The following is a 61505-nucleotide window of genomic DNA, read 5'->3' as shown; positions in this document are numbered from 1 at the left end:
AGAAAGGTAGGAGACCAGACAGTGATGTCTCAGGAAAGAGAAGCCAGTGTTTCATGGATGGAATAGTGGTTTAAGATGGTGGATTAACTAAACACATTTATCTTTTACTTCTTGAAGCCCACTAAAATGACAATAAACGAATTTTAAGAAATACATAAGCCCTCAAGATGGGTGAGTGGATAATAATGACGATATTTTGGAAGCAGGAAAGCACTTTGAAGAATGGTAATGGAAGTAGCAGACAAAGAAAACCTAAGCTGCACAGCTGGGTGCAGTGAGAGTGCAACCTCACCCCAGTTCTAGTGGATGAAAATAAGTTTACACTCTGGAGAGAATGAACTAAAGGGACTCTGGATTTCAGAACACCAGGCAAGCTGTGAAACAAATGATGAGACCTCCAGTCTCCTCTCACCCAGTCTCCTAAATACTGACAGAGGAGCCAAGGATGGCCAGCAGCCAGCCCCAGAATGCCACAGTCTTCAGGGAGAAAGCATCATCTTGATGATACCTTGATGTGGACTTTCTTTTAGCTTAAAAACCATAAACTAACAACTTCCCATTGTTTAAGCCAACTCATTTCATGGTATTTGCTTGAGCTGCCTAGAAAAACACAAAGCAACATTAACTTCTGGGGCAAACTAGAAGTTGTTAAAAAAGAAAATGGAAATGTAATCAGAATACACTACATGGGGCACTATGGTAAATTATACATTCATAATGGAAATACTGTATATTGATTTTACCAAAAATTATGATTCAACTGTATTGAGAGGGTGAAGAGAGACAGAAAGAGAGGGGTGTGTATGAGTGCTCATGTATGCCCTTATCTTCCATTGTAAGAAGTCAGTGGGTAATTTTTAAAACTGTATAATGAAGCAGGAGTAGTATAAGCTCATTATTGAGAATTATGGCAGTAAACAACAAATCAAACACCTAAAGAATAGAAAATCATTCCTTTTAGAGAGCAGGAATGGTGGGCTGGGGTCTGCTGATGTTGATGTTACAAGTCAAAGATTATGTACAACTGAAAAGAAAAAGAATTAAAGACAGAGTGTGTGATAAAAATTCGGGTCATTCACACTAAAATGGAGATAGAAAGGAACAGGAGTTGAAAAAGATTCCATTTCTATAGAAACAGCATGAAATAACTTCTTCAATCATATTTACTGACTCTCCCATTTGTGGAGCTGATGTATACTTAAACTCTTCCCATGGTCTCTTGAATTGCTGATTAGCAATGGGAGAGTTTTGCTGCCTTCTTCTTTTTTAGGTTTTAGATGCTGTATTTAACAATCAAAAATGTTACACAATAAATAGTATATACTTCTTCACAGAAGATATCTATTAAAAGTTTCTTGGGGTACCCTTTAAGAATATTCTATGCATGTGTGAGAATACATATATTTTAAAAGAATTTTTAAATCTTTAGAGAATGAATAAATAAGCAACAGAATACTGTATTGAGAGAGCAAGAGGCTTCAAGACAACTACATTCCCACTCCCAACCACTGTGTTTGTGTTAATTTCACAATTAAGTACACTACACATTTGAAAATCTCTCTCCATGCTCTGTATTTTATACATTTTTACATGCTCTAGTAACTACTTCCTTCCAATGAAGGTGGGTAGATCATACCTCTTTTACAAACATACTAGGCATTTAATGCATTTGTTGACAAAATAGATAAATAAAAGTTGGTGGATAACATGTCAATTGTTTTACAGAGTTAAGATTTTTAAAGAATTGGTACTTGATAAGGTAGTGAAAAATTGTTTTTGTTATATTTAGAATGTGGTTTGCATGCATTTTAATTTTTCTTGAATTGGTTCTCATGCAGAAAAGTCTTGAGTACTGAGGCTCTATTTATTGTGATTCAGCTAAGCAGGCCAGTAAGGGGATTTTTTTTTTTTTTTTTTTTTTCTCCCTTCAATAGACTCTCCTCTGGGAATAAGTTATGTCCCTTGAGGCAAAGTATTTCACAATTAAGTATGCTACACATTTGAAAAATCTATTACAAGGCCTAAGTTTAGTTTCATATAATCTTTAGTTTGCTGAGTTAAGTGATGGCAGGAAGATGGGGGTAGAAAAAAGCAAATGAAGGCTAGGAAGAGCCAGAAATAAAAGAGGCTTGAAAGAAAAGAGATGGATAATGGGAGAGGGCCCTGTTTTAGTCCTGGAAACTGAGGTGAGCATTCTCTTCCACAGCCCACTACTGGTGTATCCATAAAAGATTCTGCTTGCATTTATTTAGACAGGCTTTCTAAAAGGCTGAGTAGCCTGAGACTCTAAGACTGGGATTGAATACAGGGGAAGAGTACCAGAGCAGAAACCTGAAAGTGCAATTTACTAGTCTGTGTTGGTGCCTGGTGCCTGTCTGTGCTCTAGAATTACCTGTTTGGTGGGGCAGGGGTTGGGAGGAGAGTAAAGGCTCCATCAGTCACTGAACTCTGTGGTGCTCATAGCTAAGGAAAATGAAGCACTTTATTTAAGCAGACCTATCACGCAACCAGGGTATGGATGAGCCAAGCTTCAAAATCACAGCTAAATCCAGTGAGTTTTCCAGATTATAAACAATTAATGCCCTCTCCTCCATAAAGGTGAGGTTTTTTAATTTCACAGATGGGGTTCTCTTTGTCTTCTGAACTCAGAGCAATATTATATTGCTCTTTTCCCCAGAAAATCTCTCTTCATGCTCTGTATTTTACACATTTTTACATGCTCCAGTAACTCTTTCCTTCCGATGAAGGTGGTAGATCATACCTCTTTTTACACATACTAGGCATTTAATGTGTTTGTTGACAAAATAGATACCTTCAACAAAACGATTTCCATAGATTAATTTAGGACTACTGCCTTAATTTCATAGGCTGGAAGAACTTCATCTTAGATATACTGGATTCAAACCTCATCATTTAAAATCAGGGAATAAGTGACTGCTGATCCTTAGATGCCAGCTATGGTAGAGAGCTGATTCCTAGGCCAGTCATTATCCATCACACCATATCAATTTGCAACCTTTCATATTACTCATTGTTAACCTGCTCCTACAGAAAATCGAGGCTACCAAGTATGGGAAACTCTTCCTGAAGTAAGGTATTTGTAAAGTATATGAGTGTTACATGCTGCTGCTTACAGAGCCAATTAACCCCCATATGATTACTTAAGAAGTCTATGGTTAACTTGGAACCATCGGTTAAAGAGAGCCAGAGTAACAGAAACATTTAGCCTGATATTCAAACACCTCCATGCCCCGGTACTAACTTCCGTTTTTAGCTACAGGCTTACAAATCCCATTTCTGAAAGCCACGTTTATGCAAAAGTGAACTACTTATGGGTTTACTCAGCACAGTCCATATAGAATTAATCTTCTTGCCTTCATACTTCCACATCCCACCAGTCTCTGAGGTCTATCAAATGCTATCTCCTTTGTAAAGCCTCCTCATTGTCTCCAGCTACAAGTATCCTCTCCATATTCTGAATTTTGTCACACTCTTTCATACCAGATCTCTTTAAATCTTGAATTCTAGTTATTTACATGTGTTATCTTCCCTAGTGTGTAAACATACTGAAGTCAGGGTATGTATCTGATTCATCTTTTTATCTTCAACAGTAAACTTAAAAATATAAAGCAATTAACATGCTATTTAGTCCAAGCCATCATCCTTCCTCACTTGGGCTTGAGCAAAAGTCTTCTGTCCCCTAGCTTTCACTCTAGCTTTCCTATCCTGATCTTTTTGAAACACATCACTCATGTCAATCTCTTACTCAAAGCCCTCCACTGGCTTTCCTAGTCCTCACCATGCCATCTACCTAATTTTGCTATCATATAGGCTTTCTTGCTATATATATATATTTTTAATTTTAGCTTTTTATTTTGAAATACTTTTAAACTTACAGAGCAGTAACAAAAGCAATAGAAACCCAATACCTTGCTGTTCTTTTATCATGCTTAATAAAAGTTACTGCTTTTCTTCATAGCACTTATCACTACCTGACATTTTATCATATACTAGTCTGTCTTCTACACTAGAAAGTACCCTCTATTAGGGGAGGACTTTGATTCTACCCCAGTTCCTTAGAACAATGCCTGTGGTATAAAGGAGCTCACTAAAGTATCTGTTGGCTATGAATGAACTATTGAATTGCATTATTTTCTTAAAACGGTTTTCCATAAACTGTGTGAATATTAATGCTGAGCTATATACTGTACTTTGTTGTAGGGGGGAATCTCTTTTCCCTTTAAATTCAAATGGAAAATTGCTATAAAGTGGGACTATATCTGGAAAATCTAGAATAAGCTGCATTATTGAACAAGATCAATAAAACAAACGTGAGAACATCAGAGTACTAGAAGAAAAAATATAAAAAATATGAGATGATCATTCTAAGTGCTTAATACAGTGCCTAGTGCATAGTAGCTTCTAAATAAATCACTAATTACATAATGTGATAACATAGACTTTAAATTAAAATTAAAATTTAAAATATTTTGACCACTGTATACACTATGTAACCTCTACCTTGATGAAGATACAGAGCTTCCCCCCATCCCTTTCCAATAAAATCCCCTATCCCCTAAAGCAACCATGTGGAAGGCAGAAAAACAGTCCCCCAAAGATGTCCACATCCTATCCCTAGAAACTGCGAATACCCTCACATGGTAAAAGGGACTTTGAAGACCTTGTGATGGGGAGATTATCTTGGATTATCTGGTTGGGCCCAATGTAACCACAAGTCCTTAAAAAGTGGAAGGGGAAGACAGAAGAGTAGGCCAAGGAGAAATGCAGTTAACAGAAGAAAAGGCAGGAGAGATTCAGAGCAGAAAAGGGACATGATTTGAAGGTGGAAGAAAGGGGCCACAAGTCAAAAGAATGCAGGTGGCCTCTGTAAACTGAGAACATCAGTAAAGAAACAGGGACCTCAGTCCTACAACTACAAGGAAATAAATTCAACCAACAACCTGAATGAGCAAAGAACAAGAATCTCCTCTAGAGCTTCTTTGAAAGGAACACAGCCCTGCTGACAACTTGGTTTTAGACTAGCAAGACTCATACCAGGCTTCTGACCTACAGAACCATAAGATGGTAAATTTGTATTGTTTGAGCTACTAAATTTGTGGTAATTTGTTACAACAGCAATAGAAGACTAATACAAATCACTTTCTGTGTTCCAACACTATAGTTTTATTTGTTCTTGGCCTTCATATAAATTAAATTGAGTTTAAACTTTATGTGTTGGGCATCTTTCCCTTAATGTTTTTGAGGTTCCTATGCATTGTATCAGTAATTTTCTTTTATTACTGAGTAGTATTTCTTTATGAATATACTATAATTATCCAATCTTTTGTTGATGGATATCTGGGCCATTTCTAGTTTGTGGTTATTATCAATATGTACATTCTTTTACACGTCTCTTTGTGGTAATGTTTCCATTTCTCTAGGGTAAATACCTAGGAGTGAAATTCCTAGATCAGAGTGGATGTATGTTTAATTTGAAAGAAACTGCCAAACAGTTCTCCAAAGGCTGCATCATTTCACTCTTATCAGCAGTGGGTGAGTTCCAGTTGCTTCATATCCTTGCCACCTCACTTAAACACTTAAGATCTTTGTATTTTATTGTATGTTAAGTATATCTTGGTAAAAATATCAGAAGAGAAAAAAATGTAACATAACCTGTATGCTTGTATATGAGCAGAATATAAAAACCATCTTTAAGCATCTTGTTGGAAACTGTGCTATGGATACAAGGAACGAGACACAGCAAAAAGTGTGATAAAAAAGTAAATCCAAAATTGACCATTTTCATTGAGTACACATTATTTTAAAAAAACTTTTCCCTCTGAAAAATCATTTTAAAAGCCAAATGAACATTAGTGGGTTTTATAACAACTCAGTTCAGCATCTATATGTTATCCACCTGCATATTTAACTTGAATACTAATTAAGGCCATAAGAAATGTTTGACTATTTCCATTTTGAGACATCTAATGTTGCTGATGGGAAGTGTGCCAGTTTGAACGTATTTTGTCTCCCCAAACACCATTATCTTTGATGTAATCTTGTGTGGGCAGACCTATCAGTGTTAATTAGATTGTAATTCTTTGAGTTTCCATGGAGATGCGCCCCACCCAACTGTCCGCCGTTGACTCTGTTGGATAATTTCCATGGAGACGTTGGCCCGCCCATTCAGGGTGGGTCTGAATTAAATTACTGGAGCACTATATAAGATCAGACAGAAGGAGCAAGTTTGCTACAACCAAGAGGGACACTTTGAAGAAAGCACAGGAGCTGCAGATGAGAGACAGTTTTGAAGATGGCCACTGAAAGCAGACTCTTGCTCTGGAGAAGCTGAGAGGACAAACACCCCAAGTGCAACTAAGAGTGACAGTTTTGAGGAACTGCAGCCTAGAGAGGGATGCCCTGGGAGAAAACCATTTTGAAACCAGAACTTTGGAGCAGATGCCAGCCACATGCCTTCCCAGCTAACAGAGGTTTTCTGGACACCATTGGCCATCCTCCAGTGAAGGTACCCAATTGCTGATGTGTTACCTTGGACACTTTATGGCCTTAAGACTGTAAATGTGTAACCAAATAAACCTCCTTTTATAAAAGCCAATCCATCTCTGGTATTTTGCATTCCGGCAGCATTAGCAAACTAGGACAGAGGGTAAAGTGTTACAATCTCTATGGAGCTCAACTCAGCAATATTTTCCAAAATTATAAACGCCAAACTCTTTTACTCTGAAATCCTGTTTGTGGGAATTTATCCTACATATTTATTTGCACATATGCAAAACATTTGTACAAAGTTTGTCTATAATAGCAAAAGATTGGAACCAACCTTAAAAAAAAAAATCCAACAGTAGGGTTACTGGTGGCTTGAAATAATGTAGTAATTCTTCACTGTAATGGTTATTTCGTGTGCCAATTTGGCTAGGTTATGGTGTCCAGTTGTTTGGTTTGGTTGTTACTGTGAGGGTATTTTGTCGATTTAAATCATTAGTCTGTTGATTCCAACAATGGCTGATTACATCTACAATAAAAAAAACTGCCCTTATGGGATGCAGACTTGTTAACTCCCATGGTCACGTGAGCCAATTCCTATAATAAATCTCTTAATATTTACATATATAAAAATAGTGTCAGTTCTGTTTCTCTGGAGGACTCTGACCAATATACTAACCTCTGTATTGACCTTTTAAACTTTGAATTTATTTTCACAAACGTTATTCCTTTGTTCCTCATAACCCTGAGGAGATTTGAGCACATTTTATCTTGATTTTATGTATGAGGAGAAAAAAGATACCTAAACAGGCTGATTTGCCTGAATTCACATGATTTGTAAGAGCTGGTACCAATTTGCTGGTCCTTTCAATAATGCAATTTCTCTGCTTTTCACCTATAACCCTTTAACCTCCAAACCTCTGCCTTCTTCTCTCAACCTGATCAATTGCATTAATTTGATTTTCTTTTTGTTTATATGCCTTCTAAGGGAAACAATTCTAATAATGTTGTACTATTTATTGCTCATCACTACTTCAAAAAATGTGTTTAAAAACTGTATTAAAACATCAATATGCAATTATTTTCCCACTACTCAAAATTTTTAATATGTATTGAAGATTCTAGACCAAATACTATGCAAAGAAGAAAAATATCAAAATAATTTATAAATTTCTAAAACCCTTCACATATTAAAATTGGTAAAATAAAAATATTATTTACAGTATATGCTTGCCATTATGTTATAGATAAGAAAATAGTCCCCACACTAAAATTAATTCATCCTACTTCTCAACATTTCTAGTATAAGAATGAAAATATTCAGATGCTTTTAAACAGAAAGATAGCTATACAAAAGTTTCTTTTTGATAACATTCTTTGGTGTTCATAAAACTGCATATATTATCAAATTTATTTATTGTCCAGCCTTTTCAGACTACACTTTCAGTTTAAACTGAAAGTGAAAAATATAAATTAGCACAGAAAGTAGTTATAGGGTAAATATTTTGATTTCATGATACCCAAATATTTATGGACAAGTTTTACTTATTAAACCTTAAAACAACCACCTATTCTTTGCTATTTCTTATATATCCATCTATTCCAGAAAATTTTAAAGTTATATCCATAGGCACAGAATTCAACTATGAGGTAACAATTATTTATGATTCTCTCAATTGGCTGTTCCAAAATACATGGAACTAAATGAAGAAAACATAAAAGCCTAACATTGCTTGGATACCAACTTGATAAGCAGCTTGGAATACCAGAGAAATGGAATATTCTACTTTGGAGGAAGAAGACAAGTGAATGAATAATATGGACACAACTTAGTATAAGCTTTTTACCCTAATAAATTAATTATTCATTGGCAAATATTACCAAAAGTAAAAAATTTATTTTACAGAGTGGTTGGTTTGTAATACATCAAAAACTGTAAAGTTATACTTCCCTAATCTTACTGTTTATCTCACATCATAAGTTGAAGTTTCTTCCAAATAATTTAGTATACATTTAAAGTGGCAATACAGATTTTACTTAATGGATTTAAGTTATAATTAGAAACCAGTTTCATATACAGAAAATCCATAAATATAGAACTTCTGTTACTATTTTATCCTTAGGCTATGCAAAAAATTGATTAAAAATTCAATTTTTCATTTGGGTCTTTGTAATAAACATGTAAATATATATTTACAATGGAGATGCTTTCTGACAGAAAGTAAATACACAGAAGTATTTTGGTCTTCACTAGAATCCATCATTTGTCCACTTTCCAAGATGATATGATATATTATGTTCACTTAAATTTGAAGATCCTGTTTATACACATAATTCCAATAATTTTTTTACTTGTACAATTAATGCTTCATTCTGTATTTAAATCTTTCAGAAAGATTCCATGATCCAACAGTAGAGAGCTTTAAAACCTTTTTCAAATATGATAAAATGTTCCTGTGCAATTATGTGCAATTTTCTTCCTTCATGTAATCTTCATTATTCATACACAGGAGTAATTCTTGAGTTGTCTCACATGATGTAAGTACCATCTTTGTAATATTTCATGGACTCCATTTGTTTTGTCATAGCCAGAACATCATGAAATCCGGTACTGAGACCAGACATATGTTGAAAGTATGCCTCTTTTTCCACTTGAACTGTTAGATTGTTTACTCCAGCATCTTTAAGTATTCCTGTAACCTGATTATAAAAATCCAGACATTTTAAAGCATTTAATAGATCTTAAATAACTGATACCACATTTTTAGAGCTACAGATAGTAATGTTTATTATTTAGTTAGTTAAAATGGTAGAAAAGATCTTTTAGAAAGCCAGTAAAATACTGTAAAATACTGGCCTGTCATTCAAAGGAGCACTGTCATTCAAAGTAGAAAAGGAAAACAATATTGCTTCTATTTGGATATACCCAGAATAGGGAATACAGGAACTGCTTTGATCACTATTTCTCACTGTAGCATATAACCTACTAATTTTATCATTAATTTAGGCCTATATCTATAATAACTTATTTCCAAGGTGAATCATAAGTGAATTTTTCTTTTTAATATTAACTTAAACCTGTCCTCTTGATACTAAAACTTGATTTTCTTTTAACCATTTTGGGACATAAAATAAATCTACATGTAAAAGGTAAGTGCTGTTACTCTTCGACAGCTGAAATATATTTTCAAAGTTAACTGACCAGACAAAAAGATCTGTATAACTTAGGATGTGTGCGATTTTATATTTGAATTACCTCAATTAAAATAACTTTAAAAACAAAAAGACTGTTACCTGCTGTACTACTCTCTGTTCCAGCACATCAGATGTTACTTGTATATGAATTGTTCCTGCCACAACACTGGCAGAATGACGCCAAAAATGAGGGTCTCGATATGATATTAAGCCTTCAATTTTCTGTATCTGTCAAATAAAAGTAGAGGTGATATAACTGGTCTTAAAGGTTAATTTGCTTAACACATAGCAACTCTTTGTTCCAGTTACCTCTATTAAGCTGATTAAAAAAAAAAAAGTTAATAAGGAGAGGCCGGAAGTGGGCAGGAATAGGAGAGGGACAACTAGCTAAAAAGTAAATGTGTCTAAAATATAAGGCATTCTGTCTTGGGAGTGATGTCAGGGGAGTTAGCTTTGAATCAGAAGATAAGCAGGGGTTACAGGGGTCTCTGCACCCAAATTTGGCTATCACCAACAGGTACACACCCATTTTCACCTATATTAACATGTACTTTACCTATTCTACATAGACGTGTTGGGCATCTCAAACATTACCTGGACACGTCATTCAATGAACTACCATGGTCTCCTTTATACACATAAACACGTCATTTGTTATATATAGAACATTCAAAAGATATCCTCAATGTTCAACAATAGAGGATTGGTTAAATAAATCAAAGACTACCCATATACAATGTAATACCACATTGCCATTAAAAATACTGCATTAAAACACTGAAAATGACATAATTAAATGGGGAAAAATTTATAAAACCATATAAAACAGCTTTTTGCTATTTTTATTAAAAAAATTGATACAGAAAAACACCTTGTAAAAGTCCTTCCAGGTGGCAGAATTATGTGCTTTTTTTGGTTATTTTTTTGTCCTTTTCTGTATTTTGAAGTTTTCTGTAATGGACATATATTATTTTTGAAATGAAAAAAATACTTTTTTAGTAGGATTAATATTCAGTAATTATGAGGGGTTGAGAAAACATTACTAATTTTACTCATGACAACAGTGGGTTAAGATGCTATAGCTTAAATATTCAAGATGTCAACTTTTCATCACCAGATCACAATTCCTTTACCATGGTATGGCAAACCACAAGGTAAAATACATTCTATTTTGTATTTTTTTCTACTAACTGCCTGTTTATATTCTCTGTCCATTTTTCTATATGTCTTTTTCTTTATTTAAAGGATTACGGATTGTAAGGATGTTTACACATGCTGCAAACATTTTCTCCTGGACTGCCTTTTTCATAGTTGCTAATGGAACTTTCTGCCAATTGGTAATTTTCAATTTCAATTGGTCAAATCTGTGTATCTACTGCCCCTCCTCCCCCCACTTTTTGGTTCTGGTTTCTACTTAAGGTTATTAACAAAGGCCATCACTACCTACATAACCATAAATTTTTTCTTCTATTTTATTGTAGAAATTTTATATATTTTTTTGTTATTTAGAGACAATACATTGGAAAAATATTTTTCGTATGGTATTGTGTAGCCATACAGCTTTTCATTTCTGTCAAATGGAAATGGTAACTGACCCAAAGTGGGTTAATTAGGTTAACATTTTCTCCCCACTGATCTGAAATGCCATTTTTACTATACATTGAATTCCCAAAAGTTCCAGGGTCTACCTCTGGACAACCTATTTTTATTTTTTCTCTATTGAGTTGCAGGTTTATTTCTGTGAAAGGCTCAAATTGTTAGTTTTGTTAGTTAAATTCTATAACTTTAAAACTGCAAAATATGATCTTATTAATTTTGTAAATGTGTATTTTCTTGCTTATTCTCAGGCATTAATTCTTCCCCCAAAAACCAAATATTGGATTATCACCCCCTCCCCCAAACAAAAAACAAAAGAAATAAATCCCAGTGAGAGGGAAACTGGATTGACATTAAGATGCAAGAAATCAACATCTTCACAATAGTCTTCCCATCCAAGAAAATGTCTCTATCCATTCATTCAGTCCCTCTTTTATGTTCCTTAAGTAAAACTTTATTTTCTTCATTTACATTTTGCACATTTCTTTTTAATCAACTTATTCAATTAAAAATGCTATTTTAAAAGGAAAAAAACAGTGAAGAAATTACATACAGACCTTTTCTAAAGCAATATGTAGTTCCTTTTCATATTCTGGTGGCAGTCTCAGAAGCAGTACCTGACAGGCATCTTTAATCAATGGGATAACACTGAGAAATATTAATATAGCAATAAAAAGAGAACAGAGAGGATCAGCAATGAACCATCCAAACTGTTCTATAAGAATGGTGGATACGATTACACCAATACTGCCAAGCGTGTCTGCCAAAACATGCAGAAATACACCTACAAGGAAAATACATAAAAACATCAAAAATTAAGTTCTTTCATCCATTCTACAAATATTACTGAGTACCTGCTATACATCAGACACTATGCTAGGGGCTGGTACTTTAAATGACTAAAACATGGTTACTGCCTTCAAGGAGTTCACAGTATAGTGGCAAAAAAAGGCATGTACATGGGCAACCACTACACATTGTGGTGAGTTTTATGATAGTGTAGCATGTCTAGGAAGGCTTCCCAGAAACCAACCATACTTGAGCCAAACCACGACATTACCCAAATCATTTATACTAAACCAACAGAGTAAACTATTAAAATCAATGGCTCTCAGTACAATCACAGCGCTGTGCTTTCATTGCCACAATCAATTTTAGAACATTTTCATAGCTCCCCAAAGAAAACCCCCATGCCCCTTATATACCCTATTATTGACACTTAGCATAGGTATGGTACCTTTGATACAAATGATGGAAGAATATTAAGATATTACTGTTAACTAGAATCTATAGTTTGCATTAGGTATATTTTTCCCCATATTATTAATACCTTGTACTTGTGACATACATTTGTTCTAATTCACAGAAGAACATACTTGTATCTGTACTATTAACTACCAACATCATCCACAAAAGGGTTCACTATGTTATATAGTCCCTTATTTCATCCTCTAGCTTTCATTCTAGGGATATACATGACCCTAAACTTCCCCTTTCAACCACAATCACACATGCGACTAAGGATTGTTACTTACACACATGATAATGTGCTACCATCACCTCTATCCCTTTCTAAACATTTACAATTGACCTTATTAAAAATTCCACAAACATTAAGTATCAGATTGCATTCTCTATGCTCATTCTATCTTCTGGTAACCTGTATTCTAGATACTAACTCCATGAATTTCCTCATTATATTTATTTTATATTACTGAGATCATACCATATTTGTCCTTTGGTATCTGGCTTACTTCACTCAACATAAATTCTCAAGGTTCATCCAAGTTTTTGCATGCATCAGGACTTCATTCCTTCTTACACGTGAATAATATTCCATTGTATGTATATACCACACCATTTGTTTATCCATTCATCAGTTGATGGATACTTGGGTTGCTTCCATCTTTTGGCAATTGTGAATAATGCCGCTATGAACATCAGTGTGCAAATGTCTGTTCACATCCCAACTTACAGTTCTTCTGAATATAAACTGAGTAGCAGGGATTGCTGGATCATATAGAAGTTTTGTATTTAGCTTACAGAGGAACTGCCATACTGTCTTCCACAATGGCTATACCATTTTACATTCCCATCAGCAGTGAATAAGTATTCCTATTTCTCCACATCCTCCAACACTTGTAGTTTTCTGTTTGTTTAATAGTGGCCATTCTAGTAGGTGTGAAATGATATCTCATTGTGGTTTTGATTTGCATTTCCCTAATAACTAGTGATGTTGAGCATCTTTTCATGTGCTTTTTTTAGCCATCTGTATATCACCTTTCGAAAAATGCCTATTCATGTCTGTGCCAGTTTGGAGGTATGTCCCCCAAGACTCCATGTTCTTTGAGGCAATCTTGTGAGGGTAGACGTATTAGTGTTTATTAGGTTGGAACCTATTGGTTCAGTGTTTCCATGGAGATGTGACTCAATCAACTGTGGGCGAGAACTTTCACTGGATTATTTCTATGGAGGTGTTGCCCCACCCATTCAGGGTGGGTCTTTATTAGATCACTGGAGTACTTTAAAAAGAGCCACACAGGCCCAGATGTAGAGTAGCTGTAAGTGACATTTTGGAGAGCAACTGAAAGTGACATCTTGAAGAACAGCTGCAGCTAAGAGAGGACAAAATGCCACAAGAGCAACATTTTGGAGAATGCCATTTTGAAACGCAATGTGGGAGCAAACGGACACCAGCCACATGCCTTCCGAGCTAACAGATTTTCAGACACCAATGGCCATCCTTCAGTGAAGGTACCCTACTGTTGATGCCTTACCTTGGATACTTTATGGCCTTAAGACTGTAACTGTGTAATTAAATCAACCCCCTTTATAAAAGCCAATCCATCTCTGGTGTTTTGCAAACGGCAGCATCAGCAAACTGGAACAATGTCTTTTGCCCATTTTTAATTGGGTTGTTTCTCTTTTATTGAGTTGTAGAATTTCTTTATATATACTGGATATTAAACCCCTATCAAATATATCCAAATATTTTCTCCCATTGAGTAGGCTGCCTTTTTACCTCTTGACAAAGTGCTTTGAAGCACAAATGTCTTCAAGTTTCAGGAGGTCCCATTTACCTATTTTTTCTTTTGTTGCTTGTACTTTGGGTGTAAGGTCTAAGAAACACACTTACCACAAGAGCTTGAAGACGTTTCCCTACATTTTCTTCTAGAAAATTTATGATCCTGGCTCTTCTAATTTGGTCTCTGATCCATTGTAAAAAAATTAACTCAAAGTTAAATTTTGTAGCAGGTGTGAGATAGGGGTCCTCTTTCATTCTTTTTGGATACAGATATCCAGTTTTCCCAGCAGTGTCTCAGTTGAGTGGACATGGCAGCTTTGTCAAAAATCAATTGACCATAGATGTGAGGGTCTCTTTTCTGAACTCTCAACTCTATTCCATTTGTCAATGTATCTATCTTTATGTCAATACCATGCTGTTTTCTTTTTTTTTTTTTTTTTTTTTTTTAAACCATTGTAGTTTTGTAATATGCTATAAAATCAGGGAGTGTGAGTCCTTCAACTTTGTTCTTCTCTTTCAAGATGCTGGCTATTCGAGGCCCCTCACCCTCCCAAATAAATCTGATAACTCACTTTTCTAAATCTGTAAAGTAGGTTGTTGGAATTTTGATTGGGATTGAGTTGAATCTGTTAATCAATTTGGGTAGAACTGACATTTTAATGACATTTAGCCCTTCAATCCATGAACACAGAATGTCCTTCCATTTATTTAGGTCTTCTTTGGTTTCTTATAGCAATGTTTTGTAGTTTTCAGAATTAAGGTTCTTCACATCCTTGGTTAAATGAATTCCTAGATATCTGATTCTTTTAGCTAATGAAATGGAATTTTTTTCTTGACCCCCTTGCCCTAATTGCTCATTACTAGTGTATAGAAACACTACTGATTTTTGCATGTTGATCTTGTGTCCCACCACTTTGCTGAACTCATTTATTACTTTAGAAGCTTTGAGGTAGATATTTTGGGACTTTGTAAATACGGGATCATGTCGTCTGCAAATAGTGAAAGTTTTATTTCTTTTTGATCAAATGCCGTTTATTTCTTTTTCTTTCCTAACTATTCTAGCTATAACTTCTAGCACAATGTTGAATAACAGTAGTGACAATGGGCATCCTTGTCTTGTTCCTGACAAGTGTTTCTTAGAGGGAATGCTTTTGGTCTCTCACTATTGAGTACGAAATTAGCTGTGGGTTTTTCATACATGCCCTTTATCATGTTGTGAAAATTTCCTTCTATTCCTATTTTTCAAAGTGTTTTCATCAAGAAAGGATGCTGAATTTTGTCAAATGCCTTTTCTGCATCAGTCAAGATCATGTATTTCTTCTCCTTTCATTTGTTAATCTGTTGTATTACATTAGTTGATTTTCTTATGTTGAACCACACTTACATACCTGGAATAAAACTTGCTTGATCATTGTGTATAATTCTTTAAATGTGCTGTTGAATTCAATTTACAAGTATTTTGTTGAGGATTTCTGCATCTATATTTATTAGAGATTAGTCTGCAATTTTCTTTTCTTGTAGTATCTTTATCTGGCTTTGGTATTAGGGAGATGTTGGCTTCATATAACAAGTTAGGTAGTGTTCCCTCTTCTTCATTTTTTTGGAAGAGTTTGAGCAGGATTGGTATTAATTTTTCTTGGAATGATTTGTAGAACTCACCTGTGAAGCCATCTGGTCCTGGGTTTTTCTTTGTTAGGAGGTTTTCAATAACTGTTCAATCCTATACTTGTAATTAGTTTGTTGAGGTCTTCTATTTCTTCTAGAGTCAGTGTAGGTTGTTATGTTTCTAGGATCTGTCCATTTCATCTAAGTTATCTAATTTGTTGGCATACAATGGTTCATAGTATCCTCTTATGAACTTTTATCTTTCTCTGGGGTAAGTGGTAATGCCCCCCCCCCCATTTCTGATTTTATTTATTTGTGTCTTTCTCATTTTTCTTTGTCAGTCTAGCTAAGGTTTGCCAATTTTACTGATCTCAAAGAACCAACTTTTGGTTTTATTGGTTCTATTGTTTTTTTTTTTTGTTCTCCATTTCATTTATTTTCACTGTTATCTTTGTTATTTCTTTACTTCTGCTTGCTTTGGGATTAGTTTGCTGTTCTTTATCTAGTTCCTTCCGGTGTGTAGTTAGGTCTTTGATTTTAGCTCTTTCTTCCTTAATGTAGCTGTTTAGGGCTGTAAATTTCCCTCTCAGTACTGCCTTAGCTGCATTCCATAACTTTTTATATGTTGTGTTCTCATTTTCATTCATCTTGAGATACTACTAATTTCTCTTGCAATTTCTTCTTTGACCCACTGATTGTGTAAGAGTGTGTTGTTTAATCTCCATATATTTGTACAATTCCCCATTCTTCACCTGTTATTGATTTCCAGCTTCATTCCATTATGATCAGAGAAAGTACTCTGTATAGTTTCAATTTTAAAAGATATTTATAAGAGTTGGGACATTTTAAATCATTATTTCCTCAAATATTCTTTCTTCCCCTTTCCCTTTACTTCTCCTCTGGGGTACCCAGGGTGTGTATGTTTGTGTGCTTTGTGCTGTCATTCAATTCCCTGAAACCCTGTTTCATTTTTTCCATTCTTTTTTCTCTCTCTGTTCTTTTGTCTGTTCAGTTTCAGATGTCCTGACTTCTAGCTCGCTGATCCTTTCTTCTGCCTGTTCAAATCTTCTACTGCATGCCTCTAGTGTATTTCTGACTTATTAATTTGGGTTATATCCTCCTGTTTCTTAGTATGGCTTGCAATTTTTTGCTGATATGTGTGCATCTGATTATCCTGATAGGTTTATTTTGAAGGTCAGTTTCTCTTGTGCTAGGGTTTTGTTGTTGATTGGGTTTGTGTTAAGGCTTTTGACAGGTGGTTCATCAGTATTTCCCACTAAAACAGAGCCAGGCACCAGTGCAGGGGGCACAGACCAGATCCAGAGGACACTGGGAGGAGAGCCAGGAAAGACTCCAAAATGTCTTTTTCTCCCCCCTTCAGCTTCCCAATTATTAATTAAAAATTGATATATATGAACAAATGTATTTTCTATAGCAGATGACTTGACTTGTTTTTTAGCCAAAGATTGTTTTTTAAAAATAAAATCATACCAGAAACCCACTATCTAATACAAACAAAAACAGAATTGTTCCTCAGAATGGTTGAAAAGAAGCGAATATTTGGCAAGGACTCACCCCTCATGTTAGCATTCATGCCTCCACCTGCAGATCCGTGGCTGTGACCGTGCCCATGATCATTGTGGCTGTGGACATGGTGGGAATGGCTGTGATCAGATGAGTGACAACCTCCTTGAGAAACTCCATGAGTATGGTTATGGTCATGGCTAAAGGCACAGATACCAATAAGGTTTACTATCAGCCCTCCAACTGAGACTGGCTAGTAAAAAGGAGAAAAGAAAACCTTTAAATTTGTAATTTCTTAATAAACTTGTGATTTAAAAGTTACCATATACTATATATGGTTTTCTGTTTACAGTTTATAAAGTATTGACAGTAAAAGCTCACTAAGTTCAATAAGTATATCTAAAATTTTAAATGTTAATTTTACAATATTTTAGAATAAACATTTCAACTCTCAAATACCAAAGAAAATAGTGACAAGTAGAGGCATTTGGATTTGCTTTCAATAGTGATTAAGAATCACATGTACTTGTATAATGGATATATAAACGATGCTAAAGTTTTATTTTGTTTATGTAAATAAAGAGTTTGAAAGTATTGTTTACTTAAAAAGTCTATACTGTACTTGAAATCTTGTTTATAGTATAAGGTAAATTTCAACAGTTTTTAATAATAATAATTTACAATTGGATTGGAAATAGTTTCATTGTGCCTTAAATACAGTAAAATTTTCCAAAGTAAAAAAAGTACAACAAAAAAGTATGTAAACAGTAGTAATCTCTCATTTTTTAATAAAGTGAATGAAACCATCTCAATTTAATGGTGCCACAAAGAACATTCCAAGGGATAAACAAAATTATTTACTCTTGATTATCCTGTCTTACAAAATGATTTTGAATAGTAGCTCAGGGACTTATTTAATATACACATCTACAATTTCTCTTTTATAGAAATCCAGTTGTTTTATAAAAGTAAAATATAAAACTGAGAGGAATAAATAATTTTTAATTACTTTTCAAAGGTAGTAAGAGAGGAGATTTACTTTAGTAAACATGTATGGAGCTTATTTACTTCTTCCTATTACTGTTTATATACCAGATTTAAAAATTTGAATCAGCTTTATGGGCAGTTTTTGGTTAACAGGTTTTAGGGTGAAGCCAAATACTGCTTAAATGAATCCCATGATCTCACAAACACTTCTTTTCCTCTACTGAAAAACACTTTGTCTTTGTGTATTTCTTTAGAAAAAAGTAAAAGCAGTGTAGAAAGTAAAAGCCTCAAGTTACTTCTGTGTTTTTCTGTGCATGTATCGACACACATATACATTCCTTTTTAAACCAAAGAGATACTATATATAGTTTTTGCAATTTTTTTCACTTAATACATCTTGTCAATATTTTTTCATGCCAGTATATATAGATATATTTTATTCTTTTTAATAGCTGCATAGTATTGTATTACATGGACAACCTTAAATTTATTTAACTAGTCCTTTTCTTTCATGGACATTGGATTCTATTTTTTTTTCACCATTACAAAGAATGGTACAATGAATCATGCACTTCAACATACTTGTGTGAATGTTTTTATATAATAAATATTAAAGGTCAAAGGATATCAGCATTTAAAAATTCAACAGATATTTCCAAACTGTACTCCAGAAACATTTTACTAATAGGTGCTTCCAACAAGATGTGCTTTTCTCATAACTGCTTTTAGTCATTCAACAATTCATTGCTGATTTCTTACTACAAGCCAGGTGCTAGAATTTAAGAGTTAAAGACACACAGTTCAGGTTCGAAAGCCATTTACTCTTAATTGTGGAAGAGTGACAAATTAAACAACAATTATAATTCAATGCTGCCAATAGAAGAATGCTCAAAAAACAATGGGAGAAGGGGAAGCTAACAAATTTTAAGAAGGGAAGAGAAGGGTTAAGGCAAAATGTCCCACAAGAGGAGACATTTAAGCAAAGTCTTGAGAGAGGCTAAAGGGCAGAGATGAAGGAAGGGTATTCCAATGTTAAGAGACAGCATATGTAAAATATGAGGATACAGGGAGAACATCACAAGGTCAGAAGAATGAAGGGCAAATAGTTCAGAATAGGTACAGGCTGGTGGAAAAGGATTTTAAGCAAGGGGGTAACATGATCAGTTTCAGGAAGACTACTTTATCATCAGTGGATAGATTAGATACCAAGGGAGAAGGGTAATACAGTTGGGGAGACTACTATAATGGTCTAGACAAGTGATGATGGCAACCTTGTTTGGGATTGGTGAGAGTTGGTGTGTGTGCATGTGTGTGTGTGTGTGTCTATGTGAAAAAGATCAAAGATTCAAAACAGACATACTGTTTCCTCGGCAACCACATTCAAACACGAATAGTTGAGCAATAGGCTAATGGTCTACCAGTACTTATTTCAACCATAACTTTTGGAACACAAATGAAAACTCAGTCATCATAGTTTATAGCTATTAAGTAGGTATACTTTAAAGAAAAAAATTTCAATGTTTTTGAATAGGTAATGCCTGCACAAAGTACAAAAAGATAAAGAACAAAAAGCAGATTTCCCTCCTAATCTGTTCCCCACATACTGTTGCCTTCATTGTAGACAACCATTGATAACTCCTGATACTGACTTCTCTATATACTTAGAGATTATGCACCAATTATTGATCCTATCTATGTATAGAATGTAATTTAAAAAACAGTAGTAGCATATGATGATCTAATATTATATAAATATATACAATATTTTCAGAATGTAGGTAAAATTTCAAATATAACCCAATTAAACAGACTTCTAAATTAAGAATTCTGTATTCTAGGAGTTTAAATTTTGAGAGGAAGAGGATAAAGTATTTGTTAAACACCATTATGTATCAGGTACTATTCTAGGAACTATCTCTACAAAGGCCAGGAAGAATCCTAGTGTATTTTTGGAAGGCTACAACAATGATTGAATTAGTTTTTGATTATCACAAAACAGTAACTTAAACAGAACAAAACAGAAGTTTAATTAATCTAGAATATACAGCTGCCATCAAGGCATTTAACTAAAAAAATTCAACCTTGAATTATTTTGATACAAGAGGGCAGGTAATTGTTCTCAAAGAGGGAACTACCACTCCCCAGAGACTGTCTGGAAATCCGAGAAGGCTTCTTTTTGGCTGCTACAATGACCAGTTGAGTGCTGCAGGCATTTGATAGGTAGAGGCCAGGGATAATATTAGGACACCTGCAGTGCAGATGGTTGTCCAACAAATTATCCTGTCCTGCATAACACTCTAAAGTCTTACTGGACATTCATACAGATTAATAAAACCTTGCTTATAATTATTTTGGCCTAGAACTAACCCCGTTTATACATAATCAAAATATTCTGGGTACTATTTCAGTATATGCTGAAATTTTCAACTACTGTGTTAAACTAGAGAAGATTATGCTTTATTTTCTTTGGAACTTTCCTAAGGGTGGTTCATTATTATGGAAAACTGTGGTAGACTGAATTATGTACTCCAACATAGACATGTTCTTAATCTTAATCTTCAGTTCTATGGGGTGAATGCATTGTAAATAGGACCTCTAGGAGATGTTATTTTAGTTAAGGTGTGGCCCGACTGATGATGGTAAATCTTAATCTGGATTACTAAAGGCCTGAAAAAGAGGAGGCCACAGGGAAAGGTGGAAGTTAGTGGGAACCCAGAAGTGGAGAAAGGGAAGGACATGCCCATGTGACGGGAAAGCCAAGGAACCCCAATGACTGCCTGCAGCCAGCCCAACAAGAACACTACTGAACCTGGCAGAAAGCATGGTCTTGCCAATGTCTTGACTTGGACTTCTAGTCTCTAAAACTGTAAGCCAATAATTGCTTATTGTTTAGGCCAAACCCATTGTGGTATTATAATTTTTGTCAAACTAAGACAAAAAGGATACTACCAATGGCTACCCAAGGTATCTGCATTGCCAATACAGTACTTCTTAATCAGTCTGCATTACTAAAAGCTGGAACTCCTGGTGTTTTTTTTTTTTTTTTTTTTTTTTGTATAGGTGCAAACATCTAACTCATTCATTATGTCTGCTAGTATTGTTGTACCTGAACTTCCATGAATTGAAAAATATATTATTTATTTTTAATTACTTTCCTTTTATTTCATCTTTATATTGCACCGAGGGCATTGCTATTACTATTTTTTAAAGATGTGTATGGGAAATTACATTATCTCTGAAGTTCATTTCAGGGTAGTAGAGGGCATTAAAAAATATTTGTTACTAAAAGGTATTGGGTCCAACACGCTTAAAAACTGCTTGGTGTACTTAAAGAGTCTTTGGAAGGTAAATAATTAAATACAAAGTAAGTAAGTACAAAATCCAAAACCTCTGGGCCCTAAGAAGGCATTCCATATTTCAGAAAAGAATTTTATTCTTATTTCTTAGTAATTATACCAAATATTTTGGGATGGGAAAGGCATCCTCATTTCTCCCCCTTTATAATGCCTAGCATTTCTCTTATTTTTTTGAACTGTCACAACCTTCACATTTTATACTTGACAGCAAAATGTGAAAAGCATATATAATCTTGAATCCTATTAAAATTTCCTTTAAAAAAATTCTATCCTGCAGAGATCTCAAATAAAACACCAAAATGCATCTCAGTTTCATTCAGATTGTCAAAAGAAGCAGAATAATGTAATGATTAGGCACTCAAGTTTTTAGGGTTAGATGGACTTGGGTACAAGTCCCAGTTCTGTCACTTATTTCTTATGTGCTCTCAAGCAAATCATTAGAGCCAGAAAATATTTTACTTATTGTATGTCTACAAGACACAGTTTCTTCAACTGAAGATGGTGATAACAGTGTTTACTTTGTATTACTTGTAAAGATTTTTAATACACACACCATTAGCTTTGCATATTACTGAGCATATAATTATTGCTCAAGAGACTTAGGGAAAATTCCTATTAATAACATGCTGCATTTCTCAATTTTGGGAATATATTGGTCCTATTTTAAAAATTTATTTTCACCCCATGAACACTGACATAGTTGTAGGCAAGAACATGCACATAAACTGAAAGAATAACAGATCACTGCCCTGTTGTCTTCACCTTTCTTCTCCATTATGGTGAGTTCAGCTATCTAGGCAAAGGTAGAAGACAACAGTGTGAAACACTGAGAAAATAAAAGATAATAAGTGCTAAATTGTATGGTACAGACTAAATACTGCAAGGGATGAGGGCAAGTATACTCAGGAAAGGCTTCACGGAGAAGAGGAGACTTGAGGGAGCCTTGAAAGATTAGGATTCAGAAAGGCAGAGGTAAGCATGCCACTCCAGAGAAGGGGAAAACCATGAAATGCAGAAGCAATGCAGAACCTTTAAAGTCCTCTTTATCTCTAAAGTCCTATTAATCCTACTAGTCTCTTCAGTTCTGGACAGAGCTATCTGAAAGGGACTCTTTACTTCCATGGCTAACTGCAGCTCTTGGAATAAGCAAAGGAGTAGTGTCATTTTGCCTTTGTCACTGCAGGTCCAGTACTCAATTTCTAAACTGTTTCCAATGTTCTGATAAAGTTCTAAATTGAGACTTTTTACTCTTGGCTTGTGGTTCCATACCTCATGTTAAGAAGTAGGGTAAGGGGAAGGTGAAGGGACAAGTCTTTTAAACTTAGCCTACCATTTAAATTATTTAAAAGTTGTTTAAGACTTTAAAATTCTATTTTTTTCCCTGATTTTCTCAATCTGTAAATTTCCTCAGGTATTTAAAAACGCACCTTCCAGAATTGAATCTTAGAGCACAGCCTAACAGGGAAATGATTATTGTAATGGTCCCCAGATTGTAAACTCTATTCCTGAATTGTAACGGCTGTCTCCAAACTCTGAGATGTTGATCCCTTGGTGTATAACCTGACTGGTCTCTGGAAAATTGGGTATCTGTGTGACACATGAAAGTCAGAGCTAGAGCTCGGCAGATATGAATGTCACTATTAATGCACACGGCAACTGTTAAAAAAAAAAAAAAAAAAAAAAGCTGGAAAAAGAGCCCAGACTTCAATTAGAGATATGCATGAAGCAGATCTGCAAATCGGGCCAAAGGGTAAAGGTTAAAACTGTGTGTTAAAACTTTAATTTCTATGTGAGGCCAAGGGAAGAGATGTTTATTTTGTGTAGGATCTATATTTTCTAAACAATATAACTTCTACAGTCAGTTTGTTCAAGCACCACAATTACACGGAACTTTGAAGAGGAAGTGACATATGGTAGGTCTGTATAGGTTAGAGTGAAATAGCAACACATCCCAAAGTAATTTTGGCAGAGAATAAAAATACATATTCAGGGCCCCGCTGAGGAACTGGGGGAGGATGCAGAGGTGTTGCTTTCCTCACTTGGATTGTTGCTGATGTTCTCACAAACACTGGGGACTGACGGCCTGACATGCTGAGCCCTCTGTCTTGGGGCTTGCCCCTATGACGCTTGTTACTGCAAAGGAGAGGCTAAAACTGCTTATAATTGTGCCTGAGAGTCTTCCCCTGAGTGTATCTTTGTTGCTCAGATGTGGCCCTCTCTAACTAAGCCACCTTGGCAGGTGATCTCACTGCTCTCCCCACTACATGGGACCTGACTCCCAGGGGTGTAAATCTCTCTGGCAATGAAGGATATGACTCCAGGGGATGACTCTGGACCCAGCATCGTGGGATTGAGAACATCTTCTTGACCAAAAGGGGGATGTGAAATGAAATGAAATGAAGCTTCACTGGCTGAGAGATTATAAATGGAGTCGAGAGGTCACTCTGGTGGACATTCTTATGCACTATATAGATAACACTTCTTAGGTTTTAATGTATTGGAATAGCTAGAAGTAAATATCTGAAATTACCAAACTCCAATCCAGTAGCCTTAACTCTTGAAGACAAGTGTACAACAATGTAGATTACAAGGAGTGACAGAGTGATTGTGAAAACCTTGTGGATCACAGTCCCTTTATCCAGCGTATGGATGGATGAGTAGAAAAATGGGGACAAAAAACTAAATGAAAAATAGGGTGGGATGGGGGGAATGATTTGGGTGTTCTTTTTTATTTTTATTTTTTATTCTTATTCTGATTCTTTCTGGTATAAGGAAAATGTTCAAATAGATGGGGGTGATAAATGCACAACTATATGATTATACTGTGAAAAGCTGATTGTACACCATGGATGACTGTATGGTATGTGAATATATCGCAATAAAATTGAATTAAAAACAAAACAAAACAAAACACATCTTCCAACAAAAATATTTAATGAGTCAGAAAAAACCCTGTATGTTTTGCATCATCTAATATTTTGACTACTAAAATATCATAGAAAAGGATTAATTTGTAAGAGTCAGAAGTATAAATGTGAATAGCAAGGTAAGAAGTTCTTTGATTTAAATAAAAATCAAAATAAAACTTTCCTATATTAGTAATAACAAACAGTTAAAGTTTAGCATGGAACTGTATGAATATAAGAGTAAAACTTCAAATAGGAAAATAAAAAGACTTACTGTTAACATGTGTGTGTCTAATTCTGGAGGATCAATCAATCTAGCCACCGACTCCACAAACACAAAAAAAGCTATTACCATTAGAAAAAGTCCATTAATAAATCCAGAGAGAATTTCTATTCGGCCATACCTAAAAAAGTACAGTATATTTTTAGAAAAGGAAAACAGGAAATAACATGTATTTTTAAGGTATAAATATTCTTACTATTTAAGAAAACAAACCCAGATTTTCAAACTATGTAAATAATAAGGTTGGCAAGATTTAAAATCTCTTATCAGTGCTTCTGTATATATACTTGTTTACTGAAATTTTATGTATTCATCTTACTAATTGCTTAGTAAGTTATTTCTCCCTCTTTTAAACCCTTACTGTGCTCTGTAACTCTGTCATGGCACAGGGATTCTGCTCTTAACCAAAATTATTCATATTATTGGCTCATCCATCTTTCAAAATATAAACATTTGAAAGTAACAGCTGTATTTTATTAATCTATTTACAGTATGTCTTATCAAAATACCTTGCACAAAATGGGGACTCTAACATTTCTTGAAATGAATTACTCACTTAATGAAAGGATATTTTTGCTTTGAATTGTGGACACTCATTTTACTAGCAAAGATGTGAATGACTATGTACATTCCATTGCCTCAAAGCAATAGTATGGCAAGGTTCTGAAAATTTTAACTGATTCTGCTCCCTGCCTATTAAGAGAGATTTGTCAGAAAGTACAATCATGAGCTTACTGACACTCAGTATTTATCAAATACTTGATTCATTCCTTTTATCTACTTCAAAGTAAAGAAAAATGAAGTTATGAAAAATTATTTGCATTAAAAGTAATAACATTTTATTCCCTAAGAAGGATTTTGCACTTAACAATTTTTTTTCATTGTGCTACATCACCTTGATAGTCAGTGTACCTACCCGTAGGAAAAAATCCGAGTGGCTTTCCATCTACTCATCAGCGCAGCAAAAAGTCCCATGACCAAAGCAGAGCAGTCAAAGAGCATATGAAATCCATCTGAGATCAGACCCAGACTATTGGTCAACACGCCATAGAATAATTCCACAAAGGTAAACAGCTAAAAAATGTTTAAAAAAAATGGGGGTGGGGGAGAGGGATATGTAGAGATTGTTTCAACAGAGATTTATCAGAATTTAATCATGAGGATTACAACTCTTAATTACCCAAACCTTACTTGAAGATATCACATAACTCGGCTTCTTTAGTTACTGCAACTTATACTGGAAACCTTATTTTACATAAATTGTAAGAAGGATTAAACTAAATCAAATATATTTATAAACTATTTAAAAGGAGACAACTTTGTTTATATGTCTGTAATAATAAACTAGACTATAAAATGTTAACAATTGGTGATCTGTAGTGAGATCCTATAAAGAGCAGATAAGTCTTTAAAAACTACTGTATTTACTTAATATTTGAACTAATACTTTTTAAATGCCTCAAAAATTGTTTTCTTCAATAGTCTGAAAATCTTATAGTCTTGCTACTACTTAGAGAAAACGTAAATTTTAGCCTGCCTGTAATTACCATAAATTTGGGAATTACTAAAATTACCCAAACTATCGAAATTAAAATATTAAGCTTTTAAAATAGGCCACTAATATTTAAAAATCTTACCAGATTCAAACACAAGAAGTAAAAGATCTGCCTAGAGTCACTCTCCTCAAGAATTTGTTTTAGTGATTCCTTAATAAACCTAGGGATTGACTGAGAGCTATGCTGAAAAGCATCACCCATGAAGTTATAAAGAGGTGTTCCTTCAGGAGAATATCCAATAAGGGTACCTTTCTGTCCTCTCTTAGAGGGAGACGATAAGATGTTGGCAGCTACAATGAGAAAAGAAAGGAGTGTTATAAAAATTTTAAAAGTTTAAGTTACTAAAAACCAACACAGTAACTGTCAGCACTAAATGCAAGCACTGAACAATTTCCCAAATTAAGTAAATTATTATGAACATCACAATTCATAAAAAGAAATTTGTTAAAGTAAAAACAAGGAGAAAAATGCTTACACAAAATGAAGAATATAGCACTCACTACCACTCCTCCAGATAGGACATGTTCAGTGCTCTCCTGGTGTGCTGCTTTGTTCATAGCTCGGAGCTGGTCTGTTATTGGATGTGTCCAAAAATTTCCAAAAAGGAGAGCACTGATAAAGATAGGAAAGGATCCATAGCGGGCACATTTGGAAACTTCCATTTTCACTGAACAAATGGAATCCACATAGAAATCCAGGATCATGACAAAAAAGATAACCGTTGTGAAAGGCATAATGAGAGAAAACCAAGATTCGACTTTACTCTAGAAATAACAACAACACAAAAAACTGTCACTACTATACATGTATAAGTTTCACTTCTTATAAGAGGTTTTAATTAATGCCTTTATATATAAACATCAATATAATAGTGTTTCACTATGATTCATAAAATGCCAACATATAAGAGTCACAAGACAGTGGCACATTTTTCTCAGTGTTCCCCAAAGAATAAAAACATGAAAGCACTATTATTTAATAATTACATAAATTCTAGGTGACCTACAACTCATGTACCTAACACACGGTAGGTATTAATTCTTTGTTCAACCAATTCCTTTGCACTTAAGGAATGTGAGGGATATGCGTAAACTTAATAGTATTTGATCTGTATTTTTTATGAACAATAACATTAACTCCCCAAATTTTTCAAAACAACAAAGAAAAAGCAAAGATAATTTAAACAACTTTAAACTTCAAATCAAAATAAAATATAATGTACTGAAGTAAAATTATAAGCTTTAACAATTCATTTTGCTTACTATCAACAAACTCTTGTTCTTACCTCAGTTGTCACAGAAAGAACAACAACCCACGGGCACAAGAGAAGCACAGAAACAAGATGGGATAAAGCTTGAAGACGTTTGGCTCCACCTACATCTATAGAGAGCTTTCTGGAAGCTGTATGAAAACCAACTTTACAACACAGAGCCAGTACTAGCAGCAATACTCCACCCTACAAGCAAAATTAGATAAGACTCATTAGAAATACACACAGTCCAATACTCAATCCTTAAATGTATGATATTTGAAGAAATGGATCTAACATTTTCTTTCCATATACCAAATTAATATACATACTTAAATGGCAAAGAATATTGTAAATTACTGATAACACTTCAAAAGACTTTATAAAGTTATAGCTGCTGTAACTCTTCAGAATCTTTTGATAACATTAGCAAGAAAGAAAAGAACATACCTTGTGATCTGCCACACCTAGGAAGGCAATGGCGGTGTAGAGCATGTGAGTTAGAGCACTGTCATGATGTCCTTCAGCTAAGTGAGTTGGAGTAAAGGAAAATATTTCAAATATTAACTCTTTGAATCCTGAAGTCCTTCTGATATTTTAGGTACATTATTTTGGGTTGAATACAGACTATTCCGGGGACTGAAAACCTGACTACCCTCAGTAACATGTTCACCTTAATAACAAAACAAAACAAAACAAAACAAAACAAAACACTGCATCAATTTAAAACTTAATTCTGGACATGATTTATAAATTGGAATGACCTGTATTTTTTTGTTGTTGTTGTCTCCAAAACAATTATAGCAGTGCTTTAGATACAGTTGGTAAATTTTAGTACTTTATCTCCAAAAAATATATGTATACATACTGGACATAGGACAAAAGAAAAAGGGAAAGGAATCTCCTTGGACCAGTCGTGACAAATGGAATTAAGGCTCCCTTTTGGAATGACATGTAAAATCAGTACTAAATCTGTTTTCTAAGCCATTGATGACATAAGCCTCAGGAAGAAGCAAGCCAAAGTTGCTAGAGTGGGGAAGGGAGGATGTTACCACATGCATTGTAACAAAGTAAATTATTATTAGTTATTACTAATAAGTTTTAGGGCAGTGAGTATCAGTAACCAGAAGAATTAAAACTGGTATTCTCAGTTCTGTAGAATAGACAGGACAAAGGTATAGATAGGAAATAACAAGACATACATCTGTAGATGAAAATGAATAGATATATATGACTGAAAAGTTGTGTTTATAGAAAAAAAACAGTAGTGCCTAAGCTGGAATAAAATTTAGAGTGAGTAAATACCATGTTAAGGAATTTGAATTTCTCTTTTTGGCATGACAATATTAAAAATTTTTCATTTCATTTCAGAAATGTTCATATTTAAAAATTGCCACTGACTTTTAAAATGAGCATGTGAACACTCACACAAGAGTACAAAGATTGATTATGCTAAGTGGCAAATCATCTATTGTTTCCTAGCATCAGGATATTCTAAAATATTCTTTCCATGTCCCTGAATTTCTAAATTGTTGAGATGCTAAAAATTTTAATTTAGAATGAATTTATTAATTATTTAAATATTAATTTAGACTACCTACATTTATCTATGAAAGTTTCATTCATTATTAAACAGTTTAATTCATTTGCTCCTTCTTTTCCCTTTCCATAGTCTTCTGTTTTTCTGCAAGACTTTAATTAACTCCAAGCTACTGCAAAAGGATACGGTGCTCAGCCATTTTAGCCATGAGATCATCATTGTCAAAAAGCAATAAACAGATCACAGCAATAATGAAAAAAGCAGCCCCCCTTGTCTGAAAATAAAGAAAGTAAGACTAAGATGGCTTTTTCAAGAGGTAAGTATAAAGACCATGACTATACAAATGCCAAATAAACATTTAAAGAAAAAAGTAGTATTTGAAATTAAACACCTTACATTATATAATATAAACTTATACAGTATTAACAGTAAATATCAAAGTAAACAGCTCCAGCAAATTTGGCAGGATAATTTAAGGACAGTTAAGACACAAAATACTAATGACTTCAATGGCTCCTTGCTAATATGGCTAGGCATGTAACTATGCACTAAATAAGTGTTGCTATTTACAGAATTAACCTTCTTATATGTTACTTTACTTCTAGTTGAAAAGCCCAAGTAGCTAAAGAATAATTAGTAGGATTTATTTTACTCTACAACATGCAGGCATAGAGATGACAGTTAATTTATAATATGAATATTCTAGTTAACACTTCTCTAGGGAAAAAGAACCAAGAGGGCATGTCAAGAAAATTAGGAAAGTCATTTCTAATATCTAGTAAAGGTGTAAAGCATTTAAAAGCTGATAAACTTTTTAAGCTATATCCTCATTTCAGCAAAGGATTTTTGTCAAAAAAAATTAAAGAAGGGATATACTAGCCTAGTTTATGCAAATATTTCAGAATGTTAGGTGCAAAAGCAATCTAAATACCATCACTATATATAGATATATATCCTATATTTACAAAATATACAGGTATAATATTACTTTTGCAACTTTCTGGGTATCTATAACAATTTCAAAATAGAAAGTGAAAATTTTTTTAAATTGGTACAAAACCCCCCTGCATTCTTTTAAATGGTAAAAGATACTATCTTGTTGCTTTGATGTATTTTACATGTATACTTTCAATTTTCAAGCAACTGATAATGGAAAATAATACCTTTGCTGGTCCTCCTCCAGAACTAGTGAACAAAACACTGAGTAGTGAGATGACAACAATATCACTGTGTTCAAATAACAGCAAAGTCCTACAAAAATAAAATATCATTCATGAAATATATCTGATCTTTATCAGGAAGCATGAATTCAACTTGAGTAACAAAAAAGAAAATAAATATTTCCTCTTGATTTCATAAAACATTATGAAGAAATATAAACAGATACAACAGCTTTGGAAAATACAGTGGCATTATCTACCTTAGAAAGGTTGAAGCTACAAATACCCATCAATATTACTCCTAGGATTATAACATTTAGAATTCTTGTATATGTGTATCAGGAAACACTGTAGTAAGCTAAAACTGGAAACAACCTAAATGTCCACAGATAAGAGAATGGATAAATAAACTGGACTATATTTATTCAATGGAATATTACATAGCAGTAAAAATGAATGAACTATCAACATACTTAACATCACTGAATTGTACATTTTAAAAGGGTGAATTTTATAGTACGTGAATTATATTTCAAGAAACTTACGATAAAAACATGAATGAACTAAAGATACATGCATTAAAATTAAAAAAATCGCAAACATAACATGAAAAAAATGTTGCAGAAAAATGCATGCAACGTTAACTTTTTTATAAAATAAAAAACTTGCAAAGTTGAAGATTTTTTCTCTAAAAGAAATATGTACTTATATGGTAAAACTATAAAGAAAAACAAGAAAAAGAAAAACAACACTTAAGATGCTGGCTGGTTACATCCAAAGGTGGGGGGAGGGAGGGTTATAATCAGGAGGGACACACAGGGCTTTAAAGGTATTGGTAACATTATATTTTTTGGTGCTTAGTGTTGGATATATGAGTGTTCATTTTATTATTCTTTAAACATTCATATATTGATATTTACTGTCTTATATTTATGAAATATTTCTTTTAAAAAAATAATAAAACATTATCAGCCAAAAAGTTCTACATATAGTAACAGATGGTCAAATGCTGCTTATATAAATTTTCTTTTCTCTCCTCTTTAACCAAAACTCTGTAATGAGAACATATCAGTGATAACTTTACTTTTATTAATATTTGGAAGATCATCATTTGAGAAAAGAAATATATTAATGAGAGGAGACTAATCTAAAATAAGGCAGACTATGAAACACCAAAGGAGTCCTTCAAATCAAGAAATTACATGATGGTTTTAGTAAAACAATGAGAGGTGTGGTAGTGGTGGAGGTGCTGGTGGTGGTTAGGGGTAGTAAGGGCAGGAAGTTGATGACTAAGGAGCCAAGTAAGAATTCAAGTATTTTTCCCCCATTCCCTGTCTATCTAAAACATAGGGATAATGATTTAAAAACATATGGACCAAAACATAATTTCATGAATAAGAAATTTAAAATATTAGAATGGCTAGCAACATCATCACCCAATCATATTCAAATATAAACCGAGAAAGCTTTCCTCAAAGTGAGAAATTCCAGCCAGCCTTCCTACCCCCCTACCAAATACCCCCTCAGGAAGCTGCTGTTATGGATACATGTGAAATTATGCATAGACTGCATCTGAGGAAATACAGGGCAAATAAACCAAAGAGACCCAAAACCAGAAGCTATTCTATTGGCCGGGAGAGGGAAAAGGAATTTTCACAAAGCATTTTCCACCCATCACTCTACAATCTGCCACCCCACCATTCTAAGTGAGAGCTCTTCAGAGCATACTTAACCTCACTCCTGACTCCGCATCCTCATATTCCCTCCTCACTGACAGCAATATACTTTTCCTTTTCTTTTACCCAATAAATAAAATCCTTTAGAGATAGAGAAGTATTAAAAGAATCCTTAAGTCTGCATGTTACAATTCCTGTTAAATTAGGTAACTCTCAAGCATTTGCTCCCCACCCCCTGCCCAGCAGGCACATTTGCACAAAAAGATTACTCCATATAGATCTGAGGGGAAGATGAAACAAGAGTAATACCTTAACCCACCTTTAATCTGATCAATGATATGCTATTCCTAAGACGTTTGTTTAAAACCAAATCTTTCAAGCATTTTCTGTGAGTACCAGGGCACTTGCAGTTGTGCAAAAAAAGATGAGTGCTTTTAAAGATTTTGCTCTCCTTATTGGTTGCTTCTATTTACCACTTCAGACCTTTTAGCTTCTAAATCAGCTACTAAAGGAACTACCAATGAATGATTAGAAGAGGAATTAATGCTAAAGAATTTCTGAAGCTTTTTGGATTCTAACTAGTAATATATCTATGACACATCATGAAGAATACATCGATGTGATATTCACCAAAGAACTAGTCCACAAAATATTGACATAGAATATAGAACAAAATTAACTTTCAGAATGAAGAAATAGAATCAAATATTCAAAACACTCATTTTTATTTACCTTAGTGGTCCACAAAGAGTCAGGCCAAAAAACCACAAGAGTGAAATGATGCACCCAGCAACTGCATGTTTAAATATTTTGATCCACTATAAATGGAAACAAAAATTAAAAATCTTAGTTATGTATGTTTTGCTAAACATCTCAAAACCTTAAATGAAACACACAGGGAAAAATAATAATGGTAACACAAGTATTTTAAAGGCCAAATAATTACATATTTTGAAATTAAATAGCAAATATGAAGATCCTGTGACTAAATCTAGATTTTCAAGAGAGTAGTTTATTTTTCATTACCCATATTCTGTTATGTTAGATTTTAAAATCTTTTTCTACAGAGTACAATTTTCTCTGTTTTCTTGTTAGTTTCTCACTAGTTTGCAAGGAACATCTATTGTTTTAGTCTTTAAATTCTTTCCATCAAGAATTTTCAGTGCTTCAATTATTTGAAAAGAGAGAGAGAAAAAAAAGTTAAGATGGGGTTTAAAATATTAATCCTATTTTAAAAAGTGCTCTTGGTCTCTAAAACAAAGGTATTAAATTTATCATCCTGATTAAAAAATCATGGCAAAGGTTTTCAGTTGGGGTTTGGTTTAAAACAAATGTAATGTGCTATATTAGTTATCTATCTTTCTTATTCCTTTGCTGGTTATAGTCTGTGTATTTTCTTGGGGTAGAGTAGGAACATGTTGGAAGTAAGGTAGTTATTTTAGGTTAGTTGTCTTTTTCTTATTCCCTTGTTTTGGTTTGTTTGAAATGTTTTTTTAATTGTATGTTTAAAAATTTTTTTTTGATACAGTTAATAGTTAATTTAAAAAAAAAGAAAAAAAATAAATGTAATGGAGTACAACTGCTGTCTAAAGCGGTTGTGCAGCATGCAGGACATTTCTGGCATGAATCTTGAAACTTAGGTGCCTAAAGGGAATAATGACAACAACGAGGGTGACAACTAATCTGTATTGCATACTCACTATGTGCCAGATTCTATTCTAAGAACTTTACATGTATTAATTCACTTACTCCTCACAGCTCCATTAAGAAGGTATTACCACCTCCATTTTATAGATGAGAAAACGAGGCAGAAAGAAATTAAGTAACTTGACCAAAGTAAGAATTAGTAACTAGGACAGACAAAACATGAATCGGTCTGACTCTAAAGGCTACACCCCTATGCTATACCTGCCTCCCAGTGACATTTGGTCTAGGCTCTTGGGCATGTCTCCATGTCTGATTTGTAGAATAAGGAGCCTGTATTAAAAAAAATAATTATAGGCAGTCCTTAAAATTTTTCTACCATCTTCTGCATTTTTAAAGTCTCATATTTAGCACTTTACCATTTTGAAGCTTTAGTTCTGCAAAGATAGTACTCAAGTCAAGAGCAAGTTAACTCTATAAATATTCTGCTGCATATGTAAGTCATTCATTACGTATCCCTGATCAAGTAATGAGTATAGTATCCTGGTCCACTGAATGGGAAGCTGCTGGGGACAAAGGATTCTGAAAAAACTCACCTGATGTTTGGTAATAGTTTTCCCAGAAGAAAATGGCTTTTGAAACAAAACCATAAAAAATGCAGCCCTGTTAATGTGAATATTGAAATATTAATATTAGTCAATATTAAATACAGTGTAGTTTTAAGTAAATACACTCATTTTAAACAAATATACTAGAACTTGAAAGGTATGTTATTGTTTGAAGAAATTATTCTGGGAAACTATACTTATTTTAATAAGGCTTCCATTGCAACATCTAGGAATTCTTCTTTTGGAATTGCCTTTAGAACCAGTTTATAAGCCACAAAAGGAGTTTCAATATTTCTTCATAACTTATAATACCAAAGAAAATAATTTATATCTTTTCCAAAATTCAGTGAAGTACTAATAATAAAATATGCCCCTATCTTTCAGAGTCCCAAAACAGTTATATAAAAATGCATAAATTGTACTTAAAATTTCCAAATCAAGAATCATTTTTCGTAAGTACCAAAATTATACTCCTAAAAGTCTTTACAAGATTTTTATTAACACAGAGGGCGTCACTATCAATCTCAGGATCCAGAGAATCTTTATTTAGAAAGAATTTCCTACTGTATGCAGATCTGAAGTTTACACTAAATGAGGACCCTTTACTACAAAGGGAACATGTAATGAACATAGCCCAATATGGTTTAACTTAGAAAATAAGGATTATTTGTGCAAAGAAAAGCCTCAGGTAAGGTACTCTGCCTGCTGGAAGATTGGGAAACCCAATGGTATGATCTGGGAATCACTGAGGTCCTCTGAGACATCAAAATTATTTTCAGAAAAATACTAAGACTTTATTGGATCTTTTCTCACTCTTATTCTCTCATGACTGCAGAGTGGAGTTTTTCAAAGGTTACATGATATGAGATACTGTAACAGACTGAGTGCTGCCCCAGATATAAGAATCCAATTGATTTCTCTTAAACCAGAGATTAAAAGAAATTTGTAAAAATCTCATTAACACAAATTAAAGTAAAAGTCTATGTTTTGACAAGTTATTAGAGTACAACATCCCTTTTCTTATCAGACTCTCTGCACCCTTATTTTACTATTATATACTTGTCAGGAGGACTAAATTGCACTTACCCAAGTTTTAATATAAAAATGAACTGAACAATGTGAACTGCTTTTAGAAGATCATATGATTCAAAAAGTCCCACAGCCTTCAAAAATTTAGTGAAACACAGTAACACGATATATTTCATTAATCTGAAAAATAAATGCAGAAACAAGTCTTAGCATTGAAATCACAAAGAACTCTGTAACCTTTGTTTTTTTCCTGTTATATAATTATAGAGATTATAGAAATCATAAATACACATAAACAAAATGAAACAATGCCAAAAGAAGTCCACAAAACCCTCGAACAACTCACCATCCCATGTGATAAAAACTGTTAATATTTTGGTATATAAACTTCTACATTCTTTTTGATGCATATGAATATATACGCATAGATACAAAATATTAAAAAAGAGAAGCCTAACTAAAAATAAAAATGTTCTTGGTTAGTTAAGTTGACTAGATTATTTTGCAAGCTCCTTTTTAAACTTAATTTATCATAAATATAGATACAGCTCTAAATATTCTAATAAGATCTGATTTAAATATAATTGAGTAAACCTGAGTCTACTCCCTTCTTCTCTTAATGTTACTCCAAACAAATAAGAACAAAAATAGAAACCAAACTCTATTTGCAATGAAACTGGTAGACTACAATATAGGAAGACAGGAGCAGAAGAATGGTATATGACTCAGGTTTGTCTCTCTTCTGCCTTGCTAAGTGACTGTGGTGAGGTGAGGGTTGCAGTCGAAAAGTCAAGTGACTGGACCTAAGAGTCCTGAAATGGCTTAGGAATTGGAGGCCCCAGGAGTCTCAGAAGGTGGTGGTGGGTAGAGCTGAAAACAGGATCATTAGAGTCTTCAAAGCACTTAGATTCCCAGGTTTCCACCCAGCACAGTCAGGCAACCATTCCTCCTCAATCTCTACAGGAGTCACGAGGTTTATTATTTGGTCTCTGGAGAGATCTAGGGATAAGGCCAAGAGGAAAGGAGGGATAAGGTACTGGACTAAAACATGGAGATTAAAGGAATTACCTTCTTAACTTTATCTTCCCTTCCCTCACTTAACTCCAATATCCTAATAGTCAGGCTTAAACCTCCCAGCAAGAGAATCCTTTGGAGAAGACCCACGCATGTCTTCTAAGTATCTTGTTAGGCTTCACTCAAATATAAATGGGCAAAAATGGATTATCAAAACTTTAAGGAAAGCCTAACATGTGAAACAATAAACAATTTTAAAAGATACAGAAATCATAGTGAATAGCAGAAAACTAAGAAACTGTAATTAACATTCTCTGAGAGATAAGAAAGAATCCCATATGTATGAAAAAATAGGCTGCCACAAAAAAAGAGAAAGAAATGGGAGTGAAGAGGAGCTCTGGAAAGAGAAACTAGAAAATGGGAGAGGAAATTATATGAGAGAGAGAATTACATACAAAAATTTTCCAGATCCAAAGTCAATGTCCCTACTAAAGACTCATCCCAAGGGTATCATTGTAATTTCATCAGTGTTATTTCAGAATACCAAGAATAAAAAGGAATATTCTAAGAGAAAGAAAAAAGAAACAGCATATAAACATTGAGAAATAACATCTTACTTCTCAAAACCCTGGACACTAGAAGATAAAGGAGTAATGCCTTAAAAATTCTAAGGGAAAATGATTTCAACCTACTATTCTATATCTAGTCAAACTGTCAATCAAATATAAGGGTAGAATAAAGGCATTTTTCAGACATAAAAAAATCTCCATCCATCCATCCATCCATCTCCCATACATATCATTCTTCAGGAAATACTGAATAGGGAAATAAGCCAGAGAAAAGAAAAATTTGAAACTCAGGACCCAACAGATGCCAGACAGGATAGATATAATGGGTATTTCCAGGATGTCAACAAATGGAAGTCCAGAAATACAGCTGTGATCAGGAGGGCAACTAGTCAAGGCTGAAGAACTTCTAGCACTACTTAACTTCTAAACTACTTTTTAAAATGCGTATATAATATTTCGATAAAAATCAAAGGGGAAAAAAAGCAATGGGGCAGACTCAGAATTTTAAATTGGGATTAAGTTATTAGCACCCTAATGTTATAATTAATGAGAAATTAATTTAAAACATGTAACAATTGGCTTGGGTATGATGAAACTACTTAAAAACATACACTTTCTTACAACTCAAAATTTTGGTTTGAAATTTAAGAGATGTCTGTTGGGGTGAAGAAGGTAGGGTTGAAGAAAAGGCCCAAGGTCAGCTTGTCATTTACAGGGAAAGTACATGCTGAGCACCAGGAAGGAAACAAAAGTCCTCTAAATAATCAATGAAATGCCATAACTTCCAGAAACACTATAGTAGATACATTTCATTTAGGAGGGACTCTTGTTCAGAACCTATTTATTTTTTCTTTACATACAAGTCCACAAGTTTGGTTACTAGTTTTCTAGTCTAGTAACCAAACATACATACAGCTTTAGTATGTACAGTAATCAACTGTACATACAGCTTTAGTGAAAAAAATTTAGTGCATCAACCCAACATTCATATTTTATAAACATGTAGTACCATACTGATGTACATACAAACTAGAAATTAAAAATAATGAGATAAAAACAGTAAGATAAAAAGTATGAGAAATTTTATTATTTTCTTTCCTCATTCTCACAGATCATCTTGCACATGCCACCTAGGAAGAACACTTTTTATGCTTACATCAAATAGGTGTTACTACATTAAAGGGGAGATGTAAGGGATGTTAAAGGGAGTCACACTAACAAGAATGAGAAGTCTCCACCAATGGGGTAAAAATATGAAAAGCAAATAAAAAGTTTAAAGGAAATCTGGGTCATTCAAATAGTAGTTAAAATGGGTTTGATAAACAATTGGGGTATCAATGCATATACGATAGTATAAAAATTGATGAATGTGAATCATCAAGTATAATGGCCCTGAATCAACAAGAGTTAAAATATATTAAACAAACAATCTATTTAAAAAGGTATAGAAATCTGTAATCTATCTTAGGAAGATTTTTATCCAGTTACTAAAATAAATTCTGATCATTAAAAGAATGAATCGCAGTAATTCTAACATCTTAAACATTCAAGAGGGCTCATTTCTGTTTTAGCTCAGATATTATTATATTAAATTAAAGAAAAACAGATTTAGAACAAAGTGGTGTTTTTTTTTTTATTTTTTAAATCATGAACATAAAATGGGACCTGTAATAGTGCAATTTGGGGATTTTTAGCAAGGTGATAATTAATCAACAAGAGAACTAATAAAAATGTTACTGTGAGATAATATAAATTACATCCTAAATTACAGAAGTTCCTATTTAATCCACCTGTGGAATAGTATAATCTTCATCACAATTTCTTTTTAAAAGATGAAGTGCATTTTCTGGGATGATGAAAATGTTCTATATCTTGATTGCCACAAAAGTTATATGGGCATACATTTGTGAAAAACGCAAATTGGTACCTTTAAAATCTATGCATTTTACTGTACACAAATTATAAATACATAAAAAGCAGTATTGGAAAAAAATGTGAACTTGAAATTATGGTTGTAACAAAAAAAAAAAATCTAATGGACTATTGTTTGCAGACTGGCTAGAAACAGCATACATGGAAAATCTACCACTCTCTAGCAATTGGCCAGGTATTAAAGGGAAAGTTTATGTGCTAGAAAAAATAGAACACTAACATTTAAGACCTGAAAAACATCTTAGAGATCCTCTAGCCCAGTTCCTCTCATGTCACAGATTAGGAAGTTGAAGCCCAGAGAGACATGGGTCAAGTCCATATATTAATGTATGCCCTTTAATATATCACACAGAAAATTTAAGTTTATCCAAAAGGCTCTGAGGGTTTACATCTTCTAAACTGTTCTCAAATATTTATACATTCATCTTGGCCCACATGAATAGTAAAATCAACTTTAAAAAGGAAAGACAAAAATGTGTATTAAAATCTAAGATTAATTTACACCATGTATAAGACTTTGGCCCATTTAAGCTAGAGGAAAAAAGTTACATAGACTTAAGTCCATTAACTGTATTAATTATTAATTATTAAATGATATTAATTATATATTCTGGTTGAGATAGCATTTCATAATTAGACAAAAAAAAAATGAAGCTAGCAATCCTTTGTTTATACAGTTGCAAACTCAGGGACTTGCATACCACGTGCTCAGCAAATGTTTACCAAATGAAAGAATGCTAACCCTACAATTACACTTGTGTGACACAGTAACATTCAGTATAGCAACATACATGGTGTAGTAATATACTATATAAATTGGCAGTTAAGCTTCTGGCAACTGAAATTACCAGCAATCCAGCCATGAATACAGAATGAAATAAATGAACAAAATCAAGTAGTGAGGGAAGCTCAAAACCTAAAGGGCTTTACTCCCAGCTAGGTGAAAAAATAAGGCAGCAGGACAGAATAAGGATATAAGGAAGAACAATACTGTCAACATGATAGGGAAGGAAGAAACAAAGATCAGGGAAAAAAGATGTTAAAAATAAATCACAGGAGGCGGGGCAAGATGGCAGACTGGTGAGCTGTATGTTTTAGTTACTCCTCCAGGAAAGTAGGTAAAAAGCCAGGAACTGCGTGGACTGGACACCACAGAGCAATCTGTCTTTGGGCATACTTCATACAACACTCATGAAAACGTGGAACTGCTGAGATCAGCGAAATCTGTAAGTTTTTGCGGCCAGGGGACCCGCGCCCCTCCCTGCCAGGCTCAGTCCCGGGGGAGGAGGGGCTGTCAGCTCCAGGAAGGAGAAGGGAGAATTGCAGTGGCTGCTCTTACCGGAAACTCATTCTACTGATTCAAACTCCAACCATAGATAGACTGAGGCCAGACACCAGAGACTCTGAGAGCAGCCAGCCCAGCGGAGAGGAGACGGGCTTAGAAAAGGAACAACACGAAAAACTCCAAAATAAAAGCAGAGGATTTTTGGAGTTCTGGTGAACACAGAACGGGGAAGGGCGGAGATCAGGCCTTGAGGCGCATATGCAAATCCCGAAGCAAGGCTGATCTCTCTGCCCTGGGCACTTTTCCTTAATGGCCCTGGTTGCTTTGTCTATTAGCATTTCAATAACCCATTAGATCTCTGAGGAGGGCCGTTTTTTTTTTTTTTTTTTTTAAATCCTTTTTGCTTTTTCTAAAACAATTACTCTAAGAAGCTCAATACAGAAAGCTTCAAAGAATTGAAATTTGGGCACGTCAAGTCAAGAGCAGAACTAAGAGAGCTCTGAGACAAAAGGCAATAATCCAGTGGCTGAGAAAATTCACTAAACAACACAACTTCCCAAGAAAAGGGGGGTGTCCGCTCACAGCCACCATCCTGGTGGACAGGAAACACTCCTGCCCATCGCCAGCCCCATAGCCCAGAGCTGCCCCAGACAACCCAGTGTGACGGAAGTGCTTCAAATAACAGGCACACACCACAAAACTGGGCGTGGACATTAGCCTTCCCTGCAACCTCAGCTGAATGTCCCAGAGCTGGGAAGGGGGAGCAGTGTGAATTAACAAAGCCCCATTCAGCCATCATTTGAGCAGACTGGGAGCCTCCCAACACAGCCCAGCAGCCCAGAACTGCCCTGGGGGGACGGCACTCACCTGCGACATAGCACAGTCATCCCTCAACAGAGGACCCGGGGTGCACAGCCTGGAAGAGGGGCCCAATTGCAAGTCTCAGGAGCCATACGCCAATACCAAAGACTTGTGGGTCAGTGGCAGAGACAAACTGTGGCAGGACTGAACTGAAGGATTAGACTATTGCAGTAGCTTTAAAACTCTAGGATCACCAGGGAGATTTGATTGTTAGGGCCACCCCCCCTCCCCGACTGCCCAGAAACACGCCCCACATACAGGGCAGGCAACACCAACTACACACGCAAGCTTGGTACACCAATTGGGCCCCACAAGACTCACTCCCCCACTCACCAAAAAGGCTAAGCAGGGGAGATCTGGCTTGTGGAGAACAGGTGGCTCGTGGACGCCACCTGCTGGTTAGTTAGAGAAAGTGTACTCCACGAAGCTGTAGATCTGATAAATTAGAGATAAGGACTTCAACTGGTCTACAAACCCTAAAAGAACCCTATCAAGGTCAGCAAATGCCACGAGGCCAAAAACAACAGAAAATTATAAAGCATATGAAAAAACCAGACGATATGGATAACCCAAGCCCAAGCACCCAAATCAAAAGACCAGAAGAGACACACCTAGAGCAGCTACTCAAAGAACTAAAGATGAACAATGAGACCCTAGTACGGGATATGAAGGAAATCAAGAAGACCCTAGAAGAGCATAAAGAAGACATTGCAAGACTAAATAAAAAAATGGATGATCTTATGGAAATTAAAGAAACTGTTCACCAAATTAAAAAGATTCTGGACACTCATAGTACAAGACTAGAGGAAGTTGAACAACGAATCAGTGACCTGGAAGATGACAGAATGGAAAATGAAAACATAAAAGAAAGAATGGGGAAAAAAATTGAAAAACTCGAAATGGACCTCAGGGATATGATAGATAATATGAAACGTCCGAATATAAGACTCATTGGTGTCCCAGAAGGGGAAGAAAAGGGTAAAGGTCTAGGAAGAGTATTCAAAGAAATTGTTGGGGAAAACTTCCCAAATCTTCTAAACAACATAAATACACAAATCATAAATGCTCAGCGAACTCCAAATAGAATAAATCCAAAAAAACCCACTCCGAGACATATACTGATCACACTGTCAAACACAGAAGAGAAGGAGCAAGTTCTGAAAGCAGCAAGAGAAAAGCAATTCACCACATACAAAGGAAACAGCATAAGACTAAGTAGTGACTACTCAGCAGCCACCATGGAGGCGAGAAGGCAGTGGCACGATATATTTAAAATTCTGAGTGAGAGGAATTTCCAGCCAAGAATACTTTATCCAGCAAAGCTCTCCTTCAAATTTGAGGGAGAGCTTAAATTTTTCACAGACAAAGAAATGCTGAGAGAATTTGCTAACAAGAGACCTGCCCTACTGGAGATACTCAAGGGAGCCCTACAGACAGAGAAACAAAGACAGGACAGAGAGACTTGGAGAAAGGTTCAGTACTAAAGAGATTCGGTATAGGTACAATAAAGGATATTAATAGAGAGAGGGAAAAATATGGCAAACATAATCCAAAGGATAAGATGGCCGATTCAAGAAATGCCTTCACGGTTTTAACGTTGAATGTAAATGGATTAAACTCCCCAATTAAAAGATATAGATTCGCAGAATGGATCAAAAAAAATGAACCATCAATATGTTGCATACAAGAGACTCATCTTAGACACAGGGACACAAAGAAACTGAAAGTGAAAGGATGGAAAAAAATATTTCATGCAAGCTACAGCCAAAAGAAAGCAGGTGTAGCAATATTAATCTCAGATAAAATAGACTTCAAATGCAGGGATGTTTTGAGAGACAAAGAAGGCCACTACATACTAATAAAAGGGGCAATTCAGCAAGAAGAAATAACAATCGTAAATGTCTATGCACCCAATCAAGGTGCCACAAAATACATGAGAGAAACATTGGCAAAACTAAAGGAAGCAATTGACGTTTCCACAATAATTGTGGGAGACTTCAACACATCACTCTCTCCTATAGATAGATCAACCAGACAGAAGACCAATAAGGAAATTGAAAACCTAAACAATCTGATAAATGAATTAGATTTAACAGACATCTACAGGACATTACATCCCAAATCACCAGGATACACATACTTTTCTAGTGCTCACGGAACTTTCTCCAGAATAGATCATATGCTGGGACATAAAACAAGCCTCAATAAATTTAAAAAGATTGAAATTATTCAAAGCACATTCTCTGACCACAATGGAATACAATTAGAAGTCAATAACCATCAGAGACTTAGAAAATTCACAAATACCTGGAGGTTAAACAACACACTCCTAAACAATCAGTGGGTTAAAGAAGAAATAGCAAGAGAAATTGCTAAATATATAGAGACGAATGAAAATGAGAACACAACATACCAAAACCTATGGGATGCAGCAAAAGCAGTGCTAAGGGGGAAATTTATAGCACTAAACGCATATATTAAAAAGGAAGAAAGAGCCAAAATCAAAGAACTAATGGATCAACTGAAGAAGCTAGAAAATGAACAGCAAACCAATCCTAAACCAAGTACAAGAAAAGAAATAACAAGGATTAAAGCAGAAATAAATGACATAGAGAACAAAAAAACAATAGAAAGGATAAATATCACCAAAAGTTGGTTCTTTGAGAAGATCAACAAGATTGACAAGCCCCTAGCTAGACTGACAAAATCAAAAAGAGAGAAGACCCATATAAACAAAATAATGAATGAAAAAGGTGACATAACTGCAGATCCTGAAGAAATTAAAAAAATTATAAGAGGATATTATGAACAACTGTATGGCAACAAACTGGACAATGTAGAAGAAATGGACAATTTCCTGGAAACATATGAACAACCTAGACTGACCAGAGAAGAAATAGAAGACCTCAACCAACCCATCACAAGCAAAGAGATCCAATCAGTCATCAAAAATCTTCCCACAAATAAATGCCCAGGGCCAGATGGCTTCACAGGGGAATTCTACCAAACTTTCCAGAAAGAACTGACACCAATCTTACTCAAACTCTTTCAAAACATTGAAAAAAATGGAACACTACCTAATTCATTTTATGAAGCTAACATCAATCTAATACCAAAACCAGGCAAAGATGCTACAAAAAAGGAAAACTACCGGCCAATCTCCCTAATGAATATAGATGCAAAAATCCTCAACAAAATACTTGCAAATCGAATCCAAAGACACATTAAAAAAATCATACACCATGACCAAGTGGGGTTCATTCCAGGCATGCAAGGATGGTTCAACATAAGAAAAACAATCAATGCATTACAACACATTAAAAACTCGAAAGGGAAAAATCAATTGATCATCTCAATAGATGCTGAAAAAGCATTTGACAAAATCCAACATCCGTTTTTGATAAAAACACTTCAAAAGGTAGGAATTGAAGGAAACTTCCTCAACATGATAAAGAGCATATATGAAAAACCCACAGCCAGCATAGTACTCAATGGTGAGAGACTGAAAGCCCTCCCTCTAAGATCAGGAACAAGACAAGGATGCCCGCTGTCACCACTGTTATTCAACATTGTGCTGGAAGTGCTAGCCAGGGCAATCCGGCAAGACAAAGAAATAAAAGGCATCCAAATTGGAAAAGAAGAAGTAAAACTGTCATTGTTTGCAGATGATATGATCTTATATCTAGAAAACCCTGAGAAATCAACGATACACCTACTAGAGCTAATAAACAAATTTAGCAAAGTAGCGGGATACAAGATTAATGCACATAAGTCAGTAATGTTTCTATATGCTAGAAATGAACAAACTGAAGAGACACTCAAGAAAAAGATACCATTTTCAATAGCAACTAAAAAAATCAAGTACCTAGGAATAAACTTAACCAAAGATGTAAAAGACCTATACAAAGAAAACTACATAACTCTACTAAAAGAAATAGAAGGGGACCTTAAAAGATGGAAAAATATTCCATGTTCATGGATAGGAAGGCTAAATGTCATTAAGATGTCAATTTTACCCAAACTCATCTACAGATTCAATGCAATCCCAATCAAAATTCCAACAACCTACTTTGCAGACTTGGAAAAGCTAGTTATCAAATTTATTTGGAAAGGGAAGATGCCTCGAATTGCTAAAGACACTTTAAAAAAGAAAAACGAAGTGGGAGGACTTACACTCCCTGACTTTGAAGCTTATTATAAAGCCACAGTTGCCAAAACAGCATGGTACTGGCACAAAGATAGACATATAGATCAATGGAATCGAATTGAGAATTCAGAGATAGACCCTCAGATCTATGGCCGACTGATCTTTGATAAGGCCCCCAAAGTCACCGAACTGAGCCATAATGGTCTTTTCAACAAATGGGGCTGGGAGAGTTGGATATCCATATCCAAAAGAATGAAAGAGGACCCCTACCTCACCCCCTACACAAAAATTAACTCAAAATGGACCAAAGATCTCAATATAAAAGAAAGTACCATTAAACTCCTAGAAGATAATGTAGGAAAACATCTTCAAGACCTTGTATTAGGAGGCCACTTCCTAGACTTTACACCCAAAGCACAAGCAACAAAAGAGAAAATAGATAAATGGGAACTCCTCAAGCTTAGAAGTTTCTGCACCTCAAAGGAATTTCTCAAAAAGGTAAAGAGGCAGCCAACTCAATGGGAAAAAATTTTTGGAAACCATGTATCTGACAAAAGACTGATATCTTGCATATACAAAGAAATCCTACAACTCAATGACAATAGTACAGACAGCCCAATTATAAAATGGGCAAAACATATGAAAAGACAGTTCTCTGAAGAGGAAATACAAATGGCCAAGAAACACATGAAAAAATGTTCAGCTTCACTAGCTATTAGAGAGATGCAAATTAAGACCACAATGAGATACCATCTAACACTGGTTAGAATGGCTGCCATTAAACAAACAGGAAACTACAAATGCTGGAGGGGATGTGGAGAAATTGGAACTCTTATTCATTGTTGGTGGGACTGTATAATGGTTCAGCCACTCTGGAAGTCAGTCTGGCAGTTCCTTAGAAAACTAGAGATAGAGCTACCATTCGATCCAGCGATTGCACTTCTCGGGATATACCCGGAAGATCGGAAAGCAGTGACACGAACAGATATCTGCACGCCAATGTTCATAGCAGCATTATTCACAATTGCCAAGAGATGGAAACAACCCAAATGTCCTTCAACAGATGAGTGGATAAATAAAATGTGGTATATACACACGATGGAATACTACGCGGCAGTAAGAAGGAACGATCTCGTGAAACATATGACAACATGGATGAACCTTGAAGACATAATGCTGAGCGAAATAAGCCAGGCACAAAAAGAGAAATATTATATGCTACCACTAATGTGAACTTTGAAAAATGTAAAACAAATGGTTTATAATGTAGAATGTAGGGGAACTAGCAGTAGAGAGCAATTAAGGAAGGGGGAACAATAATCCAAGAAGAACAGATAAGCTATTTAACGTTCTGGGGATGCCCAGAAATGACTATGGTCTGTTAATTTCTGATGGATGTAGTAGGAACAAGTTCACTGAAATGTTGCTATAGTATGTAACTTTCTTGGGGTAAAGTAGGAACATGTTGGAAGTTAAGCAGTTATCTTAGGTTAGTTGTCTTTTTCTTACTCCCTTGCTATGGTCTCTTTGAAATGTTCTTTTATTGTATGTTTGTTTTCCTTTTAACTTTTTTTTTCATACAGTTGATTTGAAAAAAGAAGGGAAAGTTAAAAAAAAAAAGAAAAAAGAAAAAAGACAAACAAGGAAAAAAAAAAACAAAAAAAAAAAACGATGTAGTGCCCCCTTGAGGAGCCTGTGGAGAATGCAGGGGTATTCGCCTACCCCACCTCCATGGTTGCTAACATGACCACAGACATAGGGGACTGGTGGTTTGATGGCTTGAGCCCTCTACCATAAGTTTTACCCTTGGGAAGACGGTTGCTGCAAAGGAGAGGCTAGGCCTCCCTGTATTTGTGCCTAAGAGTCTCCTCCTGAATGCCTCTTTGTTGCTCAGATGTGGCCCTCTCTCTCTGGCTAAGCCAACTTGAAAGGTGAAATCACTGCCCTCCCCCCTACGTGGGATCAGACACCCAGGGAAGTGAATCTCCCTGGCAACGTGGAATATGACTCCCGGGGAGGAATGTAGACCCGGCATCGTGGGATGGAGAACATCTTCTTGACCAAAAGGGGGATGTGAAAGGAAATGAAATAAGCTTCAGTGGCAGAGAGATTCCAAAACGAGCCGAGAGATCACTCTGGTGGGCACTCTTACGCACACTTTAGACAACCTTTTTTAGGTTCTAAAGAATTGGGGTAGCTGGTGGTGGATACCTGAAACTATTAAACTACAACCCAGAACCCATGAATCTCGAAGACAGTTGTATAAAAATGTAGCTTATGAGGGGTGACAGTGGGATTGGGAATGCCATAAGGACCAAACTCCACTTTGTCTAGTTTATGGACGGATGTGTAGAAAAGTAGGGGAAGCAAACAAACAGACAAAGGTACCCAGTGTTCTTTTTTACTTCAATTGCTCTTTTTCACTCTAATTATTATTCTTGTTATTTTTGTGTGTGTGCTAATGAAGGTGTCAGGGATTGATTTAGTTGATGAATGTACAACTATGTAATGGTACTGTAAACAATCGAAAGTACAATTTGTTTTGTATGACTGCGTGGTATGTGAATATATCTCAATAAAATGATGATTAAAAAAAAAAAAAAAAAAAAAAAAGGAGCAGACAGCTTGGACAACTCCACTGCCAGTTTCTTCTTGATCTCAAAGCATCTGCCCATGGGAACAGCATGTTCTGAGGACCCTTACGAACAAGTATTGCAACTGAAAATGAAATCCACCTTCTGATTATCCTTCATATCTCTGCGGAGGTCACAGTTCCTAGGCTGTAGTAGATGCTCAACAAATAAATGACAGATGATTAAAAAAAAAAAAAAAAAAATAAATCACAGCAGTCTGGGAATTCTTGGTATCAGCAAATAGCCTTGAACATCCCCCACAGGGTTATGCAGCCATTCTTCGAATATTCGTGTTCACTTATTGTGTGCCAAATGCCACATGCGGCCAATGAAAGTTTGCCACGGTGGTTTCATGTCCAGCCTTCCCTTTTCCTGATAAAAGTCCAAGACGTGGCTGGAACTACTTCTTTCCCCTTCTTTCTGCCTTAAAGGGAGGAATTTTATTAAACACTTCTGTATCCATTTTATAACGAGTCTGAATAAGAAAGCCACGACACTAAGGATGGCAGAGGGAAGAAAAATAATCTAGGTCCCAGATGGTATCAGGGTGGCTGAATAAATACCAGCAACCTCTGGTTTCTTTTATGTGAGAAGAACAAATTCTTATTTGTTTAAATCTGTTAGTTGATTTGCTTATAACTAAACACATTCCTAGGTGATATCTAAGACATCAAAATGAGTAACAGACCCTTCCCTCAAGGAACTAAGGGACTAATGGGACAGACAGGCAAGTAAACAGATATTTAGTAATCCAAGTAAATAACAGAGAGTCCTAAAAGAACAGATGTGAAAGAAAGCAATGAACTGTATGTAGGGAAGTGAAAGATGTCTTCAGCTACTTCAGACTGCTGGGGGGCTGACTCTGAGGGTAGCTATTGTTCCAACCCCTCTCAGCCATAAGCAGCAGAGGAGTCTTAAAGAGGCAGTGCCTTTTTCCTTTCCTTTCCCCTTTCCCCTTTTCTTTCCATCCCATTTGGGAACAAAAACAGTTTGGAAAAGTCACAAATTGATAGCTCTACCTAAACAACAACAACAACAAAAACCTAGCAATCCCAAAGTCTTGGGAGAATTAGATTTCCAGAGTTATAACAACAGAATACTCAAAATGTCCAATTCTCAACAAAAAAGTGACAAAACACACAAAAAATGGGAAAGCATGGCCCATTCACAGGAAAAAAAGAATCTGCCAGAAACCATCCCTGAGGAAGTGCATACATTGGAACTATTAGTCAACAACTTTATATCAACTGTCTTAAATATGTTCAATGAGCTAAAGGAATCCATACACAAAGAGCTAAAGGAAATGAGGAAAACGTTACTTGAACAAAATAAAGAGAACAAATTATTAAAAGGAACCAAAAGGAAATTTTGGAGCTCTAAAGCACAGTAATTGAAATGAAAAACTCATTAGATGGATTCAGGGCAGATCTGAACATGCAGAAGAAATGACAAGCAAACTTGAAGGCAAGACACTTGAAATGATCTAGCGTGAGGAACAGAAAGAAAAAATTATGAAGAAAAGTAAACAGAGCTTGAGAGACCCACATACACTAGCAAACGTACCAATATAAACATCACTAGAGTTCCAGATGTAGAAGAGAGAGAAAGGAGTAGACAAAGTATTTGAATTAATAATGACTGAAAACTTCCCCAAACTCATGGGAGACATGACTATAACGCATCCAAGAAATTCAACAAATTCCAATCAGGATAGAGTCTAAGACATTTACATAAAGACACATTATAGTGAAATTGTCAAAATCCAAGGACAAAGAGCAGCAAGAGAGAAGTGACTTGTCAACAGAAGGGATCCCCAATAAGATTAACAGTAGTTTCTCATCAGAAACCATGGAGGCCAGAAAACAGTGGTATGACATATTTAGAATCCTTAAAGAAAAAAACTGTCAACCAAGAGTTCTATATCCAGCAAAACTTTCTTTCAATATGAAGGAGAAACTGGGACACTTAACAGATAAATAAAAGCTGGAAGAGTTCATTACCAGAAACCTGCCCTACAAGAAATGCTACTGGGAGTCCTTCAAGCTGAAATAAAAGGACACTACACAGCAACTTGAAGCCATAAGAAATAAAGAACACTGGTAAAGGTACATGAGTAAATGTAAAATCCTTTAGCATTGTACTTTCAGTTTTAACTGCAAACAGGTAAATGTGTAAAATAACATTTAAAATCTATGTTAAAGGGCATCCTATGTATAATGATATAATCTGAGACAAAAAGAACATAAAGGTGGAGAGACAGATATATCAGAGTAGAGAGTTTAGTATACTACTGATAACTAGGTTGGTACTAGTCAAACTAGGATGTTATTAGTTTAAGATATTAATTGCAATTACAAAGGTAATTACTAAGAAAATAACTAAAAATATAGAAAAGAAACAATGATAGACTAAAAACAGCAACTAAATACAAAAAAAGAGAGGTAGTAATGGAGTAATTGAGGAACAAAATGCACACAAGACATACAGAAAACAAACAGCTGAATGGCAGACGTAAATCCTTCTAAAGTGAAAAGACAACCTACACAATGAGAGAATATAGTTTCAAACCATATAGCTGATAAGGGCTTAACATTCAGACTGTATGAAGAACTACAACTCAATAACAAAAAGACAAACAATCCAATTAAAAAACGGGACAAGGATTTGAACAGACATTTCTCTAAAGAAGATATGCAAATGGACAATAAGTATATGAAATGATGCTTAACATCATTAGCTATTAAAGAAATGCAAATTAAAACTACAGTGGGATACTACTTTATATCCACTAGGATTGCTATTGTTTAAAAGATGGAAAATAACAAGTGTCAGCAAGGATGTGGAGAAACAGGAACCCTGGTACATTGTTGGTAAGAATGTAAAATGGTACAGCCACTGTGGAAAACAGTTTGGTGGTTCCTCAGAAAGTTAAACATAGAATTACTATATGACCCCAGGTATACACCCAAAGGAATTGTACGCAGGGACTTGAACAGATATTTGTACACCAATGTTCATCGCAGCACTGTTCACAATAATGGTGAGTGCCAAAAGGTGGAAGCAACCCAAGTGTCCATCAACAAAAGAATGGATTAACAAAAGGTGGTATATCCATACAATGGAATATTATTCAGCTGTAAAAATAAGTGAAGTGTTGGTACATGCTATAACATGGATGAACTTTAAAGACATCATGTTGAGTGAAATAAGCTGGACACAAAAGGACAAATATTGCATGATTTCTCATATATGAAATACTCAGAATAAGCAAATTCTTAGAGAGAGAAAGTAGACTAATGGTTATCAAAGGTGCGGACTTGGGGAATGGTGAGCTATTGCTAAATGAGTGTGAGTTTTGGTTTGGGATGATTAAAATAGTCTGGAAATAGATAATGGTGGCAGTTACATATTACTGTCTATATATCTAATGTCAAAAATTGTCCACTTAAAATGATTTTTATGTTATGTATATTTTACTGCAATTAAAAATACATTATTAGAAAATTTTAAAAAAAGAAGGCAATGACTACAAGTTCTAACCAAATTGTTGGGCCATACTTTATGCATCTTTGACACCACCCCAGAACTTAGGATAGACAGGTCAGGAAGGACACACTGCAAAGTGGTCACGGTACTTACCTCTTGGGAGTTGGTGGGAGGTTTGTGAGAGAGGACAGAGGGGGACTGTCACTTCCTACTCTACATATTTTTGTACTGTTTGAATTTTTTAACAACGGGTACATACTTATTTAATAATAAAATAAGCCAAAAAAAAATTAGAGAAAAGTGCATCACGGGACTGGATTCTTGATATACTCGGTTAACCTAAACCGCCAAGTTCTTCGGTTGGTACTTCCATTTCTTCATCTGAAGAGATGCATTTTCTCTGTCCACCTAACTCACGCAGGGAGACGTCAAAAAGGTTAAGTAGTTACTAAACTACTATTTCAAGGAGAAAGAGCCAACAAAAATGCTTCTTTCTCATCGATCGGAGAAATCTCTCACACAAATGGGATGGGACATCTAAGGTCAACGGTCTACCCTGAAAACCAGAAACTTGTCATAAGCTTCCTGCATTCTAGAGCGTTCATTCGGCATCGAGCAAGAGAGCAGCCAATGAGATCTACAGGCATCCTGGAAGCAGAGGGAGAGGACGGAGGGCTCTGGGGGGCAGGGGCATGGCGTGCTGAACCTAGGAGGTCGCCCCGGACTTTCAGCGGGGAGGGGAGAGAGGCTGGACCCGTGCACACTGGGTTGGAGTCCTAGGCAGCGGCAGGGGACGGTGTGTCTGGAGCGACCGGGTTGGCAGCGGCGGTCCGTGTCCACGAACCAGCGAGCGCCTGCGTGGGGAAAGGGTAACTCTGAAACGGAGCCGGGTTGGTCCCTTACCGAGCGCTGGGCACGTCCACCGGCCCGAGACCACCGCCACCGCCGCCGGGGCCGGCTAGCACGTCCCTGCAGTATTTTTCCTCCATTCCCAATCTCAGGATCCGCCGCCACTATCCCCACCGCGCGGTTTCTTCATGTCTCGCCGCTGCCGCGAACAGCCGGCGCAGGAGCGTCACTCCCCCATGGCAGTGGCCCCGTCGAGGCTCCACAGGTCTGGGCCGCTGCCGTCGCTGTCCCTAACACCTGCTCGCAGACACACGCGCGTCGGGGATACGCCGCGGGGAGTTCCGGCGGCGCGGGGTTCCCGGGAGGCCTCACAGGAGCGGACGCTGCCAGGCCACGTCATCCGGCCCAGCAGCCCTCACTGCTGGGGAAGTGGTCAGCCCTGCGCCTGCGTACCACAGTACACTTGCCTGCCCTTGCCTTATTCTTAGACCCCTCCCACCACGGGGTGAAGGATCGAATGCCCGCCCCATGTTAGGGCCTCCTACTTACGCGGCTGCGCACTTACACGTTCCTGCAGCGCCATCTGTGGATCGACAGGAATGGTGGGGGTTCTTATGGCGGAGAAGGAGTGGGAAGAGAAAATGCAATATGTGATTAAACCGAAGCAACTCACTACTCGAACTCTGCGGCAGCGATTCTTAATCTGGGGTTTAGGACACATACCTTGCCTTGAAATTTGTGTGAGTGTGGATGCATGGGTTTTCTAGTGAGAAGACTCATAGTTGTCACAAAAGTCTTAGAAGTGTGGGCGCCCCCCCAAATATTTACCTATATCTTTTTTGAATCTGTGGAGAATATATAACAGTTATTGGCCCAGCCTCTTCTTTTGAACATCTCCTTTGATGGCCCTTGGAAAAGAGTAGCTTTTATTTAGCCAAAATTTCCCATCACTGCAAACCAGCGTGTTTCACCCCACCCACTGCAATTTTCTAGGAGGGGCAATGTGTGGATCTTCACAGCCTTCTCTCCCCTCCCCGCCAAAAGGAATTTATAGGGCAACTTCCAGCCCTCTAAAGGAAGGATTCTTTGCAGCAAGGAGGTTGGGGTGATCTACTTCTAAAAGAATGGAGAGGGGTGACTGCTTTTAGATTTTTAAAATTTGTTTGGGGTCTGGGGTTCTGGTGGTGATAGTTAGAGGTCTGGGAATTGCCCAAGGGAGGACAGTAAATGGGAGAAGAAGGGAGATTCGGGTAAGTGTTTGCTGTGGAGTATGTATTTTTATCCCCTTTTTGGGAAATAAAAATAGAATTCTTTTAAATTACTTCTGGCTGTGAAACAGTGCTACTTAAGATCTGCACATATGTAAAATCAGACCAGATAGGACCAGGTCTACTATGTTACAAAAAATGTGAGTTCCTGCATCTATCTTGGTTTGAATCCCAACTTCATCACATTAATTTGTGACTTTGGGCCAATTACTTGGGCTTTTTAAATCTCGGTTTTCTTATCTATAAAATAGGAATAATGATATCTGTATATTGTTCTGGTTTGCTAAACTGCCAGAATGCAAAATACCAGAAATGGATTCGCTTTTACAATAGGGGTTTGTTAGTTCACGATTTTACAGTTGCAAGGCCATGAAAATGTCCCAGCTAAGGCATCAACAGGACGTTAACTTCTCTGCAGAAAGGCCTATGGCATCTGGGATTCCTCTGTCACATAGGAGGGCACATGGTGACGTCTGCTGGCCCTTCTCGCCAAAATGTCTCTGGGCTTCTGTGTGTCCTTGGTTATTCGTCCTGGGGCATTTCTGTCTCAGTGTCTCTGAGTTCTCATCAAAATGCCTCTGCCTTTTATCCTTTCATCCAGGGCCAGTAAACTAATTTAAAGACCCACCTTGAGTGGGTGGGGTCACATCTCCATGGAAACAATCTAATAAAAAGGTCCCACCCACAATAGGTCTGCCCCTACAAGGGTGCATTAAAAGAACATAGTCTTTTATGGGGTACATAACAGATTCAAACCAGCAAAATTATGTATTTTAAAAGTGTCTAAAACAGTGAATAGCATGTATTAGCCACTCAGTTAATGTTAGCTATTATTATTACTTATAGGGAAATTTGGGGTCAGGGGATTTGGAGTTGAAAATGGTATAAATTATATTAGTTTCCAATACTTAATTTGAATATACACAAAAAGCCTTAGTAGCATATAAAAGAATGAGGAATTACAGTATCTCCTTGCTAAGACTTTATAATCTACTGTCAGAAACATTTAGCAATTTGAGAACAAGGCCTGGTTGGCAACATTACATTAAAAGCACAAAATGGTAAGATTTCCCAAATAAAATGTGATATGGGCATAATCAGAAAAGACTTACTGGTGGGTAGAATTTGACTCTGAACTTGGATAAAGTTTGGGATACAGAGAGAAGGCACTGTTGGAAGGCATATCTTATGTGCTGAACACAGAGGAAGGCAAGGTCCTTAAAAGCTAAGGATGCAGGTTCTCTTATTTGAGGTGAATAATAGTATAATACTCCATCAGCTATACTGGGATTTTAAACTCAGGATGTTTCATAACATTATATCTTTTTTTTTTCTTAAAGCAGATTTATTGAGATATATTCACATACCATACAATACAGCTAAGGTATAAAATCAGTGTCTTCTAGTGTATTCACAGAGTTATGCATTCATTACCACAATCAATTCTAGAAAACTTTCACCACTCCAAAAAGCAAAACCCCATATTCCTCAGCAGTCACCTGTCAATCCCTCTATCCTTCTCAGTCCTACACTAATCTGTTTCTGTCGGAGCAAACACTTTGTCTCTATAAATTTATATTTACATTTAATATGACTGGAGTCAAACAATATGAAGTACTTTGTATCCGGTTACTTTCACTTAGCATAATGTCCTTTTTTTTTCAATTTATGGACAAATAATCAAATATTACTATTCTCTCTAGTCCATAGCTTGCTATAGGTGTGTTTTTACCTACATACCACCCTACTATTAACACTTTGTAATAGTATCATACATTCGTTTTAATTCATGGAGCAACATTTTTATATTTGTACTATTGACTGCACTCATTGTCCACAACAGCTTTTACTATGTTATACAGTCCCATGTTTCACCCTCTGGCTTTTTCTTCTAAACTTCTCCTTTCAGCCACAATCACACACATGATTCAGCGCTGTTAATTATATTCACAATAATGTGCAACCATCACCTCTATCCATTTCCAAACATTTACAGTCAACCTTATTACGAATTCTACACAAATTAAGCATCAGCTCCCCATTCTCTGCCCTTATTCTATCTTCTGGTGACCCATATTCTAGATATTAACACCAAGAGTTTGCTAGTTATATTTAGTTCACATTACTGAGGTCATATAATATTTGTCTTTTTGTGTCTGACTTATTTCACTCAAGATAATGTCCTCAGGGTTCATCCATCTTGTCATATGTATCAGGAATTTGTTCCTTTTAATGGATGAACAATATTCCACATTTTGTTTATCATTCATCAGTTGATGGGTTGATACATCTTTTGGCATTGTGAATAATTCTGCTATGAACATCAGTGTGCAGATATCTGTTTGCATCCCTGCCTTCAGTTCTTCTGAGTAGATACCTAGTAGCAGAATTGCTAGATCGTATGGTAGTTCTATATTTAGCTTCCTGGGGAACTGCTAAACTGTCTTCCACAGCAGCTACACCATTTTACCTTCCCACCAGCAGTGAATGAGTTTTCACATCCTTGTCAACACTTGTAGTTTTCTGTTTTTTTAATAGTGTCCATTCTAGTAGGTGTGAAATGATATCTCATTGTGGTTTTGATTTGCATTTCCCTAATAGCTAGTGATGTTGAGCATCTTTTCATGTGCTTTTTAGCCATTTGTATGTCATTTTTGGAAAAATGTCTATTCATGTCTTTTGCCCATTTTTAATTTGTCTTTTTATCATTGAATTGTAGGATCTCTTTATATATCCTGGATATTAAATATTTGGCTTCCAAATATTTTCTGCCATTGAGTAGGCTGCATTTTCACCCACTTGACAAAATCCTTTGAGCACAAAAGTCTTCAATTCTGAGCAGGTCCCATTTATCTACTTTTTCTTTCATTGTTCATTCTTTGGGTGTAAGTTAAAAAAATCACTGCTTACAAAAAGATTTTGAGGCTGCTTCTCCACATTTTCTTCTAGGGGTTTTATGGTTCTGGCTTTTACATTTATGTTTTTGATCCATTTTGAGTTAATTTTAATATCAATATGAGATAGGGGTCCTTTTTCATTCTTTTGGATATGGATATCCAGTTTTCCTAGCAGTGTCTCAGTTTGGTGAACATGGCACCCTTGTCAAAAATCAATTGGCCATAGATGTGAGGGTTTATTTCTGAACAACTCTCAGTCCAATTCCATTTGTCAGTGTGTCAATCTTTATGCAAATACCATGCTAGTTTTTTTTTTTTTTTTTTTTTTTTTAACCACTGTAGCTTTGTAATATGCTTTAAAGTCAGGAAGTGAGAGTCCTCCAAGTTTATTTTTCTTTTTCAAGATGTTTTTGGCTATTTGGGGCCCATTATCCTCCCAAATAAATTTGATAATTGGTTTTTCCAATTCTCCAAAGTAGGTTTTTAGAATTTTGATTGGGATTGGGTTGAATCTGTTAATCAGTTTAGGTAGAATTGACATCTCAATGACATTTAGCCCTCCAGTCCATGAACACAGAATGTCCTTCCACTTATTTAGGTCTTTTTTGGTTTCTTTTAGCAATGTTTTCTAGTTTTCTGAATATAGGTCCTTTACATCCTTGGTTAAGTTTATTCCTAGATATTTGATTGTTTTAGTTGCTATTGTAAATGGATTTTTTTTTTATTTTACCCTCAGATTGTTCATTACTAGTGTATAGAAACACTACTGATTTTCGCATGTTGATCTTATTTCTCACAACTTTGCTGAACTTGTTTATTAGTTCTAGTAGCTTTGTTGTAGATTTTTTGGGACCTTCTAGGCATTGGATCATGTCATCTACAAATAGTGAAAGTTTTACTTCTTCCTTTCCAATCTGAATGCCTTTTATTTCTTTTTCTTGTCTATTGCTCTAGCTAGAACTTCTAGCACAGTGTTGAATAACAGTGGTGACAGTGGGCATCCTTGTCTTGTTCCTGATCTTAGAGGGAAAGCTTTCAGCTTTTCACCATTGAATTTGTTGTTAGCTGTGGGTTTTTCGTATATGCCTTTTAACATGTTGAGAAATTTCCTTCTGTTCCTATCTTTTAATTTGTTTTTATCAAGAAAGAATGCTGGATTTTGTCAGATGCCTTTTCTGCATCAATGGAAGTGATCACATTGTTCTTCAGTTTGTTAATGTGGTGTATTACAGTAAATAATTTTCTTTTGTTAAACAAACCTTGCATACCTGGAATAAAACCTACTTAATTATAGTGTATAATTGTCTTAAGGTGCAGTTGGATTAGATTTGCAAGTTTTTTTTTTTTAGGATTTTTGTTTCTATATTAATTAGAGGGCTTGGTCTGCAATTTTCCTTTCTCGTAGTCTTTATCTGGTTTTGGTATAAGGGTGATGTTGGCTTCCTAGAATGAGTTAGGTAGTGTTCCCTCTTCTTCTGTTTTTTTTGGAAGAGTTCGAACATGATCGATATTAATTTTTCTTGGAATGATTTGTAGAATTCACCTGTGAAGCCATCTGGTCCTGGGCTTTTCTTTGTTGGGAGGTGTTTGATGACTGATTCAGTCTCTTTACTTGTAATTGGTCTGCTGAGTGCTCATATTTCTTCTAGAATCAGTGTAGGTTGCTTGTGTGTTTCTAGAAAATTGTCCATTTCATCTATGTTGTCAGATTTGTTGGTGTACAGTTGTTCATAGTATCCTCTTATGATCTTTCTGTAACTGTGGTCAGTAATAATGCCCACTTCTCATTTCCATATTATTTATTTGCATCTTCTTTCTTTTCTTCTTTGCCAGTCTAGCTAAGGGTTTGTCAATTTTGTTGATCTTCTCAACATTACTCCATTATGATCAGAGAAAGTAATTTGTATAATTTAATCTTTTAAAATTTATTGAGACCTGTTTTGTGACCCAGCATGTAATCTATCCTGTAGAATGATGCATGAGCACTTGGGAAGAATGTATATCATGCTGTTTTGGGGTGCATTGTTCTGTATATGTCTGCTAGGTGTAGTTCTTTTAGAAAATTATTAAAGTTCTCTATTTCTTTATTGATCCTCTGTCTAGATGTTCTATCTATTGATAAGAGTGGTATATTGAAGTCTCCAATCACTATTTTAGATACATTTAACTTTCCTTCAATTTTGCTAGTGTTTGCCTCTCATATTTTGGGGCACCCTGGTTAGGTGCATAAATATTTATGATTGTTATTTCTTCCTGATGGATTGCCTCTTTTATTAACATATAATGTCCTTCTTTGTCTTTTGTGCTGGTTTGAATCTGTTATGTTACCTCTAAAAGGCCATGTTCTTTTAATCCATCCCTGTGGGGGCAGACCTATTGTTGGGTGGGAACTTTTGATTAGGTTGCTTCCATGGAGGTGTAACCCAGCCCATTCAACGTGGGTCTTAATCCCCTTGGAGTCCTCTGTGAAAGGATAAAAGACAGATGAAACTGAGATAGCTCAGAGACAGTGAGAGAAAATGCCCAGGGACATTTTGAAGAGAGAGAGCCATTTTAAACTAGAAGCCAGGAGAGAAGGACCAGCAGATTCCGGCCATGTGCCTTCCCTGTGACAGAGGAACCACAGAGCCATCAACCTTTCTTCAGAGAAGATATCATCCTGTTCATGCCTTAATTGGGACATTTTCATGGACTTAGAAATGTAAATTTGTGAACTAATAAACCCCTATTGTAAAAGCCAATCCATTTCTGGTATATTGCATTCTAGCAGCTTTAGCAAACCAAAACATCTTTTATAACAGCTTTGCATTTAAAGTCTGTTTTGTGTGAAATTAGTATAGCTACCCCAGCCTTCTTTTTTTTTGGATACTGTTTGTATGGAATGTCTTTTCCCAGCCATTCTCTTTCAACCTATTGTAACCTTGGGTCTCAGATAAGTCTCTTGTAGACAGCATATAGATGGATCATACATGTATTTTTTTTAAATCCATTCTGCTAGTCCATGTCTTTTGTTTGGGGAGCTTAATCCATTAACATTCAATGTTATTACTGTAATTGCAGTATTTACTTCAACTATTTTATCCTTTGGCTTTTATATGTCATGTCTTATTTTTATCTCTTTTTACCCTTTTAGTTACGTTTACTGATACTCTATATTTATACACTCTCCCCCAAGCCTCACTCTCCTGTCTTTTCCCTTCAGCTTGCAGGACTCTCTTTAGTATTTCTTGTAGGGCAATTCTCTTGTTAATGAACTCTCTTAGTTTCTGCTTCTCTGTGAATATCTTTCACCCACATTTTTTTTTTTTGTGTGGTTTTCTTTTTTTTTAATCATCATTTTATTGAGATATATTCACATACCACGCAGTCATACAAAACAAATTGTACTTTCGATTGTTTACAGTACCATTACATAGTTGTACATTCATCACCTAAATCAACCCCTGACACCTTCATTAGCACACACACAAAAATAACAAGAATAATAATTAGAGTGAAAAAGAGCAATTGAAGTAAAAAAGAACACTGGGTACCTTTGTCTGTTTGTTTCCTTCCCCTACTTTTCTACACATCCATCCACAAACTAGACAAAGTGGAGTTTGGTCCTTATGGCTTTCCCAATCCCATTGTCACCCCCCACAAGCTACATTTTTATACAACTGTCTTCGAGATTCATGGGTTCTGGGTTGTAGTTTAATAGTTTCAGGTATCCACCTCCAGCTACCCCAATTCTTTAGAACCTAAAAAAGGTTGTCTAAAGTGTGCGTAAGAGTGCCCACCAGAGTGATCTCTCGGCTCGTTTTGGAATCTCTCTGTCACTGAAGCTTATTTCATTTCCTTTCACATCCCCCTTTTGGTCAAGAAGATGTTCTCCATCCCACGATGCCGGGTCTACATTCCTCTCCGGGAGTCATATTCCACGTTGCCAGGGAGATTCACTCCCCTGGGTGTCTGGTCCCACGTAGGGGGGAGGGCAGTGATTTCACCTTTCAAGTTGGCTTAGCCAGAGAGAGAGGGCCACATCTGAGCAACAAAGAGGCATTCAGGAGGAGACTCTTAGGCACAAATATAGGGAGGCCTAGCCTCTCCTTTGCAGCAACCGTCTTCCCAAGGGTAAAACTTATGGTAGAGGGCTCAAGCCATCAAACCACCAGTCCCCTATGTCTGTGGTCATGTTAGCAACCATGGAGGTGGGGTAGGCGAATACCCCTGCATTCTCCACAGGCTCCTCAAGGGGGCACTACATCTTTTTTTTTTTTTTTTCCTTGTTTGTCTTTTTTCTTTTTTTTTTTTCTTAACTTTCCCTTCTTTTTTAAATCAACTGTATGAAAAAAAAAGTTAAAAAGAAAACAAACATACAATAAAAGAACATTTCAAAGAGACCATAACAAGGGAGTAAGAAAACGACAACTAACCTAAGATAACTGCTTAACTTCCAACATGTTCCTACTTTACCCCAAGAAAGTTACATAATATAGCAACATTTCAGTGAACTTGTTCCTACTACATCCATCAGAAATTAACAGACCATAGTCATTTCTGGGCATCCCCAGAACGTTAAATAGCTTATCTGTTCTTCTTGGATTATTGTTCCCCCTTCCTTAATTGCTCTCTACTGCTAGTTCCCCTACATTCTACATTATAAACCATTTGTTTTACATTTTTCAAAGTTCACATTAGTGGTAGCATATAATATTTCTCTTTTTGTGCCTGGCTTATTTCGCTCAGCATTATGTCTTCAAGGTTCATCCATGTTGTCATATGTTTCACGAGATCGTTCCTTCTTACTGCCGCGTAGTATTCCATCGTGTGTATATACCACATTTTATTTATCCACTCATCTGTTGAAGGACATTTGGGTTGTTTCCATCTCTTGGCAATTGTGAATAATGCTGCTATGAACATTGGCGTGCAGATATCTGTTCGTGTCACTGCTTTCCGATCTTCCGGGTATATACCGAGAAGTGCAATCGCTGGATCGAATGGTAGCTCTATATCTAGTTTTCTAAGGAAGTGCCAGACTGACTTCCAGAGTGGCTGAACCATTATACAGTCCCACCAACAATGAATAAGAGTTCCAATTTCTCCACATCCCCTCCAGCATTTGTAGTTTCCTGTTTG

General features: G+C 35.7%; 1 protein-coding gene across 1 annotated transcript; it reads right to left on the bottom strand.

Moving 5' to 3' along the window:
• Positions 1–8379: 8379 nt before the first annotated feature.
• On the bottom strand, positions 8380–52669 carry SLC30A5 (solute carrier family 30 member 5). The gene is made up of 16 exons (XM_037801880.1): positions 52274–52669; positions 35501–35623; positions 34403–34469; positions 32895–32980; positions 30490–30577; positions 29513–29600; positions 28237–28313; positions 27823–27993; positions 27013–27301; positions 26619–26827; positions 25898–26055; positions 24973–25102; positions 17501–17702; positions 11853–12079; positions 9799–9927; positions 8380–9204 (listed from the first exon to the last, which is right to left on the bottom strand). Exons 1-16 carry the CDS (start codon positions 52357–52359, stop codon positions 9034–9036), a joined length of 2301 nt encoding a protein of 766 aa, XP_037657808.1. The 5' UTR covers positions 52360–52669; the 3' UTR covers positions 8380–9033.
• Positions 52670–61505: the final 8836 nt, after the last annotated feature.

The sequence above is a fragment of the Choloepus didactylus genome, chromosome 13 (assembly GCF_015220235.1).
Source record: "Choloepus didactylus isolate mChoDid1 chromosome 13, mChoDid1.pri, whole genome shotgun sequence".
Classification (NCBI taxonomy): Eukaryota; Metazoa; Chordata; class Mammalia; order Pilosa; family Megalonychidae; genus Choloepus; species Choloepus didactylus.
This window is presented reverse-complemented; position numbering and strand designations above follow the sequence as displayed.

Bases quoted from the DNA above. Each gene is read 5' to 3' on its own strand.
- SLC30A5 (XM_037801880.1), bottom strand. From the start codon at position 52,359: ATGGAGGAAAAATACTGCAGGGACGTGCTAGCCGGCCCCGGCGGCGGT. The intron at 27,994-28,236 runs GTATGTTCTTTT...TTTTGCTTGTAG, and splicing joins TAGGTGTGGCAGATCACAAG to GGTGGAGTATTGCTGCTAGT. The intron at 27,302-27,822 runs GTAAGAACAAGA...TGTTATTTCTAG, and splicing joins TTCTTTCTGTGACAACTGAG to AGTAAAGTCGAATCTTGGTT.